This window comes from Calypte anna, chromosome 5A (genome assembly GCF_003957555.1).
Source record: "Calypte anna isolate BGI_N300 chromosome 5A, bCalAnn1_v1.p, whole genome shotgun sequence".
NCBI lineage: Eukaryota > Metazoa > Chordata > Aves > Apodiformes > Trochilidae > Calypte > Calypte anna.
The window spans coordinates 28,305,978-28,376,770 of record NC_044251.1 but is presented as its reverse complement, the minus strand read 5'-3'; the positions used below and the strand labels follow the sequence as shown (position 1 = coordinate 28,376,770).

General features: G+C 38.9%; 3 protein-coding genes and 1 long non-coding RNA gene across 10 annotated transcripts; 3 read left to right on the top strand and 1 right to left on the bottom strand.

Annotated features, from left to right (window-relative positions):
• The first annotated feature begins 12,766 nt into the window (after positions 1 to 12,766).
• LOC103527769 (alpha-1-antiproteinase) lies at positions 12,767 to 32,657 on the top strand. 3 transcript variants are annotated; one of them, XM_030451704.1, is made up of 6 exons: positions 12,767 to 13,269; positions 21,129 to 21,196; positions 22,886 to 23,531; positions 26,756 to 27,026; positions 29,813 to 29,960; positions 31,103 to 32,657. In XM_030451704.1, exons 3-6 carry the CDS (start codon positions 22,886 to 22,888, stop codon positions 31,289 to 31,291), a joined length of 1,254 nt encoding a protein of 417 aa, XP_030307564.1. In that variant the 5' UTR covers positions 12,767 to 13,269; positions 21,129 to 21,196; the 3' UTR covers positions 31,292 to 32,657. The 3 variants fall into 3 exon arrangements, with proteins under 3 accessions (XP_030307564.1, XP_030307562.1, XP_030307563.1); XM_030451702.1 differs by having other exon boundaries at positions 21,106 to 21,196; XM_030451703.1 differs by lacking the exon at positions 12,767 to 13,269 and adding an exon at positions 20,365 to 20,379.
• Positions 23,143 to 57,962, bottom strand: LOC115598421. Of its 2 annotated transcripts, none has more exons than XR_003987636.1 (4): positions 57,631 to 57,962; positions 57,332 to 57,496; positions 29,074 to 29,145; positions 23,143 to 23,219 (listed from the first exon to the last, which is right to left on the bottom strand). It is a non-coding gene; the product is annotated as an uncharacterized LOC115598421 (long non-coding RNA). The 2 variants fall into 2 exon arrangements; XR_003987637.1 differs by having other exon boundaries at positions 57,719 to 57,962.
• LOC103527377 (serine protease inhibitor 2.1) lies at positions 41,648 to 49,758 on the top strand. 2 transcript variants are annotated; one of them, XM_030451700.1, is made up of 6 exons: positions 43,767 to 44,300; positions 44,600 to 44,606; positions 44,757 to 45,418; positions 46,931 to 47,201; positions 47,863 to 48,010; positions 48,815 to 49,758. In XM_030451700.1, the coding sequence occupies exons 3-6, from the start codon at positions 44,779 to 44,781 to the stop codon at positions 49,007 to 49,009; spliced, it is 1,254 nt and encodes a 417-aa protein (XP_030307560.1). In that variant the 5' UTR covers positions 43,767 to 44,300; positions 44,600 to 44,606; positions 44,757 to 44,778; the 3' UTR covers positions 49,010 to 49,758. The 2 variants fall into 2 exon arrangements, with proteins under 2 accessions (XP_008490786.1, XP_030307560.1); XM_008492564.2 differs by lacking the exons at positions 43,767 to 44,300; positions 44,600 to 44,606 and adding an exon at positions 41,648 to 42,027 and having other exon boundaries at positions 44,762 to 45,418.
• On the top strand, positions 57,930 to 63,804 carry LOC103527758 (alpha-1-antitrypsin). Of its 3 annotated transcripts, XM_030451691.1 has the most exons (6): positions 57,933 to 57,948; positions 58,056 to 58,146; positions 58,833 to 59,522; positions 60,005 to 60,275; positions 60,995 to 61,142; positions 61,783 to 63,804. In XM_030451691.1, exons 3-6 carry the CDS (start codon positions 58,850 to 58,852, stop codon positions 61,987 to 61,989), a joined length of 1,299 nt encoding a protein of 432 aa, XP_030307551.1. In that variant the 5' UTR covers positions 57,933 to 57,948; positions 58,056 to 58,146; positions 58,833 to 58,849; the 3' UTR covers positions 61,990 to 63,804. The 3 variants fall into 3 exon arrangements, with proteins under 3 accessions (XP_030307550.1, XP_030307551.1, XP_008491228.2); XM_030451690.1 differs by having other exon boundaries at positions 57,930 to 58,146; XM_008493006.2 differs by lacking the exons at positions 57,933 to 57,948; positions 58,056 to 58,146 and having other exon boundaries at positions 58,805 to 59,522.
• The last annotated feature ends 6,989 nt before the right edge of the window (positions 63,805 to 70,793 follow it).

Here is a 70,793-nt window from a genome sequence, read left to right as displayed (position 1 = left end):
AAGGGATGGCAATATGTGTAATAATGTATTCATCACTTCATATAAATGAAAAGCAGCTGTAAATAAGATACTGGAGATAATTTGGAGACATTCAAGAGACTTCTGCATGTAGTCCTGGATAACTTGTCCTAGATGAGCCTGCTTGAATAAGAGGGCTAGACATGATGACCTCCTGAGACCCCTTCTAACCTCAACCATTCTGTGATTCACAGGAAAAGTGCATGGGGGTGGAAGGAGGGCTTGTTGAGGAAGCCTAAGATGTGGAAAACATTAGGCAAGGAGCAAGCTAACAGGCAGTCCTGGAGAGAAAGAACATGCAAAGTCAGAAGTGCAGAAAGACCTCTCAGGATTTCTGATCATCTCAGCCACCCTACCAGCAACAAGCATGCCTCTGACTGTGCCTGTCATGTGGACTGTTTCTGTGTGGACTGTCATCTGCAGATGAGGAATGCCAGAGTTTAGGAATAGCAGTGATAAAACCTTATAGATAACCAGAGATGGGACTACGCCTAAATGAGGAGAGAAAACAGAAAGTACTGCTGCCAGCAGTGTTGCTCCATCCAAAGGTTCCAGTTCAACAGGATATCCACAAGTCCCTTCTGTGTTGCATACAACAAAAAGGTTTGAAGAAGGGAGCAAGTAGGGGAATGTCACAGAAATAGGGAACAGAACTCAAAGGAAGTAATGTAGGAAGTATGTGTATATACATGTACACAGGTAAGCACACATGCCTATATACCATATGGCAGACATCAAGAGATCTAAAGGAGAACAGTGGGAAATATGGGTGTGCCTGTATGCCAGCATTTGTTGTAAGATAAAGAACAGAGCATCCAGAACATAATTTTCACTGTGAGCATCATAAAGCAAGGTATTGCACTGATAAGGGCTGCATAGATACTCTGCAGTGCTCTGTGTTTCCCTTCTCTCACAAAGTTTAAAAACCAGCAGATGTGCAGCTATCTGGCAGAGGCACTACATTACTCCTTCCCAGGAGGCTGTCAGAAGTAAACGGGGAAACCTGTAGGTGACAAGCAAGATTCCTTATGGACAGCCCAGCTCTGATTAGTTCATTCATACTTTAATTGTGTGGTTATCCAAATGACAGTGGAACTAGAGTCGTGTGATCAGCATCTTCATTATTGTCTCTTCATTTGTGTTGTGGTCTAAAGTCTCATGCCAGATCAGATACAGGTTTCGCAAAAATATGTGTCTCACACATAGAATAAGTGGTGAAAGAGGAGCGTACTTCTTGTCCTTCAGCATCTCCATAAGGTCTAAAAGTCTGGGGTTTTTTTGTGAGATTTTTTACTTACTTTATTTGTTAAGGCCAGCTTAATCACTAGGACACTGCTGTACTTCTTTGTTGTCTATAGTTTGATATTCATGTATCAAATGATTAGAGGAAACCTCGTTATCACTAATAAAGACTGACATAACTCTGTTCTTATCAAAGTAGTCTCTAGCTGCAAATGATGGAGCTGAGTTTCATTCTTTCACCTGATAGTGGCTGGATGTAGTTGCATCTCCTTTAACCCTCAAAGAAGCAAAAAGGACTTTCAGAACATGGTAAGATATTGGGAAAGTAGCCAGATACTTTTTCCTACGGAAGGAAAGGACTGGGAGCAAGGAAAAAGGAAAATGTTTCCACAAGAGTGCCCTATAGGTCATCTTTCTTTCTGCTGTCTCCTGATACATCTCTCTCACACAGAAGTCCAAAGCAAATGACTGCCATCTAGACAGGCCAAATTTCTACAATCTCCACAGCTAGAGATGTGGTGAAGCAGTATGATAAACAGAACAAACCCACACAGAGAGAGGAGAAAGCATTACAAACTGTAAATAGATTTTCATTTGCTTTCATTCACAAATGAACCTCTGGTGCATAGTTTTTATATTTGGTCAGTTTATTAGTTTATTTTCTTTGGTACACAGGGATTATTCAGTAGATTTTTTTTTTTTTTTTTTTTTTAGTAAGTGAATGCAAAATGTGTAACTTATTTGTGATTACCTCAGAAGGTCTAGTTGCTTGTGCAGTTTTGGTTAAATGTAACTTGGTGATAGCTGTGATTCGGTGTTTTGATAACAAAACTGTGATGCTTCACTAGTGATGGGCACAAATCTTACTACCAGATTTGACTTGTTTCATGGCTTTAGGTGATAATATCAGCAATGGTGATGCTGGGATCAGCAAGCTTTCCCAGGTGGTGTTGCCTGATACATTTGGTGCAATATTTCAACTTAAATGAAAATATACTCACTTTCCCTAACAGTTTTTTGACTTTTTTCCCAGTTCTGCAGCCAATAGGTAAATTACCAGACAGTAAAGGTGAAATTTTTGGGACCCAATGATGGTAAGGCTTTGACTTTTTCTTAGATAGATTTCTAAATGTCTCTCTATTCAGAAGACCAGAAAGAAAGATTAAACTACATAACTGTAGGTCATATGTAGAGATTCTGAAAAATTGCATCCCTGGGGTTATTTCTTCATATTAGGAGCAGCCTACAGATGGCAGACATTGCTTACTTGCACCTTCCACGTCACAATTCTCTGCAACAGGAGAAAAACAAAAATCAGAAGAAAAGCAAAGGCAGGTACACTCTGAGATATTCTGTTGACAGCTTTTCTGAGGTCATTGTAAATACACCAGCATAAGAACTCCTAATCATCATAGAGGATCACTCTAGCTTCAAGAGATACTGAGAAGCTTCTGCAATGGCTTTAAGAAATTTCTTCCTCCAGCAGTTTAAGTCATAGCACAAAATTTAGCCCACAGCTCATAGCCATAATAGTATCTCTTGGGATTATACAGGGTTGCATGTGACACCCATGACAGATGAGTTAAGAACTAGCTTGTCAGCCACTTGTGCACACAAGTATCTGCACTGGACAGACACACAGCTCCTGTGCCTGCCACGTCAAGGTTTTTGAGCCAAGTTAACTGGGAGATCTGCATATAGCTGACAGTGCATGGGCAGTCCCAAGTTCGTTTGTATGTGATGTCTGACCTTCCTTGGCACCTGTGTAATCATGCATATCTGAATATGAGTTTAGTGTATAAAGTGATGACAGCATGAACAAAACCAGTGTTATTCCATAATGCAGACTGTAACATTTGGACTGGTGAGAAATCAGGGACTGACTCACTCCTGTTCTTTCTGAACTTTTGCAGTATTCCTTATTTGTAGAATTTATGTCCCATATATGATTGGCATTGACTGACTTCAGGAAGTAGCATGGTATCAATTGACAATAGGCATTGTTATTATGGAGTATATTACTTGTAACTGCAATATTATTAATTTCTGTTTGATATTGACCAATTTCTGTTTGATACAGTCGATTTGATAAAATCAGCTTTGTAACTAAATAACCCAGTTTCTTAAAAGTGATTCAACTTAACAGCTTCTTGGTTGTTTAACCTCTAAACAAAGATTCATGAAACAGGAGGGACCTCCCTTGTATAGGAAGTCATTGGTAGTCTGTGGTTAACACACTGGGAATAACTCATGTCCTCGTAAGTTTTTAAGCTTACTCAGAGTGTATCCTGAATGATGTATACTTAATGACTATAACTTCATATGTATACGACCCATATCCATGTGGATACTACATACAATAGCCAGTCTGTAGGTCCCTGTGTGTTGTCCTTACCTTTATGAAAAGCTGAAACAACTGAACACTTAATTGTTCAGACACTGTTTCTTTAGCTACATACAGTGATTGCCAGCTGCTGAGTGAATGTGCAAGCTCTTTCTGCTCATTTCCCATGTTCCTTACAACACTGCATGGACTTGGTACTGTCATAAGGCCAATCATTCTGAGCATAAACAATATTTTAATTCCACCCAGTGAAATGGCAGAAGATACTTTCTTGGAATCATGAATGCCTTCATTATATTGGTAGCCCCATCACTGTTGTGAGCAGCCTGGGCTTGGCTAATTATGGCATTGTCATTCAGCCTCAATTAATTAACTGATGTATATTCAGGCAGGGGGGTGTGGGGGGAAGTCCTACATAAGTGCTGACTGCTGTGGTTCTGAGGGAATAGCTCCTGGAGCACCATTTAATTTGCATTTATTAGTATTATAGTGTTAACTGCGGTTTACCATTTGCATAGAATTTTCACAAAGCACTTGGTAAAAAAAGGTGCAAAATTCCTGATCCAGTGAATTTATAATCTAATTTTAGGCAGCTGACATACTGAATTAGAAGAGCAAGAACTGAAAGAAATACAAAGATGAAGCTTAATATAGTAAAACCATTATTAAACAAGTTTTCACCTATGTACTTCTTGTTCCTTCTCCCAGTTTACTGAGCAACCAGTACTGCATTGAACAACAGTATGATGACATCCCATCTATATGTACAATGTATAAAACAGTAAAAATGCAATATAGAAAACAACAAAGTTTTTATCAGTCCCACTGAGGAGCAGAAAGTGCACAGGAGTCAGGGTTCTTTTAGGGGTCCACTGCAGCAGTGTAAGAACTGTTCATGTTCATGTTTCCTTTGGCTGATATTTGCCTACTGTCTAGCCTTGGTGAGAACAGAGATGGAATTCTTACTGACGTTTGGCAGAGAAGGTGATAATCACAATAACTGCCTGTAATATTCTTTATCAACAGGCAGGTAGGAGTGAATCATGAAGACGCTTGCTCATCTGGATGTTGTTGCTGCTTTCGAGTGTTTAAGGATACCATCTTGCAATATTGGTATCAGTAATTTCCCTTTCTGTCTTCAGTGAAATCAGACATGGTTCTTGTGCCATATGTATTTAGCATACTTGCTCAAATTAGTTGCTCCTTGTGCCTTGCATCTTGTACTTTATAGTGGCACCTCATCACTGTTGTGGTTTTGACTTTACTAATCACAAATATACACACACAAAAAGACTGTGCCTAGGATCTTTTAGCTTAATTAGGCAAGAGAGAAAAGATGAAGGTGGGCAGGCTAATGAGCAGCAGTGACAGCAATGAAACCCTATGAACTAGTGAGATTTGCAGTCTTTTTACAGGATGAACTTTGCAACCATGTGAACAGCAAAGACTGCCTAGCATAGAAATGGCACAACAAAGGAAAGCCTAAGGAAGATTTTTAAAAGAACAACTAAATGGCTGTGTCAATAATTATAGGGAACTCCCTCAAAAGTTCTGTCACTCCCTGTCATGAAAGGAGAATATATGAAAGTGCTTGTTTGAAAGTGTAGTATGGGAATGATGGGGAGGGACATAAGGGGCAAGAGATTTAGAGAGTAGAAAAATGAGAAAAGTCTCCAAAAAGAAGATTAAGAATTCACATTTGATATAATTAAAAGGAAGAGAAAGTGAAGAGGTACATGGTGAAGGATAGTGTGACATTTTTGAATAATGCTGTAGGAGTACCTTTGTCAGGAAGACTTGGTGGTATAGTTCATAAATTTTTTTCTTTGTACATCAATAGCAATGACAATATATAGGCATGTTACATTAGGAAAGATTTGCAGGAATTAAGCTAGAATGTCTTTGGAAATCTTAAAAAGATCTGAGAAAAAAAGCATCAGGTTATGAATCCTTTGATATTCCTGGGAGAAAAGATTGGGGCAATTTTAATCTGTGTTACTTGTAGCTGGTGTGGTCTGTGCTTCCATGTCATCCAGTAGCATTTTGTCTTCATGACTGTGTAGACAGCTCAGATTATAGTTGCCTGCACTTTGATATGGGCATGGTTGACATGGTGATAATTCCTTATAGGAGTTTTTATTTTGCTGTACTGAGGTTTGATGTAGAATCAAATGTTTGATGTAGAGGCAAACAAGAGATGACAGAAACACAGCTTTGCTAAAAGGGGCAGACCTGAGAATTAGTAATAGTGTAGCAGCCCTTGTTTGTGGATGAAATATCCCAGGATGAGGCACAGAGGAGAAGGAAAACCAATGCAAGTATTCTCTAAAATATGCATATAAAATTTGAAGAGCAGTTGCATAAGATCACAGACAAGCTCTTCAATATATTTTATTTACATTGTGAACTCTCTCTATTTGTATCTGAGATAATAAGCTTTATTTTAGCTTAGTGGTGATCATGACTTTCCTGTGATTTCCCTGGATTCTTAAGTGTGATGGCACAAAGAGAGTAATAGAGATTGGTTAGGCAGAGTCAACACACTCCCTGTTCAGTGAAACAAATCCTTTGAAGGAGAATTAGTTTCTCAAGGGAGCAATCTTCCTGAAAACAAATTAACTTAAACATGCTGTAGGAAAATATTTTAGAACACTGAGTCATCTGGGAGATGTTGTAGAACAAATGGGAAAAATAAATGAGAACATCACCATGCCTTTGTCCAAATGTGATCCGAGCCTTCTTTAGAGGGCCTTGAGCATGGAGGTTCCAGGATAGTGTGCATCATCAAATACAAATTTTACACCAAACAAGTTATTAAGAATTATAATAAAAGATAAAATTAGTGGATATAGAGATAAGTAGAAAAAGAGCCAGCATAGTTTACTTACAAGTGAATCATATTTCACCAATTAGTGGATATCATCAATAAACTAGAACTTCTAAAAATTACATGACAAAACTTCTCGATAAAGACATTCAATTTCTTTAAGATGTGAGTTAAGAGGTAGGGACAACACAGTTCTGGTCTTATATGTAGAATCTCCTACAGGGAGGAATATTTGAGTAGATGGGAGAGCAGGCAGGAGTGTAACCCATTCCCTCCACTCTGCCCATATTTCTCAAAATCTCTTTCCCTTTGCATTTTCTCTACTACAAGAACTGAGAGGATCCCAAGTAGTTTACTACATGCCAGATTTACAACAAGCAAAAGGAAATAGTTCTTCATATAGCACAGAATTAAATATTAAAGCTCCTTGTGACAGGCTGGTAAAAGTATAAAGGGGCTCAGAAACTGTTTGGAAAAAATCATATGCTTTTCTTCTGTCAATGGCCAGACAACCATGGAGGTAATCTCTGTCTCAGGAAATCCCTAAAATACTGATTTCCACAAGGTGAAATGGAAGTGTCAGCCTTTAGTTGACCTCATTCAAGTATCCCTGAAGAATCAGTGATAATCATAGAGACAAAATACTGAATTGCCTTTGACCTTAAAAAATGTTAATCATATATTCTTCCAAGAAGGAAAATTGAAGGATAACATGAAGAGAAAAGAGTTAATGAAAAAAAGAAAAAAAATAAACTTTTTGGTTTCTTTGTGGTTTTTTGATGCTGGTTTGTTATCGTGTTTTTGTTGTTGTTTTTTTTTTTTTTGTCTGTTTTTTTCACAGCTTCTGACTAAGGGAGGCGTTACTCAGGTGCTCACTGCAGAAGGATGAAACAAATTTGCTAAGCACAGATGGACCCTCTGGGTTTCCCAAAGAAACTGAGTTAGCAGGAGAGGCATTATATTTAGGAAGGTTTTCTTAGGATTTGAAACTTCTGGGTTTTCCCTGTTAAGCAAAATAAAAATGTGCAAAAGCTCAGTAAAATATTTCTATCTTGATTATCTTCTGCCTTCTTCAGAGTTTGAACGTGAACACAAATGCTTTTACACCTTAGAATCAGGGAAATGGTGTCCTTAAGCCACAGTGGAATTTTGAGGCATGTGCATTTTTGACAGGCCAACGAACTCTGGGTAGGATCTGCACTGCACAGGTTTGCCTGAAGACCCAAAAGTGAAGGGTGATGCATTGACTAGATTCCTCAAGGGTTTATTTAGCCAAAAACAAAGTGTTTGTGACTTTAGCTGTCAGTTTGGTGAGTAGCCCAAAAGCAGGTGTTCAGACAGACTTTGCTAAAGGATGTTGCTTTTTGAGGGACATACTGAAGGAATAATCAAGGAGGTCAGAAAAGAACCAAAAGAAATAATAGAAATTCAAAGAGAACAAAACTTTGTTTTGCCCTCAAGCCTTTGGATGCCTTGTCCCTTCCATTTCACTTCATTTATATTGATATAGAGCTAAGTTTCTGCAGCTACACAGAATCCATCGCTCCTGCCCAGTTTTTCTGATCATTACTAATGCCAGTCTGTTGAGCCTCTGAATCTGATTTCTTTCCTTGAAGGCCTGTTTTCCTTTGTTCTGCTCCTGGGGAATTTCCACTCTGCATTTCACACAGAGTGGTTATTTGGATGGTTTCTTTAGACTTCATCCAACTAATTATGCCACGGGCTCTCTGAGTATGTTATTATTAAAGTTATAATAACCCATTACTGGGCTTTGTCTAGGAGGGATATGATACATCCTTTGTAAACAAATAGTGGATGTCCCATACAATGAGGCCTTCCATGATTCAAGAGTTTCATAACAACTGTATAACATCAACTAGAATGTGCACAGATTCCCCTGCTCCTTTCCCATAAATCACAGGTTACCGATGTATCTCTTGGCTAGAGGAGTGTTATTAAACACTCTGGTAAAAAACAGCTGCAGTTAAAAAGGGAAGGAACCACACAAGCAGAGGAGCCCCAGGTGGAAACTGTAAAGGCTCTGTTCAAATAGCTTCAAAATGAAAGGAAGATGGAGTGATACTGATGAAACAAGTTGGCTCAGGTGGGAGGTTTTTATAATGGGAGTGGTCAAGGCAAGATCATGTGAGGAAATAATCTGAGGGAGAGTGAAAACTTACATGTGGTAAAAGGGAATTGATGAGGAAGTATATGATGGAGATCAGGAAAAACCATGCTGTAAAAGCAGATGGAGATTGGAGAGTCCAGGAAGAAGGAGCACAACTTCCTCCACTGTTTGCTCATTATGATCTGACCTGAACTGTCAGGCTGTCTGTGCTTTTGGAGTAGCATGCCCATCCCAACAGATTTACATCAGTCTGCACCAGAGCCCTGTTTGTCTGGAGCTGTCACTTGAGAGTTCTCTGCAGTTCTATGCTCCTCTGTGTTTAGCATCATCCTGCTGTTACCACAACCCCAAAAGGCAAGTTGGGCATTTGCTGCATCAGATGATATCTTCAGGCCTGGTGCTGTTTGTGCCTTGTGTTGCTTTATCTCCTTTGAAGTTGGTACTGGCATGTATTTTTGTCATTTGTTTCTGTTGCCAGCTTTATCTTGAGGCTTGACCTCTTTTCATGCTCCTTGGGCTGTGCCTATTTCCATGACAAGGGTGTGGGCAGGCCTGTTAACTTGTGCCATAAACACATTCCTTCCTTCAGGGTGGTACTGAGCATGAAGCAAGAGTTTAATAGGAACTTCTTCAAATACCTCTGGAGTTTTGTCCAGCAGGATGCATACTGTGCTGTTGCACCTATCCTGCTGTACAGGCCCTGCATGCCTCACTTAAGTAAATCTCTCTCCAGTCATTGCTGTGGGTGTGTCTGTCACTCCTGCATCAGGATGGAGTTATAGCTGAGCCCTTCATCTGTACATAGGGACAGCCTGCCTAACTGTAGATCTTGACCTTGGCTCTGTATTGTTGCTTGATGCCCTTGTATTGACACAAAGCAAATGACTGTAGCTGTGTTGAGGTCATAGCAGGTGTTGTTCTCTTTGGCCTCCCTTACTACTGATCCCCATGTAATTCAAAGTGGTTATTTTGTTGTGCCTTGTTGCATCATGAAGTTTCCTGAACAACCAGACATTTGTTTTGGCTTCTCAAGCTACAAAATTCCAGCTCAAAAAGAGAGGGTTCTTGGAACGTAAAAAAACTAATCCACGTGGAAAAAAGTCAAGTTAGCACGTGAAGGAAGTGGTGTATTTTGCCAGTTTAAGACTGTGTGGGCTGGAAGATTCAAGTATTCAGAGAAACACTCTTTTACTTTTCTGCTAATCCCTCTCAGCTCCCTCTTACTTTCTCCCCCACTCCCTCCACCTCCTCCCTCGCTGGCTTCTTTCTCCTGTTAGCTACTATTTAACTGCTGTTTAGTGTAATACTATAAAAGATATATGTTTGACAGGAGATATGTATCGAGTAAGAAGAATGGATAAAACATCGGCAAAACATTTGGGTTTCTATTTGGTGATTCTACTCACTTTTCCACCTAAAAAAATCTTTTAAAATTTAGCATGATTCCCGCAACTGTTCTTAGCTGAGGTAGTTGCTGTCTCAAGGTTAAAGATTATCTGAAGTGGACAGACACACTGCCCACAGGATTTTGATCTTTAGTAGGAAAAAAAGCAGTGATGCTTATAGAGCTAATTATCAATTGTTTAAAACTTATGTCGACAAAACATGTCTACAGGTGAGTTCAACACCAAAGTGAGTTTAGTACAAGGATGAGCAAAAATACGTTCTTATAAACATACACATTTTGGTGCATGACAGTGTTAATTTAGTTGTGTGTCAGTTAAAAATACAACTGAGTCTGGAAAAAAAAAGCCTTTTTTAGATTCTTGAAGTTCATGCAAAAACCCAAGCCTCCAAATCCCAAACAAATAAAACTACCCTATCAGTGTTTTCTCTCTGTCTCATTTATGTGATAACATACATACATAAATTATAAGCAAATGAAACATTATAAAGCTTGTCTAGTTAACAGAGTTCCAGAACCATAAACTCAGTTTACTATCGAGGATAGTGCTACTTCATCCAGAGTACAATTTTTTTTTTTACTTGGAGGGAGGGTAGTACTATGGTCCTTGCACATCTCAGCTCATTTTCATTGAAGGAACTTCTGAGTTTATAAAGATTTCAATATCAAACATTTGTTGTGGAAAATTAGATGAATTTTAAAGCCGTTTTCAATTTTAATAGAACAGAAGACAATATATTTTTTTCTAGTAACTCATGGCATAGAACTAATTTTTTACATTAGCTTCTAAATTTTCAGTTATTTTTATCAGTGAAGCATTTCACATTTTCTATAAACATTTCATCTTGCCTTTCATCAGGTACAGTTTCCTTGTTTTCTCTGAAGAGAAGAATATCCATCTCCAGGCAACCCAAGGGATACTTGCATAGACAAATTACCATGAGGCAAGGTGGGGTGTGGATTTACAGTGTGTTACCTACTCCACCCAATGGCTTCTCTTTATGGAACATGCAAGGTCTTTGCCACTCATCTGTTGAGGTGCAAACTACATTACGCTCAGTGGGGGTAAGATTACATGGGCAACTGAGAAGCTGCTGTTAATGTAATATAATTTCACAATCTGTCTTATCTCTTAGCAACTTGTTTGTTTGGTGTACATTTACCATAGCAGAAGATTGTACACAAACAGCAAGAGAGCTTAGAAGGCCATTATTTGCAACCCAGTGCTCAGTTTCGTTAGTATTTTTACTTGTGTAGAGTGTAATGTACTTGTTACTGTGAAACCTCTTTGTGGGGTGAAATGTCCACCAAGGGTAGTTTGGGAAGAGATTTTTAGCCAGTGTGTTATGTTGACATTTTACTGAACTGTTTTTCTACAAAGTTAGAGACATTGATTTATTCAGTTATTGCAGGAAGGCAAATAAAATAGTTGAAATGCTTCATTCACTAATGAGAGGTTTGGAGTGATTTCTGCCTCTAAACCAGGGAGTTTTCTTTCAATTTATGTGTATCTTCTTTATTTTGTGTAGATATAAAACTGACTCAGTGAAGTGTAGTTAACATCATTATCAGAAGCCACTTGTTTTGTATTAATTTTTCTGTTATTCACTCTAACTTGCTGCCACTCCCCTTTCCAGTGGTTCCACTTAGTTTTCATTTGAAATGTGTTTATATCTCTTGCCCAGTGCAGTTTGATTCATCAGGTGGGAAAGCTGAAATTAAAAGAAAGCTGCAAGTAAAAGAAATCAAATCAAATCCATACCTATAGTTTGTGCTGAAATATCTGTACCCATGGCTTAATTACTAACCCTATGGTTTGTGAGTGTCTAATTACTGGAAAGAAACTTTCCTTTCTCCTTTTATTTCTTTTCTCTTCTTTACTTCTGAAAGATACAGTAAAATCTAAATGAAAATATTTTAACATTTGAGAATCCAATTCTTTAAAACATTGGAACTGTAGCTCTAGAAGAATGAATCTTTGACATTAATCCACATTAAAATACCTGCCCTCTGCTTCTAAAGCACTCAAATTGGTTGCAAGCCTGCGTATATGCTGATAAAAAATTTGTATGCTAAATTATTTTGAAAATCTGACTCTTCAGAAGAACTTCATTCACTTTTGAAAATGGGACACAGTCTCTGGAAACATTATGGCATTTCTGAAAATATTACCTTATGCCTTCCCATCAACATTTATCATGTTGAGCCAAACTACAGAGACTGTTGACAATGGTTGCTTTATCTGGCAAAGTGTACTTTGGCAAGCACAGGATTTCATTTAGAAAAGTGCAAAAATTGGAATGGTATTTTTAGAACAGCAATGAAGGGAATCCCATTAGGCTTCCAAACCCATTGGATAAGTACCTTAAAACTGGCAGGAGTGAAGAATAAAATGTGTCTTTTACTGCTCAGAGTTATTTAGAAGGATAAATTAATCGTGACTTGATGTGGAAAATAGCACTGCCATACCTTTTTATGTGTCATGTACAGCCCATTTTCTCAAGAAGCCAGTAAAAACTAAGCCAGTAATCCTGGAACTGATCTCATAACAGAAGCAGGAGCTGCTCTCTGCTGTTTTTCTCTTTTGTATTGTATGAACTGGAATATGACAGCCTCCTCTTTGGACACTGTTCAATGTATATTTGCTTGAGTGCCCACTGTTACGCTGCAGTAAATGAAAGGTAACCTGCTCCTACATGAAAAAGAAGTAAACTAGTGTATTTTTACTGCAGGATTTGAGCATAAATACAGGCACTAATCAGAGAGTATCCAGTGCCTACAAACTCTCAGCCTTGCTTATCTTGCAGTATCTTTTTCTAATTCCAATGGGCTCAGGAAACCACTGCAGTGGGCAAAATTTTAAACAAAGCTTAATATATACAAAGGAAACTCCAAGAAGCTGAAACTTGATTCCTCTGAAAAGCCTTGAAAAAGCAGCAAAAGTTGGCATTTTCTCTGCTGACTTCAGCTGGGTTTGGATTAGGCCCTGTCTTTTGTCTTTCAGCAACAAAAGTATGTTGCTGCAATCTTGACGGAGTTCAGAAGTAATGTCTTGAGATTGCACCAGGCTGTAAACCACTGAGGCAAAATGTAAAGTCTCAATTTCATTTTACCATTGTGTGAACCACTTTGAGCCTGCAGTTGGTCTGCAGATGGTCAGAAACCCAATGGACTGCAGTGGGTGATGCAGCAGGGACCTGATTCAGATCCTGTTGATACTGGGGAGGGAGATTCCTGTTGCCATTAGCTTGATTGGATGAAGCCCTCTCCTGGATGTAGCAGACACCATTGGACAAGTCCAGAATGTGAGTTCCTTCTTATTTTTCTGTCCTGTATTTGCCAAAGTTCTTCCTGTTTTAGTATCTATTGCAAAGTGTCACTTCACTTAACAGCTCTTGAGCAACTGTTGCTTTTTTTCTTTCCTTTCATGCCACAGCCCATTATTAAGCAACTTTTAAAATACATACATACATAGATATATATACATTGTTCAATGATTAGCTTTTACACTGACTGAAGAGGTAGAAGGGACCTACCTGGTCCCTTCTTGTCTGCATGAGGTTTTGGTCTTGTTATGGCCTGAGAAAAAAAAAGTTACTTCATTTTTTGATCTGTTTGTTTGCTTGTTGTCTTTCTCTAGAATATATGTCTCTCTCCCAGTTAATTTTTCCTTTGGAATTTTTCTTAGCAAATTCATATTTCTGGTATTCATATGTGTTAGCAATTTCTGTGGAGATAGGGTTTGTCCCAAATGCCACTCCATCAGAGATCACTTTTTGGGCTGCTCAGGCACATGCCACCCAGAGGACATAGCAAAGGTTCCCAGCATGAGGAGGTGGTGTCCATGAATGGAGGATCTGAAAAGGAGCATGCTGCCTGTAAAGCAATCACTATGCTTCAAATAAGGATACTGAACCCTCCTTCCATCAGTGAAGTGGGAAGCACAGAAGCTGTGCTGTGCCACTAATTTGCCATCATGTCTTTAGACAACATCTGAAGATAACCAGTCTTCCCATGCCTGATATTAATGCAATCATGATCTCTCTGCTTCCAAATAGGCTTATAAGCATAGGTAGCTTTTGAGATTTTCATAGACTGCTCGGAAGAAAGACAGAAAGAAAAAAAGAAAGTGCATTTGTAGAACAATCAAGTTGAATCCTTTGGAACATACAACACCTAGCATATGTTACATGGTAACTATGATGAAGGCAATTCTATTTCCATTTAGTGCCACAGCTGTAGCTCACACTGCTTTTTCAGTGATACACCCCCCATTTTCTGTGTCTACTGAGCTAAACCATTATAGGTATCATTTTTGACATTTTGACATTTTCAGGCTTATTAGCCATGCAATGATGTTGCAAACAATTCCAGTCACCCAGAGCCAGTTTACTAGTTATCATGACCAACCAAGGTCAGTACATCTTTGAGGTCTTTTGCCTTCTACATGTGTAGCTGTCTCTTCCAATATCATTACTATTGGTTCCCATTGTTTATTGTCCTAGACATCATTTTCTTTGGGCAGTTGTCAAGATTGCCTAATGGAAACCCTTTCAGGAATAACAGCAACTCTTATGTCCTTTGTTTGTCTTTATTTCAGAGCTCTGAGGTGCTGTTTAAGCCTCTGTGTATATGTCTGTCCTTGAATCATGCTCTCCATAGATCATAGAATATGTGCTCATCGTGATCATTAATTTCTTTTATAAGCTTGATTTTCATTGTGATCATGAAGTGACAGATGCATCCAGCATTCCAAATAAACAATTTCATTTCTTTAGAGTTGTGCAGACCTACAGTTCCCTCGAGTGTAGCTTAAAGACATTAAAGGCATTAATATTTTGGGGTTTTGTTAAATTCAGTATCTGCACTTGACCAATCTCATTTTACTTATTTTTTTGCTTGTTGCTAAACAGTGCAAAGTCCAGATCATAATATAACTTTTTAGTCTGTCCAAGTTGAGAGTTTAGCCCTCTGAATACATCTGCAAATAGTTGCAAAAGCAGTTTACATAGCTGGAAACAGCATATCTGCTGATCAATGGCTTGGTGCAATGGACCAGTAGAACAACCACTTGTGCAGCTGTAATATTTCACCCTAAGGCTAGTGAAAATAATCATTTGGGAAAAGTACATATTATTTTTCCAACCAGTATGAATAAATCTTCACCTGCAACTTTCCAGAAGGGAAGAAATTGCTTCTTGCTGAAGTATGAAGTGTGCCCCAATAAGAAGTGTGTTCATTTAAGTCCAAAGTATGTCCCCTTGAGAGGTCACCTCTCTGATCTAATTTGCATTCCAGGGTGTGCTTTGCTCAAGGACACATGCTCGAGGTTTTTCTCACCTGTTATGTCTCATTTCCCTTTTCAGTGAGCTCATTATCCTGAGACCAGAGGGCAAGGGTGTCATGTATTTTTAAAAACCCCTCATACAGGAAGGAGTACACTTTTTTTCTCTCCATTTATGTATCCATACCTCTAAATCACACCTTTCCTCAGTGTGCATCAGCTTGTTGCTGCAAACATTCAATTTCACTTGTTTGATTATCACTTGCCAAAGTTTTTGTCTAGTTGCAAGTTTCAGAGTTTTAGTCATCACATGGGTCTGTGCACCAGGGTCCAGTTTACAACAAGCAATAACCTCCATTTTGTAGTTATCATTACTTCATATCCTTGTGAAATATTCTCTACCGTTCCTATGGAAAATTCCTTAGAATTACCGGTCAAAAAGGACAAGGACTTTACTATGCTATACAATTGCTGTGGTTTGTAAATTCTAAAATTTGTCAATTGTAAATTTGGAAAAAAAAAAGTAGTGTAATCAGTTATATTTGTGCTACAATTTTATTATTATTGTTATTATTTTCATTTTTACTTTAACATCTGCATCACCTTGGCCTGATTGCCAAAGGAGGCATCACATGAGCTATTCCTGCTGGATTTGTTTACTTCCCACTTGGTCTACTCTGCATGAAAGAGCTGGTTAAAAGCAACTGGTTGCACAACTTTTTTGATTAAAACTGTATTAGTGCCTGGTGTCTGACTAAAGATTCTTTTCCTAGAGTCATGGAAGGGTACTAGAGTTTGGGACTGCTGCAAGTATGGCTATTAGTGCAGGACACAAAATCCTTAATTAGGCTTCTTTTGAGAAAGCCTCTCAGAAGGGAAGTCAAACCTACAGAGAGGAAGTAAGAAAAAGGAATTAAAATATTCTCGGGATGCTTGTCTATGTACAGTTTATTAATTTAATATTGAGGTTTTTCTCTTTTTGGTGAGCTCTGAATCTAATTTTAAATATAGGAGGACTTTATTCTCTGTAGCATTTTTGCCTCCTCATTTATGTGAAATGGCAATTGGTGGTAAGGACTGACAGTCTTTGGTGTCTGCTATCAAGGTGTTAATGTTTTGGGACAATGAAATTGTTGAAATTAAGAGAAAGACAATATTATGCAGATTTTCTCAGCAGAAACAAAATTCAAAATGGTAAAATTTCAGTGAAGACAGATCAAAGAAAATTTTTAAGGGCAAGCTGTTAAAATTGAAAAAAGATATAAAGTGTGGGACAGTGATTCTGAAGGACATGCTGAGGAGGAAGGCAGATAATTTCATGGGAGAAACAATTCCCTGGCTTTCAGGAGATGCTGTGAGCTGTAAGCCAATATCAGTCCTACAGTATAATGGTTTCTCAGCCTACTTGAGGCAAACTGCTACCTACTTCTTGTCCTCACCTTTCCCTCTCCTGTTGGTATAACCTTGAGGCTAAAGGAGGTGCTGGACTTGGGGGCAAAAAGTGTCAGTGGACCTGACAGTGAATCATTTGAGGAGGTGGTAACTGGAATGGTGGTGGTACTTGAAGAGTGTGTGGTAATGGGTGAGAGATTTAAAGGCATGTGAGAAGAGAGGGTTGGAAGGGCACTGAATTTCAGGGAGCACTGTGTGTGATGAAGTCAGATTTGTTCTCTGACTCAATAGGAGAGGTACTGTATAGAGAAGGCCTGCCTTATAATATTGTGTTCCTTTTGTTACTGTTCCTGTCTCCTTTCCTGGCACTCTTCTGGCTAGGAAAGCAAAAACAGTCAAAAAGGGAGAAAGGATTCAGAGACTGTATGGCTCTGTTGAATATTCTGCAGAAGAGGAGATCTCAGGAGAAGCTGAGTGGGATATTTACCTGCCTCCTCCCCAGAGAACAAGAGGCAGGGAGCTGGACAGGGCGAGAAATTTGTCAAGCCACAGCCATTCCTGCCCTTTTCCTGAATGGTATCCCCACTTCTGACAAAACACTGCTGGCTTTGAGAATACTGACCTAATTAAAAAAAAAGGTGTAGTAGTTTTACAAGAGGGTTACATGTCTTTACATATAGCCCTGCATTTCAAGTCATAGGTGAGGTGTCACTAGGTGTATCTAGGGTATGTTGAAGTGTTTTTATTAGCTTGTAACTAGCATAGGTCCTTGGAAAGTGAATGTAGGCAAAATGTGACTTTGAATCTGGGGGCTCCAGAGGAGAAGGATATTTGAAGTTAAGGGAATCACTGACCAGGTTCCTGAGGTCATAAAACATGTGGGATGCTGTCTGTCCCACTGAGTGATGAGAGAGGGGAGGTGAAAGAAGGAAATGAGAGATTGAGGAAGATCTCTGGAAATAAAATGAAATACTAAGGGAAGCCTTTTTAGCCTTGTGAAGGGTGGTGTTTGTTATTAATTTGAGTTTCATTTCCCTTTGATTTATTTAAAGGGATCTTAATACAGGCAAATCTCTTCTATTGGACTCAAGCACAAGACTAGCCCAAATGGTGCTGTAAGGCTGATACTCTTGGGTGGAGAAATGCTTCAGATAGTTTTGGGACCAGAAACCATATAGCTGTATGATTTCTGAAGATGACAGTCCACTGAAAGCTATCCCAATCATTGATAGTTTTGTGAATTCTTCAACCTGTTTGTTGTGTAATGTACTGGATTTACTGGTATGGAATTCTGGGACTAAAGGAATTGTGAAAAGTCCCATAATTAAACAGAGATGCCTTGGAGTGTTTTCTGTCTCTGTAGGTCATCTCTAACAGTGTTCTACCTGCAGAGCAATAATTTTTGAGAAATTCTTCAAGATCTGAGCCATTTATAAAAGTCTAACTTTTTGTTATTGCAGGGAAATAGATGTCTTAAGTAATATAGATCACACCTTACAGGATGCACAGGCTCTATAGGCTCCCTGTTCTGTATTCAGGAGAAAGTACTGCAAGCACCAGAAAAGAACAACTTAATATAAATTTGTTTTCCAGTCCCTGTTGCCTCCCTTTTTAATTATGGTTATGAGGAAGTGCTTTAGTTTCAATAGGACAACAAATTAAGAGATTCTTCTATCTCTTTGAAGGTATATACACACCTGGTATCTGTGGTTTTGCACAGGCTAAGGAGAGGCTCCGGGGCCTTGTTTGTGCAATAGAATTCCCAACTTACACCACCATTAGTTACTGGACATAGGAAAGAAAGGAACCTTGCATTAACAAACCTCTCTCAAACTCTTTGCTCAAAGCAGGTGTATTTATACTAAATTTTGCCAGCTGTGACTTAAGCACATATGAACAGCTCAGTGCTGGTTGCACTGAGAGCTGTGGGAACTTCTGAAAAGTTTCTAGTGGAGGTGAGGGAATTTCTTGTTCACTATCTATGTACCCAATGTTAATCTGGAATATCTCAATCTTCAAAATTGAAAAAAAAAATGGGCCAATCATTTGTAAAACAGTATTCTACTTAGTTACGACACAAATGACTATTTACAGTTGTTGAAGGTTTTTCACTGAATACAGAAATTATGCAGTTGGATCAGGAACTTTTCCTTCACTTTCCTTCTTCTCACAGCTCAACACTACAAAGATATGAAAAAAAGAATGGAGCTGCTTTAATACTAGTGTCCAGAGACTCACATTATTTGTATAGATTTATCCTATATTGATTTACTCTGCTTTCTTTTCAATTTCAGGGCAGGATTTTCCATGTTCAGTAGCTGGCTTTCTCCTGCAAGTGTCCTGAGGTGTGGTCTAGGCGTGTTCAGATCTAGCTTAGTCATCCATCCATCACCTTGTCATTAGCATGGCGTCTGTATTTAATTGGGCTTCCTTCCTTCCTTCATCAGAAATCAGTTTTTATACACCATGAAAACTACAGCCCATCATTAAAGTTATCTCTCAGTGAGATCCTCAGCTTTTATTTATATAAGCAGCAGTGAAAATGGTATCTCGAGCACTCTTTCAGATGAGTGCTATGTGTGAAGAATGTGTAATGTGTGAGTCCAGGATACGGCCTCAAAGCCTTCTATTTATCAAGCTTTAGTTTATAAGGAACTTGTTGAAGAGGGTTTTTTTTTCAATCTGTTGTGTTGCTTGGTAGGCTGTAATCAGCAACAACTTTCACTGATTGTATCTTTGCCTCCTAAAAATGTGGCCGATTTATTGTTGTGGTTAGTATTTTGGTTGTACTCAGAAACAGCACGGAGACCAACACTTCTTCTGTTTTCTGTATAGAGGTTGGTTCCTCACTGAAAATGCTTGCATTTTGAAGGGAAAATGAGAGAAAATATTATCCTAGCTTTAGAATTGGATACATGAGATGCTGTGCTGGTGGTCTGGGGCTCCTGGTGTACACCAAGTTGACTATGAGGCTGCAAAAAACTCTTGCAGGAAACACAGCCAACATCATCTTGAGCTGCATGAAGAAGAGCATCACCAGCAGGTCAAGATGAGTGATCCTTCCTCTCTACTTATCCCTGGTGTATATATCTGGAGTGCTGCATCCAGTGCTGGGCTCCACAGTGCAAGAAAGACATGGGTTTACTTGAGTGGTGACTCCATTTAAGTGCCTCAAAAGTGATTGAGAGATTGCAGCATCTAACAAGGAGAGGATGACAGAGCTGGAACTGTTTCGCTCAGAGATGAAAAGGCCTGTGGACATCTTACCAGTTTATATAAATACCTGATTTTTTGATGAGAGGAGTAAAGAGACTGCCTTTCCTCACTGGCATCTATTGATAGGACAAGGTGCAATGGGCACAAATTAATATAAAAGAAATTCCACTTAAGTGTAGAGAAAACCTGGTTTAGAGTCAGTGCTGTTAAATACTGAAACAGGTTGCCCAGAGTGACTGTGGAGTCTCCATCTTTGGAAGAAGTCAAAACTCAACTGGTTACTGTCAAGAGCAACTCACTGTAGCTGACCCTGTTTCGAGCAAGGGGATGGACTGCATGGTCTCCAGAGTTCCTTTCTTCAATGCTCCCATTGTTCTGTGCCCACCAGTTTCCCCCAGGCAATCACAGAGATTTGTTGTTGTGAGCAGAGCTGAGGGCAGGATACCAGGCTGTCTGATCTGACCCAGCTGAGCTTGGCAGAGGATCAGAGGGGCCTGCTCCTCACATCCCAGATCACAAGATAGTAAGCTGGTCTAAAGATTTGTTCTATTTAACACCCACGTTCTCAGGCTTCCGCCCCCTGTCCCCAGGCCATCCCTGTAACTGGGATCACCTGGGTGCAATGGCATACCAGCTGCATTCCTGTGTCAGGGCACAGGCCTCTGGAGTGGCCTGGGAGTCACTATCAGAGCTCTTGCTGCCAGTGGATTCCCCATGTAGGAGTGGATAGTCAGGCATGTTTAAGGCAGAGTTTGCTAATGTAGCAAAACAGTGTTTTAAGATCTGCACCCATTAGAATCATCACTGGGTTCACCTGGAGAAAATCAAGCCCAGGCATGGATATGCAGGAGACAAGCAGGTTTGGTCACAAAAATTCAGATTGTCCCAGTGCATCAAGCCTTGTGCCCCTGCCTTGGTTGACAGCAATGCCACAGTCACTCAAATTGTCTTCAAGACATCTCTCTGTAGTTACTACTTCTGAGGTCTCTCTTGTTCATAAAACAGAAGATTTGAACAACTGAAATATGTGTGTTTTATATGAAGAAGCAGTAGGTTCAGTTTCAGGAAATTTGGTTTGGATATAACCAGGGCAATCAGATAGTCATGAATAATAAAAAGTCACGTGTGAAATATATATTCAGCAAAGTTAGGTGTCCAGTAAAACTAGTTTCAACATTGTTTGCACTACCTAATCTCTAAAATTATAATGTGTGAGTCACAGCCCTTAGATGATCTTAACCTTTACTAGAGGATACTCTGCTTTGCGTTCAGCAGCACAAACAAGTGAGCAAGGACCTGTGCAGACCTGGTGAATACAACTGGACTCTTTTGACTCTACTGTAAGTAATGCTTTTTTTTTTTCATGGAAAAACAGTCAAATGTAAATGGAGGATAATAGTTTCTAAATAATTAATAGAGAAACTACCTTGTTCGTATTCAAGTTGCAATTTAAAAATTTTTGTATTGTTTTATTATGGTTTTGTTTTTTTAAATAAAGACATAAGCAAGATAGGCATGTTTGTATAGCATAACTCTTTAAGAAAACTATCTAAAATTTTAGAGAGTTAAATGAAATAATTGGATGATAATAACAAATGTAGAGCATGGAATGAAATTGAATAGTCTAGGGATTAGACTCTAAAGCTTCTAGAGAGTTTGGGAAAGAAAGGAACTGTTGATAGAGGTATAGGCTAAAAGTATTAGAGTAAGAGTAATGATGCAGCAAGTCACAAACAAATGGAAGAGCTCAAGTTTAAATGTATTCTTGATATGAAAGTGAACTGTCTGAAAGTTGTTTGTCGGGGGGCTCAGGCCCTTCCTAGTGAAAAGAATATTGTTATTACCATGATATTCCATGAGTATGAATTAAGGAATATTTATATAATGAATTATTAAAGCAGGCATCAGCATTCTGAGTTCACTGTAGTTTTGGAGAACAAGACACTGAAAATTGTAGAACACAGGGTGATGGTGGGAACTGATAAGGCATGAAAGTATGAATACCATTTCTCACTGGAAATCAGAAACCTATGATATTTTTCCCCTTTGAAAAACCTTATATTTTCCTCTAGAAAGTACTTCATTGTATAACAGATTCTGTGGGTATAGTGAAGGATGTTCTGGTTTTCCAGATGTTCTGCATCTTTACTTACTTCTTTCCATTGACAAAAGTTGTTGTACCAAATGTGATACAGTTCTTATTAATTCCAAGAGTCAAAAGCACTGCCACAGATGTGGAATGGATAGCTTTTATGCTGCTTTGAAAAAGGCTTTCCTGTTCTATTAGTATTTTTTAGTATCTTTGTTCCTTCAGAATTCACTTGGTCATCTTCCCATTTTACCACTGCAACCTCCTCTGAAGAAATTAACTTTCTCTACCTTTCTGATGATAAACACCATGATTGTTCTGGAGTTTTCCCTAGTATTTTCTTAATTATTGTTATTTATAGGTGATTTGTTTCAGTCATTAAATTTTTTTTCCTGCCTGGCTATATGTTTACACAGGGCCCATCAAAAAATATGTAATACCTTTATTTTTCCAAATATTATTTGGGTGTTACCATAATACTTATCTTTATTTTTACCTTACATTTTTTATGCCTTTCTTCTGCTCTGATTTTTCATTTTGCTAAATTTAACTGACTGGCACACACCGGCTCCCTTGTTTGTTGCTCTATGGATCTGTACTTTTGACTTACAGCATTTGATCACCTACAGCCACATTAAGAACAGAATGCTGGAAAAAAAAACAATTTCAAAGGAATTGTAGCCTAACCTTAATGAGGGCGTCTTTGGTATTACTTCATCCCTTTTTGACATTAATTTTTATTCTTTCATAACTGCTTCAGTAGATTGAGTAATTTTCAGATGTTTGCTTCCTTGAAATAGAAACTGGTACCCCTGAATCCAACTGGCTTGGAATCAGAGGTAACAAGTCAACTCTGTACAGTGAAGGAATTGACTTATTTCTAAGCACAAGTTAAAGAGATGTGTAAACCAAATGTCTTTTTTCTTTTCTTCTTTTACAGATGTATAAAACCATGAAGATGTTTTTTTTCTTGTGTCTTTTAATTGTTGGGATTCTCTCCAACAGTTACTGCTGTGAACCTTATCACCAAGGTGTAAGAACCCAAAATCAAAGAGACCAAGAAAACCAAAATACGCTGCAGCAGACTGTAGGGAAGAATGTTTGTCGGTTTGCATGTTGTTTCTACAAAGAGATTTCCTCTCGTGAAAACAGTGGGAATATTTTCTTCTCTCCTTTGAGCATCTCTACTGCCTTTGCAATGCTGACTCTGGGTGCCAGATCAGACACTCTGACACAGATTCTGAAGGTCCTTAGCTTCAATCCACGTGATATTTCTGAAAAAGAGATACATGAAGGCTATCGTCAACTCATGGAAATGGTAAACAGAAAGAACGAAGGCTTACAGCTGAATATGGGAAATGTCCTCTTTGTGCTTGACCGACTGAAGCCACAAGACAAATTTTTAAATGATCTCAGAAACTTCTATGAAGGAGAAGCTTATCCTATGAACTTCAAGAGGGCCGATCAAGCCCAAATAAGGATCAATGAATATGTAGCAGAAAGAACCAATGGAAAAATCAAGGACCTCATAAATAACCTTGATCCACTCACTGAAATTCTCCTTATTAGCTATATTTATCTTAACGGTAAGATATATAATGTATCTTCCTACTTCATACATTATTTCCTCAGGCCAGTCTTGGACTTCATCACCTTTATTTGCAATTTAGTTTTGCAGATGAACTCATATCTTGATCTTATTTTCCTTTTGATCCTCACTTAGACTCAATTATCAAAAGCTATTGGAAATTATGTTCTGCTTTGCACTGATAGTCCCTAGCACATTTTGGCAATTTTTCCTTTATGATTTAATATATACATGTCTTTCTGACTGAAGACTAAGTGCAACATACTTTGAAGAAGGCATCTCTATTCAGTAAAGCATCTAGTCCTATATAATCTGGTGCTATTTAAGCACTTTCCTAAATGCTTTGTTGGCTAGGAATTAATTTGAAATTCACTTCCGTTGGTTTGGGTTTTTGTTTAGCAAGTTCTGAGTTAAATTAAAAGAACACTGTAAAAGTAAAACTTAGCATCTTACCTAAAAGAGAATATATTTACTCAATAGTTTTTCTGTTGCTATGTCCATGTATCCACATTAAACAGGTAACAGTAGCTATAGTTTCATGTTCTCTTTTTTTTCACTAACTATCCCTTTACTGGTAGCATAGCTGTAGGACTGATGTATCTAGAGGCATAGGTTTTCAACCTTTTTTTTTTTCAATTTGCAGATTCTAGTATTTTTCCAGTGAAGAGATGAACCCATCAGTATGAAACACAAGCCTAATGACAATAAGCTTGTTTATCTTAATATTCTTGTGCAGTTTGCTTAAATAGTCTTCAGATCTTCCCAGAACTTTTCAGACTGTTGATCTAATGAGAAGAGGAGCAAGGCTGTAAGGCTCAGTCAGTGGTCTAATAACAGATACTGCATCTTCTTTCAAAATTTCTCTCTCTTTCTCATTTTATTGTATTCTGAGACACTATATTCAGAAAAATTATTGTAGATTATTTGATAACAGTATCATTAAGCTTTTTAATTGAAAGAAAGGAGACATATTAGAAATGCTACTTTTTTAAAATAAATTATATCCTTTTAAAAATATTAATCTGGATGCTTCCACTTTACTCCCCAGTATGATGCTTCCCCTGAAAGGGAAATGCTATGCTTTTGTTTTGTGTTGCTTTTCATCTGTTTTTCTGCTCCTTGTGCTAATCTCTGTGGATTTGGCCACAGTTGAATGCAGCTGTTTGAAATACTGACATGACTGAAATGACTGACTTCAAATCTCTTCAACACATATTTGTTTGTCTCATGTAATATTTCCAAGATAGGCTTTTATTTGACATCAAGCACACCTTTCATAACAGGCAAAAAAGCTGGGACTTTCCCTTTGCTGAGTGGTTGAAGAAAGAGCAATAGATTTAATAGCACAATGAGGAGAAAAGCTTGAGAAACATTGTATTAAAGATAAATTTGTATTACAGGTAACTTTTACATTCTAACAATAATATCCTAAATAATGAATAATAATCTTCTAAAAATATATTTTGTTTAAAATTAGATGTTTGTTCTTATTACTGAAAAGATTTGCTAGCTCCTACAAAGATGGTGGAAATCCAGTTTTAGCTCTTCCATTTTGACGAAAAAAGATTAAGGAAGAGCATTAATAGCAGTAATAAGGATTTTTATTTTGAAATCAAGATTAGATTAATGCTGGGATTTATCTTGTGAGGATCCCTAAAGCTCAGGTACCAGAGCAGGTATGCTCTTCAGCTGCAGTACACCAGTCTCTTACCATGCCCTAGCCCAGCTGATCACCACACAGTATCATCCATCCTGGTTCATTCTTCCACTAGAACATTGAGAAACTTTTGAGAAAGGTGCCATCCCTCAAAGGCAGTTTTCTATGAGAGAGAAGAGCACAGTAATGAGTTCCTCTGAAATAGGAGGAAAGGACTGAATATAAGTTCTGTCTAAGCTGTGTGCTAAATCCTAACTAAAGTCCTACTCAGTTTTTAATCAAGCAAAGCTCTTTCTTTCTGAAATTACTGGGTGTTTTCCCTCAGCTGAGCAGTAGATAAAGGTTGTTTGAGAGTTTCAGGACTTGTGTCACTTATGTTTCTGTGATTCATTCTTCTTTTCTCTTTTTTTCCTTAAGCATATCAAAGCAAAAGTCCTGTCTGTCATAAATCTGATGATAGAAGAAGTCACTCTTACCAAAGAAGCCTAAAAGTAGCAAGGTTTCCCATTGTCATAGTATTGGCAATTGTCAATTTATATGTTCAGAGTCCAAGACTTGCACTAAGTCTGCTTTTCCTCTTTCCCAATACTAAATAAGTGCCGTCTATTTCACAGATGGGGGAAATAGCAAATTATGATTATTTCATTTGTACCAAGCTGCCTAGAAATCATTGTTGAAATAGAAATCAAAATTCAAAAGTGTTAGCATCTTGTTTCATGGTTTTCTTGATGGCATATGTTTACTTAGCATTGTGGCTCTGCTTCTGGAAACTGAATTAGAAAAAACATATTTTGGAACTAAACAAAACCTCCCCAAGTTTTCCCCCTTTTTAAAAATCCACTCAGCTTCTGAAATGGGTGAGGTAGGTAACTGGAATTTGGCTTAGAAATCCTTCTCACTGAGGATAGGAATCTTTCAGAGTTTCAGTTTAGACAGTTTCACTATGACTAAGCAAGGAGCCTTTGGAAATTTAATATCATCAGTGTGACCGTACAAAAAGTTTTTGTTATTCTTTTCTTTTTTAACCCAGCAGTCTGGTTAAAATGAAGTTGTCCATTACTTTATTCACCATAAACTGAAATGGCATATAAATCTCTTCGCAAGTAACCTGAATCCTATAGTTTCTCTGGAGAATTAATCTTTCATGCCACTCTTCACAAGTCTATTGTAGTGTGGGAATAAGGAAAGGGAGACAACCTTCCTTCTTCTGGGCTCTCATTAAAAGGCTGCATCATGTGAGGGATCATGGGCTCCTTAAAATTGCAGTCATGGAGGAAAAGTGCACACTAGAACACTTGATATCTCATCTAGGTGAAGGATATCCTGTTTAATATTTGAGGGAGTTTTTTACATCACACTCAACCTACTGTGCACTGTTGTTGAATTATTCTGAGTATTCACTAAGATCAAGTCCTCGTTGCAAACTTGTTTGTCTTTGAAGCTGATGTAGTTGTACTTGTTTCTGTCATCTAAGAATGTGTCCTACAGTGGTGTGTCCTACAGTGGTATATCCTATGGATTCGTGTCCTCAAAATAACCTAAAACTCTGTCTTTTATATTTCAAGCTGAATGGGAAAAACCTTTTGATCCAAAATATACTAAAAAGAGCAAATTCTTTGTGGATGGGAAAAGAGCTGTTGAAGTCCCGATGATGTTTGGAATAGGCCTGTTCAATCATGGCTATGATGAGCAGTTGTCTTCTACTGTGGTGCAAATGGATTACAAAGGAGGTGCTTCAGCATTTTTTATTCTGCCTGACCAAGGAAGAATGAAGAAACTGGAGAAAAGATTGTCTTGTGAACGTATGTCAAGGTGGAGGACATTAGTTTCAAAAAGGTAAAATTCTGCAGTTCTTTGTTCAGATGGTAGGCAAGGTAACACATCAGTTTTAACCTGGTGGGCAATGACACAGAAAAAGGATACTATTTTAATTATGTTTTAATATAGAGAAGAATTCCCATGAACCAAAGATGTAATCTGGCTCTCTGGTGTCCCTGTGTTTTCACATTTAGTACAGCACAAACTGAAAACCTTCACAGCTTTAGGACTTCTGCTGTTTCTGCATTGTGTTTCCCAACTTGGACTATCAAGAGCCCTCAGTTTTCTCTTGAAATTTGTTTTTTAATTTTTTCTATTTATTTTGCAGGGGTTTTTTGTTGGGTTTTTTTTGTTGTTTAGTTTCATTGGTTTAATTTTCTGCCTTCTACTTACAAGTAAATTCTTACCACATACTTTAAGCCTTTTTTCTTGTCTCTTGCTTCCTTTGTGCCTGTTACAGTTACCAGTAATTGCACATTTAATGCTAAATAACAGCTTTTTTTTTTTGTCAGTTGTGGGGTCAAAGTTCAAGGACAAGGACAGATGACACATTTCAGAGCCACCATGTTCAGGCTCTCTGAAGACTTAGAAAGGCAAAATTGGTATAAGATACACTTGTTTAAGGTAACTTTGAGACTAAAAGGCAGAAAGGTTATATGCTTTCTAAAAACAACTTTAGACTTCTTCCATTTGGTGCCATGTGTTGTAGTAGCCTTTGATGGGACAAAATGTCTATGTAAAAAAAAGGCACAACATGTTTACAGAATCAAGCCCTTGTGTTCATTTGTGAATCAGATGAGTCATGTCAGAGACCTTCACACATTCACATTTGAAAAAATGTTTTTGATGATCAGTTCCTCAAACAAAATATCCTCATACAGAAAAACAAAACCAGCGTCATCCTCTTAAGTGATTAACTGTCAATTCTTCCCAGAAGAAGATATATTTTTTTCCATTAAAAAAAAGACAGAAATAGTACATAATTCTCTGTGTACATTCATAGTTTTGAAACTTCTGTGAACAGCTATGGGGTTTGTCACTAAAATCACCATAGGACAAATAAGATGGTGAATCAAGATACTTATAAATCATTTTTGTCAAAGAAACAAAATTGCCTTTAATATCAGTGAGAGATATTACACAGTATTGAGAGGAATTATATTTCCTCTCCCCATCCTCTTCTTGCCTCCCTAAATAGGAATAATCTACCTAAAAGCCATGAATAGGAGATGTAAAAGATAAAAAGAGATAAAAGAAAGAGATAAAAAGGCATCATTGTGAAAGTCAAACTTGATTCATGCAGCTCCCCCTTTTTCATTATGAAGTTTTCTCCTGCAAATTAATGACACAAACTCCTCATTTTCTCTCTAGTTTTCAAAGCAACTGATCACCTTTGCTATTATTTGGAGTCTCTGAGAGGTCTTAATAAATGGGTTTGATGTATCATACAGAATTATTTAGGGACTGTGGGCAAGCTATTTTTGTCCCTGTTTCTCGATCTGCAAACTGCCATTAACACAGGGTGCAGAACTATCTGAGGAACATTTTTCATCACTGTTCACTGCTGAACAGGGGATAGTGTTGCCAGTAGAGAGACCTGAGATCTATTAAATGGCTGAACTGGAGAGAAAACATCACTTTCTCTTTTAGAAAGTGCTTTCTGCCTGGTCACATTGTTGCTGAGTACCTACATCTTCCCTTTTCTAGCATGTTGAAAGCAAGTGGGGGCTTGTGAATGAGTGTCTTTATGTAATAGCAAGACAAGTAATTCAGTGGTAGTTGCATCCTCACTAGAGATAGCAATCAGCACAGTCATAAATCAGACAGAAGCAAGAGATCAGCAATTGTTTTAAATCCATTAGCACCCTCTTTTTTGGGTACCAGCCAGGCTTGACATTAGATGCTGTGCTGTACTGGAGGTATGGGCCATTTCCTTCCCATTTGTCCACTGGATAATTTGCTCTTTGGCCAATGTCATTAGGTGTCCCACATCTCCCTGAAACCCTTCATAGTTGCCCTGGTTTTTCATCAGTAAACAGTAGCTACTGTCAGCATTATCACTAACCTCTGATTCATTATGCTACTTCTGGCTGTCAGTGTTGGGTTTAGCCTATGAAAAAGACTTGTTAGATCCTTGCTGAAAGAGAAGAAGAAATGAGTCAGAAATATTGAGCTTTGACTCCTGAAAGCAGCAAAATAGTTACTTTCAAATAAATAAATAAATAAATAGAGTAAATCAGACATTGGACTAGACATAGAACATGAGCTATTTGTTGAGTAGCAAGATTCTATCAAAGTGCTTTCGGTTGTTCCTTTGTCATCTATGCAACCACCACCACAGATTGTCTTGCTCCTTTGTTGCACACACCTAAAAACCCCAACTTTTCCACAAGGCAAATCCTTGGCATCCACAGTTATAGGGCACAATTGTGGTGCTTCCAGCAGAATGTACAAGATACCACTAACTTCTGAAAATGTCAAATGAAGATTTCTAGGGAGGTACAGATGTGCTGTTGTGCTGAATAATCTCTGGGTCAATCTCACTGTTCATGTGTTGGCTCCTTGCAGAGTGTGAGCCAGCAATGTATGTCCCTAACCATTCAACCAGCTTTACAACATTGTTACGAGCCTTCTTTTCTTCTCCTCAAATCAATGTCACTGTGCATCTCCCATGTAGGCTAGAGAGAACCTGCAAGAAAAATCTTTATGAAGAAAGCAAACTCAGTTTGTCTCTCAGAAGGCTGTGTTATACTGTGATATCTGATCAAAAGCTTCACCATGTTCTTGTGCTTTTTTCCTGACAGGTCAGTAAATTTGTACCTTCCAAAATTCACTCTTTATGGGACATACAACCTAAAAAATGTGTTATATAAAATGGGCATCATGGATGTATTCACCGATAAGGCTGATCTGTCTGGGATCACTGGGCAGCCTCAGCACAGAATTTCCCAGGTAAGTCACACTGCTTTTTGTTTTATGTTCCCATGGTTACTGATACTTCCATCACTTTCTTTACAACTAATAATAATGCCAACTCCTATAAAGAACTTTACCTTAAATGAAAAGGCAGTGGTTGGCAGTGAGTAGTTCACTCAGGTTTCTTGTCCTGTGATTGCTATTGAGTTGGAGAAGTTTACAAGTCTGTAGTTTTTCAGTCAAGGAAACCTTTTTGTTCTGTGTGGGGCAGCGTTATAGAACAGACATGACCAAATCATTGTCTCTCCACACATTGGTACCCTCCTGTGTCATACTGTCACAGTCACTACTGTTACATTGCTGCTTCTCTTTGTGTCTACCTTCTTTAGCCTGCCTGTGGATAAGTAGGGAGCTGTAGAATGTATCTCTGGACATATTTTAAGGAGCAGAGAGGAAAAGCAGTGCTTGCTTTTAAACTGGGAGAAAGGAAAACAAAACTATTAAAACATTTGGCTTCAAGCCTATGAGCAGTGAGTCTCATCACTGCCAGACCCAGGCAAAAGTTACAGATAAGTCATACATCAGTAAAGCTGGAGTTTAAAGCAGACAATCAGTGCGATTTTCATTGTTTAATGTGAACAACTGTCCCTATGACCTCAGGTGGAAGTTGCTGAATTTTGTGAGTTTGTGAATGTCTTGATTTTGCAGGCTAAAATTTAAATGTTCCTCTGCTGTAGCCCTCCATTTCTGACCCTTCTCCTCTGCTCCCATTTTTTACAAGACATTAAGGAACATGGGAAACATATTTTCAGGGTGCTGTTCATTGTGCTAATCTGTATGTTACTTCAGCATTAGGAAGTTGCATTAGGCAGTTAAATGTGACCTTGCTCTGATAACCCTTAGTCTACTTTCACAGATCTACTTGACTGGGAGTAAGGAAAAATAAAACAAAAAGAGCAAATATTTTCATTAGCAGAGACATGCTTGTACACTGGGCATGAGCTATTCTGCATATATTTTTTTCTTCCAATTTGGCTCTCTTTGTGCAAAGGACTCACACATGTCCATCTGTTGCTTGTTTCTTACTGATAACTTCCTCAGACACTTTTAGATCTAGTTCTTAGTTCAGTGACTAGTTTTATACCTCTTTGCCTTGTAACATGTCTGTTTCTTCACAGGCTATTCATAAGGCTGTGGTAAAGGTGGATGAGACTGGCACCGAAGCAGCAGCTGCCACAGGCATGGAAATAGTGCCTATGTCTGTTCCAGTTACCGTTAAATTCGACAGGCCTTTCCTAATGATGATAACTATGAAGGAAACTATACTCTTCATGGGAAAAATTGTGAACCCTCTAAAAAAAGATTAAATTGATGTACATACTAGGTATGCAGTGATCACCACTGTTAAATCAAGTGTTTGACCCGATGAGTATGGCATGACTAAAGAGGGCTCTCCACCTCTTGACTGTTATTCATTGATTTTTGTAGATGAGACTCTTCATCAATTTAAGTTGCATGTTTGTTTGGGCCTTGGTTTTTTTTTTTTTTTTAATTTTTTAATTTTTTTTTAAAGAAGGTTGCATTCAGGCAGAATTGTCATTGTCATTATATCTGGGACAAAATAGGCCTGTGTGATACTGACAGCATAGATACATCTTCTAGCAGGGAAGATGAGGAGCATGTGGGTGGAGAGGGTTGCGTAAGTCTACTACTTCCCTCATGGTTGCCTTCTCACCTTTTTTTGTGTTGACTTACAAATGGGTGCAAGTTACAGCACTTTACTACTTGTGCCCATGTTCCTAACAACACAAAGTCCATATCTAGCATAGATCTTAACATGCATAATGCTTATTACCTTGCATACTACCATTGTTGTCCAGTGAGTGTATTACATCCTTGCCTTTCATCTGTTGTCCCAGTTAAGCTGCTGCAAAAGGGTCACATAAAGTTGTGGTTTTCTCCAGCAGATATATATTGAGCTACTCACTGTTTCTGTGAGAATTTGCAATCCAGACTCATTCCAGGGCAAATGCTAAAGGGTCTAAGAAATGGATGTAAGAAAAGATGAGATAGATCAGATGTTTGCAGTTCAATGCCTTGGAGCCAGCCTTTGTGAATCAGATACACAGCTCAGAGCAGCCAGAAGACTTCTTGTATCCCACCTCTGCACCTAAACCAACTCCTAGAAGCCCTCAAGCAGCAGGAAACACTCCCCTTGGTGCCAGTGCCTGCACTGTTACCATCTGTTCCTGGAAAATTACCCATTGTAGTCAGCATCATTCCAACACTGTTTGTAGGATCCAGCACCCTGCCAGTGACACCTATACCCCATCAGTGACACTTTCTGTGTCTCCTGAGAAAACCCCTTCTGTTCCCAGACTGTCCAGTAATACAACATTGGTACTCTATTTCTCATCTGCTTCATGGTTAGTGTAGCCACAATATTATAAAGATCTGTTTTCACTGTTAAGATACACAGTACTCAAAGTTACATTCATAAAGCACACGCTTATTTATTTTTTTTTCTTTTTACTTTCCTATCTATTTTTCTTCTGTTTTCATGACATCTATCAGTATTTTATTTCTCTGCTCATGCTCATGATATATATCTGATCTCTGGTTGCAGGAGGGGTAAATTATTGACTAAAATGGGTTACTCTGTTAATAGGTATTAAGCATTAACACCAGACTTTGTACAGCCTTGAAGTAAACAGACAAATGTATTGTGGCAGAACAACAATGAATAAACATGACATTGAAAAGTTGCTAATTTTGCTATTTTATTTCTATAATTCAGAGCTAATATTTAAGTATGATTCAAACAGGTTTTTGGTTTTGTTTTGGGGTTTTTTTTTTTGATGGTTATCAAGAAACAGCTATAAATACACTGATCATACACATTAGGTTAGGATGATAATGCCATTAATGAGCCTCAGAAGGCCCTCTGCCTTTGAGCAGAGCAATAAATCCCTGATTGGCATACAATAAGCTATCTCTGTTAGGAGAATGTTTTGTGAAGGTTGGGAAATTCTTTGATGCTGAGAGGTTTGAGCCTTTGAAGGCTACAGACAGCATGCTGCTTGTACTCTATCAGGTGTATAGTGTCATATATGTCTCTCATCATCTCTCTCCTAAAAAACTCTCTTTGGCTCCCTCTAGTAGTTATCCTACCAGGCTTGGCATGTGTTTTGAGTGGTGGCTCCTGTTATTCCATAAACAAAATAATTCCAGATCATACTTTTTTTTAAAATAGATTACGACAGGAAAACAAAAAAAGTGCTTAGAAGCTATCAGTTTTTGCAGAGGAACACACATCCAAATTAAAATCACAGTGAGGAAGAACTCACATGGCATTTGAATCAGGTAATTAGGAAGAATAAATTTTATTTCCCAAAACGAAAGCTACATGTTCTCAATTTGTTTTCATTTGTCTTTGTGTAAATCACTGAATCCATAACAAAATTTGACAGAGGGTACTTCTCTACAGATTCATACAGATCTTTGTAATTTATACTGATCTAGTAGCACTAGGTCACAGCTTTCTGACATAACAAGATTTTGCAGCTTGCTTTTCTGTAAAAATATATTGCAATGTATTCGAATGTAAATCCAAAAAGCCTAACTGAAAAGGGGGAAAAAAACTTGAGAAAATGGAAGAAAATGATTATCAAATCATGGAACAGCACCCACCATAAAGAATAACCTGAAAACATTCCTGCTCCCCCCCAAACATGTTCAAGGCCAGGTTAGATGAGGCTTCAAACAGCTTCTCTGCTGGGAGGTGTTCCTGACCACAGGAGGGCTGCAATTAGATGACCTTTAAGGTCCCTTCTGACCCAAACAGTTCTCTGAATCATATGATTCCTTGACTAAATTTAAAACCATAATAAGAAAGGAAAAGGACAAGGATAAGTTGGAGGAAAAAGAAAAACTTGCAGAAGTCATAGCAGTAATTATATATTCTTTTTCAAAGACATCAGAAACCTGCTAGAGCATCTGAGAGGCCAGTAGATGTTCAGACTGTAAAAGAAGGGCTCAAGGGTGTTGAAAAACAGTAAAGCTCAACCCATTGCACATGTACTTCCTTGGCGTGTTTGAGCCTGAGCCACTGTTTTTAGTTGAATTAACAATAGAAGTTTCTAGACAAAAAAGACCAAAGAATATGTGACAACAAATCACCAGGACCACTTAGTATTCATAGAGGAACTTTTAGGTGTCTCAGGAAGAAAAATGTTAAGCCTTTCACTGTGACTCATCAGTCAGGCTGTGCCAGAGTAGAAAGTGACAAATGTGACATAAGTTTTTTTTTAAAAAAAGATGTGTGTATGCAGTGATTGCAGCACAGTTAGTTCAACTTAAGTGTTTCAGAAACTCGAATTTGTAGTTGCATGCGTAAGTCTGACAAATTCATTGAAGAACTAACACAACTTCACCCAAGGATTCTTTGTAGATTACAGTGGTTTGATTTGTATTTGTCTCATAGTTCATAAAAAACTGTAAGACTCCTCAATGAAGAATCTTTTAAAAAAATTAAGCTCACAGAAAAAGGAAGACTCTTTATAAGAAATTAGTTGAGATGTGTTATTCAGAGAATCTAGAGATCACACAGGAATGTAATGAACTGTGAGGTGGCACATTTTGCTCCTGATCCCAATTTGTTCCTGGGAAGGATTTCATGATACTAATTGACTGGCTGATAAAATAGCAGAGAAAAATCACTGCTATTGTATAAAAAGAGAAGAATACAAGAAAAAGAAGCCCTGGTTTTATACGTTGTGGGATGGTCTCTTAAGCTGTGCATTGCCACTCAGGATAGAGATTTTGTACTGATGCTGGATAGGACATTGAATACTGATCTCCAGTGCTGGTCAATAATGAAACCAAGCAGTGGGAGATATGAACAAAGGAAGAGAGAGAGAGGAAACATCAGTGTGCCCCTGTGCCATGGTATGCCCACACCATAACCACTATGTGCAACACTGGATACTGAACTAGGTCAACTTTTACTCTAAGTGAAGCGAGGCCATTTATATGCTTCATAGGATGGTGTTATCTGTGCATATTGTGTGTATCTATGGCCTCAGCTCAGAGCCCCAGCCTGACTTTATTTCCTTTTGCTGTGACCAAAAGTCTATGAGACAACAGTATGGGGCTGGCTGTTAAGAGCAGTTTTTTCCTTAATTAACAGCAACACTTCTGTCAGATCAGTGGGTCAGTAGGAAGTAACTAAAACCGTAGCAAACTTATATGACTTAGTAGTTTAGGAAGATTCATTATACAAAAGAGCAGTATGCAATTTGGGGCTGTTTTCAAGGGTCTTTTTATCAGCTTCTTATGAGTGATTGAAGTAGGTGAATTTACATTTATACACATATTTGCATTTTTGGTATTTCTACAATCATTGCTCATATTTTTACAGTCATATAAATGCCTTGCTACTAGACTACCTTCACAAAGACTGAGCAGATCTATTCCATTTCTTATTTAATGGGTTTCTGAGTTTTGTTCTTTTATTTATCCATCACATATATATATATATAAATAAACTAGATTATCTCATTACCAACTTTTTTTTTTTTCCCAACAGATTCATACCAAACTTTCCTGTTTAAAATTTGTTGGTTTGGTTTGGTTTGGTTTGTTTGTTTTTTTAATGTGCATTGGCTCTCAGTACTCCAGTTCTAAACATTTTTCTTCTATGTCCACAATCTTAGATTGTATGACAAATCTATTTTAGTCCATAAAAAAAGACATATGATAATTCAACTTTGCTTGACAAAATAACGATTTCCTCATGTTCAGGTCCCTTACAGCTGATGCAAAGGTTTTGCTTGAGCTAAACATTTTGTAAGTCAGTCTTATTCTATAATAGCTGCTAGATAATGTCCATAGTCCCATATTGGTATTATCTTCACATCTGCTAAATTAAATTTTATCTCCCAAGATAATTTTAAATTCTCAGACTTAAAATTTTCCAAAGTTTCGACAAAAATTTAAATCTCAAAAATTTTACTGAAAATATTTTTGATTTTTTCTTCCATTTTTTTTGGCAAACAGTTGAAAAATTTATCATTCGATGCCATCTTATAAAATAAAGGTTAGTGTGGAATATTTTCATGTTTTCTCTTTGAAAGTTTTACTAAAAAAGGATTCTGAAGGGGGACAATAGGGGCCACAAGAAGAATCTGGGAACTTGCACACTCTGGTAAAGTTTCTCAGATGCAGAGAAGTTGAAGTGAACATTTGTGAAATAGTTTGCAAGAAATACAGCACTAAATTTGTTGCTCAGTTACAAGCCTACTACCATCAAAGATTAAATGGGATGGAGTGGGACTCCCACCTCAGAAGATTGGTGGACTTTTTAATTTTGGCTGTACACTGAGTGCCCATGGACCACTAATAGAAATAACTGTTTTTACAGTAAACTATGAAGGAAAATGTGTTCTGAACATGCTGGTAAAAAATGCTTCCTTTGGAGACAGTGAATCCTCTTAGACTTGGTTCTGGTTTGCTGGTTTCTATTTCTGGCGATGGGGTCCTAGGCATTGTGCTTCACAAACTTCAGGAGGGATCTTGATAGTTCAGAGATCTCCTAAGAGCAGGGGATGCTAAGTGTCATCTCTGCTGTAATATTTGGGTGTTGGGTTTGGAGTTAAAGTAATTATGACTGTGGAGGCGAATTAGAAAAACAAACGTGTTTGTTAAGAGATTAATTCAATCATCATTAGTAGGAGAGTTGAAGCATTTACAAAGGCTGCAGACCAGTTCAAACTGGTTTTCATAATCCCCACCCACCCAAGTTCTACCAAAGGCATTAATTTAAAAACATTGCATCATCAAGGAAAAAAATACTCTCACTGGCTGATCAATGAACCTGAGAGCAGAACATCATCACCTAGAAGTTCTTGTGACCTGATTAACCTTTTGCTCTCTATAACTGAGCCTCATCCTTGCTGACCCCAGTCCTGGGAGTGCCATAATGCTCTGCTGCACAGAGAAGGAAGACACGGGAGTCCTCTGTGGATATCAGTCTGGCCTTTTCCTGGTCCACAAAGATTGACTTCTGATGAACAAGCTTGCTGTGATTCTTTTGGGAATGCCCTCCTCCATGATTTTTCCACATTGTCTATTGGCCATTGCTCTCTAAGTTGATGCATGTAGCCAGGGGTAATGTGCTGAGGAGATGAGAGTGGTCTGAAAGTTACTGTGGGTGATTTAAAGAAAGGCAGAAATAAAAATGTTTGAACAGGTATTCATGTGTAGGACCCAACACCAGAGAGGGTATAGACTAAATCAGAGCAGTGAAATTTTGATCTGTACTGAAATAGTTATGATTCCACCAGCTTTCTGCTAAAATTAATGAATTTGAGATGCTTGTGTAATGGCTGCTTACATGGAAAAATGGTTATTTTCACTTGTCTGTGTACTGACCTAAAGTAGGCCTTTTCAAACCTGTGTGGTGTTGAGCCAAATCTTCTCCCCACATAGTCAAAAACCACGGCCAGAACAAAGCATTATCTATGTTATATCTATTAAAAATAAAAATAACCCTCCTTGCTGTGTTTGCTTCCTGCTGGACTCCTGTGTTTGGGCCCTCATTTGCAAGAGAGTTGTTCTGTATGAGTAGAGAGACTGATAAGGAGTAAAAAATAAAATAAATTAACTCTGTGACTGGCAAGACCATTTTCTCAGTCCTTTCTTTGAGCATTAGCCAAAATCCATATGGTGTGCTTGGGCAGCTGAGCTTCTGAGTCATTGAATAATATCATTACTGTTTGCTTCAATCCACTTTGATCAGCCTTACTTGATCAGCTATGTGATTCAAAGTAGGAACTTGAATTGGTATCACTCAGGGGTACAGAGGAGGCCAAGGAAGCAGTACAAATGAGATGGTCCCAGATAGCAGGGTCAGTGGACCAAATGGGAAGCTGAAGAAGTTTTTAATGAAGGATTTCAAAATAATGTTAGTTGCTTAAGTCCTGAATTACTCATTGGGACGGTTCTTGTTAACTATATTTTCATGCTGTATAGACACAGGTTTATTACAATTTTAAGTACTATATTGCTCTTGGAAACCCATAATTAATTGATTAATTTTTTTTTTCTTTAACGCAAGAACATTATTAGGAAAGAAGGATGGGCCAGTAGTTACAAAGCATTGGGCTGGGACTTGGGAGTTTCTGCTTCCCTTTCCAGCTGAGGCACAGGTTCATTTTGTATAAACTTAGCTTCCTGTGTGCTTCTAGCTATCCACTGAGGGTGATCACCCTCCATTTCTTTGCTTAAACAGCCAGGATTCAAGTGCCTTACCTCCAATACAAATTTTGACTTTAAAAACCAAACACTGGACAGGCAACAGATGAAGGCTAAATGATCCCTGCTGGTGTCATGCTTGGGCAAAACTGGAAAGTGAAAAAGAACTTTTAATGCGGAGGGTGATTTGATCCTTCTCTATTTTCCTGTACAAGATTCTTGTGCTCTACTGGAAACAGATACTTGTAATTTCTAGTTATTAAAAAAAAAATGCTTGTGAAAATGTTGGTTTGGGCAGTGTTGTGTGGTGCTTGCAAATTATTAACACTTGGAATTTTTGTGGTTAATCACCCCTCCCCATTCTGTACTGCACTCAGAAGCCAGAGAATCTTGGATGCAAGTAGTAAGCACACCAGGAAAGAAGATCCTTTCTGTAAAGTCCACAGGACCTTTTATGGAAACTTACAAGTGAGGAAAATTTCCAGTTCCACTTTGGAGCTATAAAAGGCTGCATCCTGAATGCCACAGATTCTCCATTTTTTTATCACTGCTACCAAGGGAGGAGTCATGATGTCAAACTATTCCTCCTCCATTAAACTCCTTAAAGAACTGAAGTGGTGCTCAAGGCCATTGAAATTAACTTTTTGTTTTCACACCATCTTGTCTCAATGAGGAAGTTACATGTGTCATTTTTACCTTACGGAATAAAAAATGAAAGCTCAACAGACAAAGTTAGTGATATTCCCAAGGTCAAAGCTGAGCTGCTCAATGGAGCTAACAATCTATCCTGAATTTTCTATCCATTTTCATCAGGAAGTCCACCCCATTCTGAAGACATTTCAGTATCCTAAGCAGTATTTGGGAAGTGGAAAATATTCTTGTAGATCTTTTTAGTCAGTAAGATTACAACATGGTTATTTTGTCAACTATTTTTAGGGGCAGGAGAAAAAGAAATGGATACTGTTCTTCCGCAGGATCCTATGTTTTAAAGAAAATCTTAATAAGCTACTTTGTTACTAATAAAAGTATTACAGAAACACTCAGTTCTGCAAGGAGGCTTCATAATGAAGCTGTTACATGTATAAATAGTGAAGAAATATTCTGAGGTCTAAATAAAGGGTGATTAAGTTAGAGCAATTTGCCTAATCTCCTGCTCCTTTTTCAGGAGGGCTCAAGTCTGATGTAGGTCCTGTTTCATATCTGCCAATCTGCACAATTCTGAAGCAGCAGTCAGATTTAACTATTATTGCTGCACAATACATGTGACATACCTGCTAACTGGCACTGGTTTTCCATCTGAAAAGTTGTGATGAGTGCTAACTATTGGGCATTGCAATTGGTATACTTTTTTTATTTCTAGTCCCGGATCTCTATGTAGATCAGACACATTACTAGTAATACTAATTCAAAGGAAAAGCAGCTCTATGAGAAGAACTTGCCCCTCCTGTATGAGAACATACCCCTGTATGTTCTCATCACTATATAGAGGCTGTATTACTACCCCACTTCATGATCCTTCTTAAAATGTATTAATTTTGTCTTTCTGGCAGGACAGTGGAGAAGATTCTTCAAGGAGTACTGAGAGCAGAGCAGGATCACTGTGTGTAGATTGGGCCTTTTTACTTTACTATATTATCATCCAGACTAGAAAAATCATAGCAAACCAGACATTTGTACATCTCCAATATTAATATGTTTTCCCTGTGCTCTGACAGCCAGGTCCTTCCCATGACCTATTAAATAACTGAAAACCATCAGGGGGACGGAAGGACAATTTCCATTTCTTTTCTAATTCTACACTCTGTTTCCTTCATGTTGCTGCTATGTAGATATACTTGTGATCTATCACTTAAAAATGTTTGTGTTACTTCTGATACAATAGATCTACAGTGATAGATTTTTTGATATTTGAAGTAACCTCTATGTGATCCATAATCTTCAAAGAGATTATTGTTGCTAAATTTACATAAAAACTACAATTTCCTGACCTAAGATGTAGAAGCATAGCAAGAACACTGAAAAAGATGAATGGTCCTGTTGTCATTGGATATTTGAGCCCTTGGTTAATTGAAATCTCTGTAGAACTGCTTTGGAATGATTCATTCAAAACAAATTGGAAGGAAGGTGTTTGCAAGATGTTGGTAAATGCATTAAATATATATGGGTCTATTTCTTTTAAAGCAAAAGAAATGTGAGTTGGGATTTGGAATAGATTCTGACTTAAATGAAGTACACAGCACTACTATTGAGTTTGGTAGTTAGACTTTTTTGTGGTCTTAATTATCTGAAGGAATAAACCACATATGTTTGTTTCTTTCGGTATTCCAGACTTCTATTCCTATTAAATATAAGTAGTTGAGAAGCAAGTTTTAGTTCAGTAGATGGATGACCAGTATCAATCTGATTCATGTGGTTTCATGACGTAGTTTTAGAGTTGAAACTGTGGTCTGCAGAGAGGTGGGACTGTAAATGGCTCATGGCAATGTGTGGTACACCTGGCACACATACATCTCCCATCATTTTAGTTTAAAGCTGGTGTAGCACCTTATTGCTGCTGCTATAATGAAATGCCGGGGAAATGCCTTGTTAAAGTGTAGCTTGACGTTATTAAAAACAAAACAGTAATTACAAAGCATCACAAATGAAAAAGAAAACAAGAGGCTTATAGCCATTTTGTAACACAGTTCATCCTTGACCACCATGACCTGTCATACACCTAGGCTTTGATGAGCAAAATAATCTCTGTGTTTGTGACCTTTTACAGATAGAATTACAAAGAACAAGTAGAAACAAAAGGGGGGAAAGAAACAAAGGAAAACAAAGAAAAGGAGTGTCAAGACAAGGTTTATCTATGTTCTCTCTCCATGTTTATCTATGTTTGTAACAACAAATGACACACACGGGTAAACAAGTATGAAGGGAAAAGAGTCATCACAAGTGGGGAAAGGTATTTCATGTCACTGCTCAGTCATGGGCTTTGTAACCTGGAAAAAATTGTCCAGCTTGGTCAACAGCATTTTATTCCTATTGTAAAAAAAAATAGGAAAAACAAGCAGTACTTTTTTTCATTCCAACAATCTCAGTTTGTGTGAGAGGGGCAAGGAGAAGTGGGCTAACACATACTGCACCTGTGAAAGCAGGGAAAACAGCTTGCTTCTTGTATTACCACCTCCTTCCCCAGGGCAGGAACTCAGATGCTCATAGAACTGAGATATATGAACCACATCAGAGAAGAAACCTATCAGGGAAACAAGTCTGTCATATATCCTCTCAGTGGCATGCACTTACAGTCAGATTGCGAAGGTGCAGGCAATTAGTTCAGAGTCCACATTCAGGCTCAGGATCAGGAGGAAAACTTGGCTCTGATCAGACTTTGGAAGAGCACTGTGCTGCTGCAATGTGTGGCTGTCACCTCTGTGTGTGCTTTACCACAGTACAGAAAATCTGACTTTCAGCAACAAGAGTCATCATGTTTCCAGTGGTGCCAGGCATAACCTTCTGGTTTCCAGTAGGGTTACACAAAGTTTGTGCCAAGCTCCTCCACATGGTCAAAGGCAACAGACAGAAAGTCGAAAGTACCATTCAAGTGGCTGAAGACTCAACTCGATTGGCTAAATTGCAGAGCTGAACCTTGGAAACCCTAATTTATCGATTTATCAATATTTGCTGTTTGGGTTTTTTGTTGTTTTTTTTTTGTTTGGTTGGTTTGGGTTTTTTTTGGGGGGGGGTCTAATTTTATCAGGTCTGCTTAATGTTTAGCAGTGGAAATTAAGCAGAAGATGATGTGGAAGTATAAGTAATAACTTGGAGAAGAGCACGGTCAAATGAATACAGAGGGGCTTCTGATTGTGTAAGTACTGTACATGTGTTTTTCTTAGAAAGTAGTACCTGACTCTTTCTCTGGCCAGTGGAATTTTCAGGTTAGGTTAATTTCATTTTTCTGCTTCTGACTTAGTTGTGTGTGGATGGTGCCATGAAATATTTATCAAGGAAACATTCAAGGGACTAGTTGGACCTGCTGTTCTGAGAGAATACACTAAAGCTTGAAATTAGAATAAAATAATACTTGAAGTCATTAACTAGCTGGTAAACCAGAATGTTAGTGATATAAGCTTTCAGGTTAGAAACAGCCTTCACTGTGGCTCAAAATTAGCATAGTGACTAGTGACTGAACAACCAGGTCCAATTTATAAACTCTTCTGAGAACTTGATGTATGAAACAAGCACTGAATTGCTAAGGCCAGGCTCTTTAATTAGGACTGGGGCAAATGTAGGGGCTAGGTGGAAGGCCACAATTGAAATTTAATTACCCCTTTTATTTCCATAACCAAACTAATCTGTGGTCTGGCAGAGAATTATTTTCTGAATTTCCAAGTTGCATATAAAAAAATACAGCTCAGATTTAATAAAACCTTTTGAGTTTCTTCAGCTTTGACATTTTATAAAATCATTAATGGCTGGCATTTTCTAATTTCAAAATGTCAAAATTGATGTGATTAATATCTGTAAAGGAAGAAGTATATGGGGAAAATTTGATGACAATATTCAGTGTTTCCTAGCTTCTGCTACAAGTACTTCTTTAATATTTCTGAGAGTGGTCATATGAAAAGAAGTGTTTTAAGTGATTTGTCATAGTAGAAGTTAAAAACAACATCATTCCTAATATAAGCAGACAATTTATATACTTTGCTTCAGAAGTTCTTTGAAATTTACACTGTGCTCTCTTTGGACACAAGAAGTGGCCATGAACAGATGTAAATTCTAAAATTTTTCATTTAAGTGTTCAATATCTCAAACAACTAGAGCAAAGCAGTCCATGAAAAACTAAATAGCAAGTATTTTTGAAACACCCTCTGTACTGTATGACTACTTCATTTGTCTGGAGTACATAAGGGTTTTTTTTTTTTTGGCTGGGAGGAAGTGGGAGAGGTCTGATTAAAAGAGATGCAAATAGGTGAATCATATTCCCATCTATGACCATAATTCATCTTTTTGGTTTAAGGAAACTAAAATTTAGCATTATGCCTTCTTACTGCAGATCCTAGCAATATGAGGACAGGTGGTATATACATTTGCTACAAAACCAAGACCAACAAACCAATAAAAAAAAAACCAAAACCTTTGGAAATCACCAAGAATCCTAGAATGTGTCCAGGATTCAGCTGCCCTCACAAACTCTGAATCTAGTTTAGATAGTCATTTTTCACACTTGGGAATGAATAAGGAAAGGGACCAAGAGGACTTCCTTGGCAACATGGGAAAATGTGTTCCTAAAAACAGAAGAATACAAACAGGTTGTGTTGGCTGCAAACCAGAAGAAGAGGAGCCGTAGCAGGAGGAAAGGTTCTAGAAATGTTTTCATGTAGAACTTATGAGGGTGAAAAGCTTATTTTCCTAGATAGTTTGTTATGTTTCTGAAGAGGATTTACATGAGATGCCTACCCAGAATGGCAGAGAATTGAGCTGAGTAAACTGGAGATTTATTCCAGCTCCTTCACGTGAGCCAGCAGGAGCTTCACATGAAGGATACCATGTTAGCATCAGGAGAACAAGCATAACAAAGACACCTGAGAAATCTTTCATCTCCAGAGGGATTAATCTTTGTCCTTTGATTTCTGAGTGGGCTCTGAGGTTCTCTGTTCCTCTGGGTGCCAAGTCCTTCCTTTGTCTCTAGAGGGAGCCACACATTTCATGCAGTTAACCCGTGGTGAGCAGCAAACCACCGTTTTACAAGTTAGAAAAACTGGTTGCAGCCCCAGAGATGTCCCTTCCTTCCAAACAGGCACTCTGTCATCTAGTGCAAGCCTGATGCTTCCCACATGCCTGTATGCTGACCACTGAGAGCCTTGCTGCTGTGGCACAGGGTGCTCCTGGCTTTTGCCTTGAAGTTTATTTAAATGATTTTCATTTCTCATTTATAGACTGTAACCAAAGACAGGCCATCTGAGCAAGTAACTGAGAAGTAAGCAGGGGTGTGGATTTAACTAGCCCCAGGCAGTCCATGATAGCTGTCTGTCTGTCTGTCTGTCTGCCTGTCTGCTGCTGCCCTGAAGAAAGGGAAGGAATTTATCTCACTTCCAGGGAGAAGCAAGCTGCTTCACCTGTCCTCACATTTACCAGACTGTGGAGTCTGGTACCAGGTACTGTGGAGTACTTGATATATTTAAAACCCACACCTTGTCTCACCTCCTGGTAGCTTGTTTGTTTAGATGTAGCTCATGGAAGTCAACAGTCCATGGAAGATAATGTAATTGTTAACAGAGTTTATTGGCTCTATACTTTCATTGCCAATGAAGAAGAGTACTGTTTTTCAAGGCAATTGCAATGGAATTCTGTCTTTATTGTACCTGGCATTATAACTTATAATTTATAATTTATTTATAATTTATAATTAGTTTATAATTTGGCTGAATATACTAAAGACATTTGACACTGTGTGCATTGGCACTTTAAATATCCTGTATGCATTAGATCTTTATATTTATGCTATGCTATTTGTATTTATGCTAACAAACTATTCATTATTTCTTACTGCCAAGATCATCATTACCTTCTGCTTATCTAATAACTTTATTTTGTGACAGAATAATTTGAAAAGAAGATGAAGCACCTCCTGTGCCTGTGTTTACTCCTTGTTCTTTGTGCCATAACTCATTGCCACCATGAAGACATTTGCCATGCAGTCAATAACACGAAATTGCACGACGGAACAGAAAATTTATTAACACATAAATGTGGCAGGCAAGGGTCTAAATATGCAGATTTTGCATTTAAATTTTACAAGCAGGCTATATCAAAAGAAGCAAATGCAAATGTTTTCTTTTCTCCTGTGAGCATCTCCACTGCCTTTGCCATGCTGGCTGTTGGTGCTAAGTCAACCACCTTGTCTCAGATTTTTGAAGGACTGGGCTTTGACAATCTGAATGGGACTCGTACACATGATATACATGAGAGTTTTCATAAAGTTTTAGCAGTACTGAACTGTACTGATATTAACATGACATTAAGTATAGGGAATGCCCTTTTTACAGCTCTTGGTCATGAACCACAGGAGACATTTTTGGAAAATATAAAAAAATTTTATGATGTAGATTTTTTTTCTACTGATTTCCATAAGCCAGAAGTTCTGAATCAAATCAATAAATATGTAGAAGAGAAAACCAAAGGGAAAATTCCTGAATTAATCAATCATCTTGATCCAAGCACAGTACTGGTTCTTGTTAACTACATTTATTTTAAAGGTAAGATATTTAACATCTTATTTCAATGGGTGATTTTGTTGCAAAACTGAGACTGTAGGGAACTCTTTCTTTATGATTTATTAACAGAGAGACTATTTAGGAATATTCAGGAGAGCTAAAGTGTACGGGACCTTCAAAGTAAAGATTAGATCTGTCCAAAAAGAGGGTATTAATCACTGAGAAATATTGAGTGCTTGATCTTTGCACAGTTTGCCTGAAAGTTGGTGACAGAGAACTCCCATTCTAACCAACTACCTCAGAGCCAGGGACCCATTGCATTCAATGTCACTGGCCTAAGAGCTTAAGAACTAAGAATGTTTTCAGGATCTCTGTGTGAGTGCATGAGTAAAGTAAGCTTTTAGTGGACTGAAATCCTTGCACTTCCAGGGTCCCCAGTGGTATGGTAAATGAATATGCTGTGGGAAAACTTGGCACATAGAATTTTGAAGGCTTCTGATGTCCTGCTTGAATGGTAGGATCCTTTATTCTGCTAATGAATTTCTCACCAGGTTGAGTGTTGCCAGCTTGCATCAGATACAGCCTAACAAGAAAGACATAACAAGACCCTGTGGCTGAATGTTTAAGTGGTTGAATTTAAATTATAATAAAAGCCATGAGTGATGAGAACATATGGCAACAACACAAGCAGAACTCACTCAATTGGTCCTCATCAGTCTGTGGTTGTTTTTCAGCAAGCCAGGACTTAAGCTAACCATGCTGAACCTACTGCACAGCTAAAGTGCTTTTGTGTGTCATACCAACACAGCACCAACCATTTTCTGGGCTGCATCAAAAGAAGTGTGACCAGCAGGTTGAGGGAGGTGATTTTCCCTTTCTATTCCACTGCCATGAAACTCTACCTGGAGAACTGTGTCTAGATCCAGGGGCCTGACCATAAGAAGGACATGGAGATGTTGGAACAAGTCCAGAGGAGGGTCACAAAGATCATCAGAGGGCTGAAGCACCCCTCCTATGAAGACAGGCTGAGAGAGCTGGGGTTTGCCATCCTGGAGAACAGAAGACTCTGAGGAGAACTTATAGTAGCTTTCCAGTACCTGAAGGGGGCTTTCAGGAAAGCTAGAGAGGGACTTTTTGCAAAGTTATGTAGTGACAGGACAAGGGCTAATGGCTTCAAGCTGAAACAGGGCAGGTTTAGATTATGTATTTGAAGAAATTCTTTACTGTGAGGGCAGACACTGGGACAGGTTTGCCAGGGAAATTGTGGATGCCTGCTCCCTGGAAATGTTCAAGGCCAGGCTGAATGAGATTTTGAGCTACCTGGTCTTGTGGAAGGTGCCCCTGCCCACAGCAGGAGAGTGGGAACTATGTGATTTTTAATGACTCTTTCAACTCAAACCACTCCATGAATCTGTAATTATTCAGGAGGCTGAAGTGATATAGCACTCTTCTTGTCCCCTAAACAACCATCCAGCATCCTAACAATTGATATATCAGCCATTTTCTATGATCTTTACATGTTTGACTGCAACATCTTCTCTTTTCCCTTCATAGCTGCCTGGGAAAAATCCTTTGATCCATTGCGTACATATGAGGATAATTTTTTTCTGAATAAAAATGTATCTGTTAGAGTTGACATGATGCAGCATGACAGTGAATATGACAAGTACTATGATAAGGATCTGTCTTGTGAGGTGGTAGAGCTGCCTTACCAGGGCACTGCACGAGCACTGCTCATTCTGCCTGATGATGGAAAGATGAAGCAAGTGGAAAATGCTCTCTCCAAGGAAACTGTTTGTAAATGGGAAAACAATCTTAAGACCAGGTAATTCTATGCCGATGGATCTGCATACATTATCTGTACATCTATCATACGTATCTGAGGATACATTATTATTTTTAAGAAAAAACATTAATCTCAGATCTCCTCTTCCTGGATATCATGTCTTGATTTGATAAAGTGGGGTTTTGCATGATTCTCAGCATGAGTCAGAGCAGAGCACAATCAATAAGCAGCTCCAGGCTCTCTGAGCTGACAGAGGGGGTCACGGCACTGTAACAACTGCCTCAAGATATGCTTGGCTACCTCTTCTTTCATGCTACTATAATTCATTTGCTTCACTGTGTCTTAGAGTTTATCCTTCTTTTAGCCCTTCCACAGTTGGTCTGCCTATTCACTGTAACCTGCTAGCCACAAAGTTCTGCTAGATGTGTGCAGTGTCCTGGCACTGGGATGTAGTTGTGGCAATGAAGAAAATAGTTGTTTTTTTCTTGAATCAAAGAGCAAAGTCAGGTACAAGAAGGCAGTGTTTCCCTCTGGATGCTAAAATGGCTCAGAGAATACAAATGTTGCCATCAAACACATTAGCAATCAAATGAATGCTTTCAGGTGAAACTGAATTACATATTACCTCCCTTCATGCCAGCCTCCTGGCTGAAACAAGGCTGCAATGCTTCACAGTTGTTTCCTTTTCTTTGTTCAACAGGAAATTAAATCTGCAGTTGCCAAAGATTTCTATTAGTGGGTCTTATGATGTTAAAAGCCTGTTCAAGGAGATGGGCATTACTGAAGTATTCTCTAGTAATGCTGATCTGTCTGGAGTTACTGGCAGCAGTAATCTTCAGGTTTCACAAGTAAGTGAACAGAGAGAGGTTGTGATGGGGTTGTGGTTGGTTGCTCTGATTAATGATATCTGGGGTTTTTAAAAGACTTTCTTTCCCTCCTTGTCTTACTGTAATTATAAGCAAAGCTCACTCAGTAATTCTGCTTTTCTACAGAGAGGGTTTACTGCCACACCTTTGAATTATTTTACTTTTGCTATGAAGGGGCTGGATATTAAGTACATGGAAATGTTGGACAGACTTTAAATGATTTCTTGGCCCTGTAATATGATTTTTTTACATTTTGTCAAGCAAATTATAATTGACAGATATATTATGGTATTTGCTTTGATTAGTAACTAACTTTTTAATATCCTCAGTGTCCAGGAAACTTACATTTTACAGTAGGAGAATCTCACTGTGTCAGCTTAGTCTACTATTTAATGTTGCAAAGATACCAAATACTGCTCCTCTATTAGTATTTAAATAGAAGTCTTCTATTAACCTTGGAATAACAGACAGAGTATCACCCCTGGAAGTCCCAACCATCTAAGAAAGTAAATCAGGTAGTCCACAGACCAACATTATCTCACTTTACTCAGCACTGGTGAGGCTGGATCTACAGTGTATCCATTTTCAGTTTTGGCTCTCTTTGTTCAGTCCTGACCTGGAAAACACTCCTGTTGCAGGCTGCTGGAGATTTCCCATACAAGAAAATACAGTTCACTGGTTTTTATCACTCCTTTCTTTTCCTAAGTGTTCCATAAGAAGAGGGCTTATCTCCACCTCCTGCTTGCTGTCCCATATAACCACAGCTTTTGCTTCTTTTTCCCACAGGCAATTCACAAGGCCCTCCTGGAAGTTAATGAGGCTGGAACTGAGGCTGCAGGAGCCTCAGCAGTTCTTCTTAACAGAGGTTTTCGTCCTTCTCTTCCCATCACATTCAACAGGCCCTTCATTATCTTGATCTCTGATAAAGTAACAGATACCACACTTTTCGTGGGGAAAATTGTCAATCCTACTAAGAAGTAATTGCTGAGTTACTGGTTTCCAACATGAGTCATTATGGCTACAGTGTGTGCACCTGTGGGCTAGCTAGTGGTGCTAACTACTTTCTGATTGGGAGATTCTGGGAGGTAAATGAGGAATTTCCTCATCAAACTAAGAAGCAAAAAAAAAAAAAAAAGTAAAAAACCCTCAAGCTAATGACAGTTTTAAAATGTAACATTTTCTCCAGCTGAGTAATTCAGGTTATTAACACATTTTCCAAGTTTTCTTCAGAATGCAGATTTCGGTAAAGTCTGCTGTTATTTTACAAGTGAATTCTCTCTGCTAAGTAGTTTTGTCCAGACCACTTTCAGTTCTGGGTTATTCTCCAAAATCTTTATCCTAATGTGTATCAAGTCCCCTGAAATTCTGTTGTATTCTCTGAGACTTGCTGATGATCAGTGTTCACCTGAGCTAGTGCCTATGGAATCCTTTTTCCCTTAGAGAGAGTCTTGTGCTGCCTGGGTCATTGCTATTTGCCCTCAATCAACCTGATCTTTTGCATATGTTCGAACTGTTGCCTAGGATGTCTTAAAAAAAACATTGGCAAAAAAGAGAAAATACCTGAGACAACAGACCTGCAGCATGCAGCCCACATGGTCAAGAAAAAGCTTAGAGTGACCTTAGGCACAAACTGCCAAAGAATTGCTCTGCTGCAATATCATCCCTTAATTATTGCTGTGCTTGATGAATAAAATAAGCATTGTCATTTAAATCTGTCATTTAAGGACTAACTCGTATGTGTCTCCAGTCTCTTCTTAGCCTGTCAGAAATGGCAGCCCTGAGGAGAACTTGGGGGTGGTGGTGGATCAGAAGCTCATGAACCATCATTGTGTGCTTGCAGCCCAGAAAGCTAACTGGGTCCCAGACTGCATCAAAAGAAGCAGAGAGAGCTGGTCCAGGGAGGTGATTCTCCCCCTCTGCTCTTGTGACACCCCACCTGGACTCCTGTGTCCAGCTCTGATACCCCAACATAAGAAGGACATAGAGCTTCTTGAGCGTGTCCAGAGAAGAGCCACTAAAATGATCAGAGGTCTGAAGCACCTCCCCTATGGAGATACGATAAAGAAGTTGGGGTTGTTCAGCCTGGAGGAGTCACTGAGGTGACCTTATAGCAACCTTCCAATATCTGAAGGAGGCCCACAAGAAAGCTGAGGTAGGGCTTTTTACATGGGTGTGTAGGGAGGGCAAGAGGAAATGGTTTCAAACTTGAAGAGGGAAGATTTAGGTTCGACATTAGGAAAAAATTATTTCCTGTGAGGCTGGTGAGGCACTGGAACAGGCTGCCTAAGGAAGTTGTGGCTGCCCCCTCCCTGGAAGTGTTCAAGGCCAGGTCAGGTGAGGTCTTGAGCAACCTGGTCTAGTGGAAGGTGTCCCTGCCCATTCTGGGGTCTTGATACTAGATGATCTTTAAGGTCCCTTTCTACTCAAACCATTCTGTGATTCTGTTAAATCTTTTGAAATCAGCAGAAACATTCAGTTATTCCTATTACCATTGCAAGGTGTCTATAAAATATGTTCTGAGGCTCTTAAAGGAGACCAGCTCTTCTCATATGGAGGCAGGAACTCTTTTGCATTCTCTCTTTATGTGCCTACTTGAGTAAAACCTGTTTTCAAGAAATAAAAGACATAAATCATAAACACTCTCTTGCTGTTGTAGAGCTGCAGATCACCCACTCCAACTGCAGCTGATCACTGAAGCCCAGTGCTCAGCCTTGGAAACTCCATAGCAAACCCTTTATTGCACAGCTGCTGCCTCTAGGGTAGGCTGACTCCTGCTTTGACAGATGCTCTCCCACTGCACTGCTTCCACTCCTGCCACTCCATACCCCAGATAAGTTTTTTGAAAGTGAAGTTTAGTCCTGGTCCCTGGGAAGACTGTGCTTCTGGATATACATTTCTTGTTTGTACAGTGGTCCTGTCAATGTGCTGTGAGCACTGAGAGGATGATGCAAACCCCAAATCAACAAATGAGTTCCCCAACCCCTGACATCTCTCTTGTCCTCTGACCTATTCTCCCAAACTTCACTCTGCAGAGGTGCTTTCTTGGGAGCCATCAATGTTTGTGGCATGGGTACAAGTATATGGTGAGAGAGTTATGCTTCTGACTCAGTGGGGCATCAAGACTGCTGCCTTGTCTGAGTCACTTTGCTCCAAGCTCCGTGGAAGCCCTAAGCTATCACTTCTCCTGGGCCAGGATACCATCACTCAGTGGATTGGGGGATGCCCACACCTTTATGTGAAGCAGCAGCTTGTATAGAGTTGAGATGTAGGATAACTTGCTGTGGTGTGAGACAGCCTGAGACATACTCAACAGGATCTGGGAACAGCTTCAGTGAGATCCTACCCTGATTAATTGGTGCACCAGTACTGATTAGAAGGTAGGATGGTGAGATTTTTATCAGAGTTGGGTGGCAGAAAAACAGGTTCTTGGCCTATTGCTAAAGGGACAGAGGTTAGGAAAAATCTCACGGTCGCTAATATAGAGTACAGGCTTCAGGAAATAACCCATGGAGCAACCTTCTGTCCCATCTACCTCCCAGGCCTTCACTTTTAAGAGTGGCAGCAAGGAACTGCAGGAGGAGAGACTCACTGGGAGTATTCACATAAGTGTGAGGAGTGACTGTTTCTGGCAAGAGTACCAAACAGGGCTCCTTTGAATGCTGGATGGGGTTGGAAGGTATCTACTACGATGTGGGGCATCACCACACAAGATCCTCTGCTTGAGGATTTTCACACTCCATATCAGCAGGCTGGCCAGATCCACGGCAAGAAGCTGCAGGTGGAAGAGGGATCATCTCAAATGTCTCAGGAACGGAAGGATGTGGGGAGGACAGGAAAAAATTTAGTATTGTCCCACACATACATAGAAGGCACAAAAATTACTGTAATTCATAGTATAGAGATCCATAGAGCATGGGAATTGAACATACCTGAAGTAGCTGGTGCTACTCCCAACAGGGTCCTGATGATGTTCTTATCAACTGGAAAATTCTGTTCAGTTTTTGTGGAGAAAAGGGCCATTTAGTCCTAATTCCAAGAAAATTTATCTCCCTTGCATCATATGTCCTTGCTTTTGTCTCTCATATTGTGTGGTGTGGAACATTCCTCTTCATGCTCTCTGATTGTATTAATGGTAAAGAAGAAAAGGAGTCTGATAGACACAGCCAAGATTTTAATTTTTAGACTGTGTATTCATTCTATCTGTGGTAAACATGTATTTCATGGTGTCTTTCATTCATCTGTATGTGATTTTATTAACACCTTTCAGTATTCCACTACAACAAAATCAATCCTGATTAGGACAGCTTAATCCCACCCATGCATTCTTTCAGTCTATGGGACAGCTGGATCCAAACTAAGAGCATCTTTATACCCTACTAAGTGTCACTCACCTGACTTCCTGCTGTGACATCCAATAGAAAGGGGTAATACAGCTTACAGTGCAGTATGTGAGCCCCTGTTATAAATATAATAATAGGAAGCTGAACACAAGCCAGCAGTGTGCCCAGGTGGCCAAGAAAGCCAATGGCATCCTGGCCTGCATCTGGAACAGTGTCACCAGCAGGTCCAAGGAAGTGATTCTGCCCCTGCCTGCACTCAGCACTGGTGAGGCCACACCTCGAGTACTGTGTCCAGTTCTGGGCCCCCCAGTTCAGGAAGGATATCGCGGTCCTGGAGCAGGTCCAAAGGAGGGCAACCAGGCTGGTGAAGGGACTCGAGCACAGACCCTATGAGGAGAGGCTGAGAGAGCTGGGGCTGTTCAGCCTGGAGAAGAGGAGGCTCAGGGGAGACCTCATCGCTGTCTACAACTACCTGAAAGGAGGTTGTAACCGGGTGGACGTTGGGCTCTTTTGCCAGACGACTTTCAACAAGACAAGAGGGCATGGTCTTAAGTTGTGCCAGGGGAAATTTAGGTTAGATATTAGAAAGAATTTCTTTACGGAGTGATCCGGCATTGGAATGGGCTGCCCAGGGAAGTAGTGGATTCTCCGTCCCTGGAGTTATTTAAAAAGAGACTGGATGTGGCACTCAGTGCCATAGTCTAGCAACTGCAACGGTGGTAAAAGGGTTGGACTCGATGATCTCTGAGGTCCCTTCCAACCCAGCCAATTCTATGATTCTATGATTCTATATGCAAGATAAATGACTTGCTGTGGGCCCATTAGCCCTGGCTTGACGTGCCTGCAGGAAGTTCTGAGGATAAAGACTTACCTAAAGAGAGTGCACCTCAGCTGAGAACCCCTGTGAGGGAAAATGGATGCACTGGGTTGGGCCTCTGCAAGGCAGCCCAGCTGTGCTCCAGCAGAGTGAATGCCAAACTTCTCCTAGCAGCCTCTGAGCCATGTGGGAGACAGAAAGTGTGTTCTATCTGACTTTGTTTAAGGGTCACTGGGACTCTGCTCATGGAATGGCTTCTGTCTGTGAGGATCTGTTTGCTTTTTTCCATGGCAGAGTCCATGTAGCATATTTTTATAACCCAAGAAGTAGTGGGTTAGCAGGGCTAATGCAGTATGTGCAAAATGAATTTTACTTTTCATAAGTAGGGCAAGGAGATGGCTCAGCTACCAAAAGGCACAAAGTGATAGGATAATCACAGAAACACTAATTGCTCACATAAACTCTACTATTCAGATGCTATGCATACTTTATATTTTCCTTTCTTATTCCCAGATATGTGGTTTAAGCCTAAACCTTGGTATTGAAGAACTTCCCCTTGAATGTGGACTCCAAACCCCTCTCCATATCTGTGTCTTATTTTCAGCCCTTCATCACTGCTACTATTTCAAGGAAATAGGAAGCCACCCAGATGTAAGCCAGCCCTATTCTAATTGTTTCAGTAGATGCAGCACAGAAGGAGAATCAGGGTCTTCCCCTGTACTCACACTCATTTCAACCAGAGAATGACCAAACTCTTAAAAATCTGTTGATTATGGGAGTTCCCAGGAAGGGTGATTTTTGACTGGACTCTGAGAGCCAGGAGTAACTAGGCAGTCTCAGTGCACCAAAGCAGTTTGCCTTTGAGATGAATCTAACTAGCTTTTGAGGGCATTAAAAAAAATCAAACTCATAGCAGTCTTGCTCCCTAACCCAGCATTCAGGTCTTGTCTGCAAAGCACAAAGGTACTAGAATTTCTTAGCAGAAAAAATGCAAGTGAAATACAAGAATTTTGCAAATTCTCAAGATGAAAAGGAGCATGAAGACCATGGCCTGTGTAACTCCAAGGTCTGTGGCATATCCTCCTAATCTTACTCATCCACTCAAAAGTCACTGTCCTGTAGCGCATCTCTGCCCCTCACCACACAGAAGATTTAAAGTGACCACGTGTGTGCAAGGGTGATATCATCCATTCCCTGTAAATTGTTAGTCAGCAAAGACTAATCTGGAACTTGGTAACTGTGCTTTCTTCAGACCAACATTTTTAAAGAAAACAATGTAATTCATTCATTTCATGTCAATGTCTTTGAGTAGATTAATACCGTGGTTACACAAACTCAGCCCAGCACTGATGTTGCTGCAAATGCCTTTGCTGCCTTCTAGCAGAAGAAACTTTCCATGATGAAAGTAGATTCTCAGTTCAACTATACCCCTGGAGATGCATTTATTACAAGTAAATTAGCCTGATTTATACAAATTAGTCTCTAGTTCTCTTGTACTTGATTGCACTCGGTTTCTTTTCCACAAGCCATCTGGAGACAACATACTTGTTATTTATTACTTTACAAAACAAGAATGTATCCTTTGTGGTTGGAAAACTGTTTAACATCAATGTGATGCTTACATGGAAGTTCTGAAGAAGCCCGACTTGTGCAAATATCTTATTAAGGAAAAGTTGCTATATTATTTACTATGTCTCATGCAAGAACAGATCACAAAAAAGATGAGCTGATGAAGGAAAATATTTGAAAGGAAAAAACATAAAATAAGATAATTCACTAAGTGTTGTAGTGATAATAAGAACTCTAATCGCAGCCAGGAAAGAATTTCAGAACAAGAGAAAGCATCTATGCACAGAGGAGACAAAAGATGTAATGAAAACTGGGTCCCAAAATGCATAGGTGTGAAAAAGAAAGCATATGCTTAGACCTGGCTTAGATATGCTGGTCATACAGATGCAGATTCTTTAACCATCAAAATGTTATACCATATCTCACATATCTGCACCTACCAGTAAGACATGGATTTAAGCTCTGTCAGGGGAGGTTTAGGTCAGATATTAAGAAAAAATTCTTGAGAGGGTGATCAGACATTGGAATGGGCTGCCCAGGGAGGTGGTGGATTCCCTGGAGGTTTTTATAAAAAAGGACTGAATGTGGCACTCAATGCCATGGTCTGGTAACCACAGTGATAGGGGACTGAGGGTTGGACTTGATGATCTCAGAGATCCTCTCCAACCTGGATGATTCTGTGATTCTGTGATATGCAGGGGACAGATAGTTGAATGTGTATCTTGGATTTATTTTCTGTTATTCTATCTTGTATTGTACAAAACTGAACTCTATGCCTCTTGTAAATCTTAGTTATGAAATCTGAAGACATCTTGGGCCCAAGTTGCCCCAGCGGGGGCTTACTACCTTGTCCCCATGCCTGTCATGGTATCGTGTGTCACAGTCACAGTCACAGTTGTGTCAAAAGTGACTGATAGGAGGCATCAAATAGAGGCAAACATGATCCAGACCCTTCTAGAATGGCAAAGTGAGAAATATGGTGCAGCAATCATGAGAGAAAACTTGTGTAGGTACAGCCTGAATACTGAGGTGTCTTGTGGAGTCACATTAATGTAAGCCAGTGATGGGAATGGGATTGGGCTGACTTGCCAGAGTGTGAGCTGCAGAGACTAAGGGCAGCCACAGTCCCTTCTGTTATCTGTCTTGAAAAAGGGAAGAGAACTTTTTTATTGAACCATCTTGGTGACTTGTCAGAACCCTCAATAGCACAAATATTTAGTGTCAAATACATTTTTAAGAAAAGGGATATGAGTGATGGAATCCTATCATAAACTTCATTTAATTGAATATATTCCTTCAGCTAGCTGATCTGTCTTTTGCTTCTTCTCTACAGCCAACAATATTAATCTAATAAATAATAAGTGCCAGCCCTTTCTGAAGCCCTAATACTTTCTGCATAGAAAAAAACTTCAAGTGTAATTTCAAAATATCTATGTAAGGCCATGTCTGTAAGAGAAATAATAATTTAAGATAAATTGTTTAAGATAAATAAATAATTTAAGGCACATACTTTAAATTTTAATAGTTATTTCAAGAGGTTTCTCTGTGTAGACAACTTAATTTTAAAATGAGAACTTTTATTTTCTGGTGAAGTTGTCCCTGTAAATGTTGTTTGCATTAGAAGAGTTCCCTTACACCAGGAAGAAAAGGTCTGCAGGGTAAATTCTGCTAGTAAAATGTTATCATTTCAGTATGCCAGTTAGGAGTAGTAAGATCCCTTCAAGAAACCAAGTTTTTATTGTGATTATGCTACACTGCTTTCTGCAGGGAGAACTGTCAGTATAGATCCTCAAGTTCTGGAGATTATAGGAAAAGGAGCCCTGTGCCACCATCTTCTGGCAAAATTAAAGAATGGACATGGCAAATTCTGATTCGTTTTGCAATCAGAAACAACAGTAGTTGATTGAGTGCTCCAGTCTCTCGGTCATTGAGGAAAAACTTAGTACTGCTGAGCTTAAACAAAAAAATGGTGTGCTCTACTCTGCTTCACTGCTTGACTATGAAGCCACATGAGACAACCAAGGGACAAGAGTCTTGGCTTGAAATAGAGGGGAATTCCCTTTTCAATGTTTATTTCAGTCTCCTAAATTCAGCTCCTGACCAGTGTGCTCCAACTCAGAGGTGATGAACACCTCATGTGGGGCCTTTCAATGCCTGATGTATCTTGGGGCAATGTGTGTTGAACTAAGGAGAGGATGCTTTTATGTGTCTAATTTTGTCATAAAAAAACACGGAAAAGGAAGTCCTCTGCATGGCTTAGCTACTTGTTGGGCAAAAAGGCATCACTGTATTGATATCCCCTGGGGTAGTGAAGCTGTAAATCTCAGACCCATGATGTTCTCTCCAAGATATATGCTTCAATAATTATGCTTTTGCTATTGCAAGCAACATATTCTTTCTTGCTTTATGTGTCAGGTAAAGCATCAGAAAGTACCTTGAAAGAGACCCTGCTTACAGGATCTCTAAGGCTGATTGCATATTTCACATTCACATTAGGTGAACTGCCCAATGAAAGGAATAAACCACCCTAGGAGTCCCACAGGGGCAGCCAGATCTGTTAAAAAATTCATTTCCTACCTTGGCTTGCCCCCAGTGATCTATCCAGGTATTATCTCAACACTGAATATCATCTACTGATGCCAGCATCTCTGGGTTGGCAACGTCTGAGAGGTGAATTGGCAGACTGTTTGGTGTTTTGCCAGGGTCCACTTCAGTTCCATGCAACAAATCAAGAAGACTAACCTGAGGAAACAAAGTATTCACACACATTACTCACTGAAGAAACCTAGAGATTGTTCACCAGTCCCATACAGTCTGCTCCTCTTAAGAGAAGAAGCCCCGAAACCACTAAACATAGTATCGCAGGTTGGTAAAACCTTGGTTTGGAATCCTGACAAGGAGGTTATAACTCTGGTTGTGTCTCCATCCCATTTGTAGATCCCCCAGGACCAAGGTAAGAGTGACCTGGCAGGGTGGCTGTACTCCCTCATGAGCTCTCAGTGGCTTCTTCCCACAAAGCCAGATCCAGGCAAAGGGTGACCTTGGCATGAAGTTGCAACACTTGGGTATGGCTGTGTCTCTCCAGCGAGGCACACACACAGCAGGCTTCTCATGTCAATCCTCAAGCATGAAAGAAGCAGGAGGTAGAGTCCCTGCTCTGCTCCCTCTCCTCTGCAACCCCAGCACCCAGCATTGTGAGTTTGTGTCTGGGTTGGACAAACTGTCCAGAGATCCAGCATCATTACTGCTTGCTGTGTGTCTTCACTGGCAATTTTTATTTGAACTAAATAATGATTAACAGGGGTGCTTTGCTTAATTCTGTTCTGTGATACGGAAGAGAAGAAGAAACAGGCAAGACCAGATGGACACAACAAGATACTTTCTGTGGCACTGTAAGTACCTTTTTAGTTTTCCTCTATATCCAGTGTCCAAAGGACATTTCATTTCAGGAAGATTATTTTTTGCCAGGAAAGGGTGCATTTTTACATGTAAACAAAATGATAAACCCGTTGTTGTGCAAAAAATCAAAGCAAGAACTGGGGGCTAGTGAAGAAGATACTTCATATAATTAAATAAAAATTTGTTTTGGAGAAAACAGAAGTGCCTGTGGACATCTCTACCAGAGTGATCCAATATTTTACCTTTGAAAAAACTGTAAAAATATTCTGTAATTTTTTTCCTAGACTGTATGATCTTTTGTTGAACACAGATTTAATTCTCCAATTATGTGATGAATTGGGAGAGACAAACAGGGCTGCAGAGTAAAACAACTTTACCAATTAATCTGGGGAAAAGGCCATAAATGTCCAGTTATTTGCAAATTTCAAAAAATTTAGTTCTACCCTATTTTTAAAATATAATATGATCAAAATGGCCTCTTCTGAGAGAGTACTTGGTTATACAGACAGTTAATCAGGAATTCTTTCTGGGAATCACTGGCATGCATCAGGAATGAAATACAAAAGTGTGGGATTTTGGAGAATAGGTGTGTTCTGAGAGACTCGTTCTACCTTGGCTGGAACACACAAAGTGAAGAAATTTATTTCTTTTATGTTTTTTCTGTCCATCTCTTTTCCAGGAACAGTTAAAAGGAAAATGAAGCCCACCACCTCTTTGTGTTTATTGCTGGCTGGTTTGTACTCTGTTTCCCAGTGTCACCAGCGTCCTCGCTACCGCAATAAGCAGGATGACCCTAAAGGGACTTATTACCCAGGACCCAGTTCTCATGGGGAAGGAGTTTATACAGTTAAAAACAAAACCTTTGCCAAACTAGCTCCCAGCAATGCAGACTTTGCATTTTCATTTTACAAGCTGGTGGCATCAGAAGAAACCAATCAAAATATTTTCTTTTCACCCATAAGCATCTCTACTTCCTTTGCAATGCTGGCACTTGGTGCCAAGTCAGAGACTCTGGTGCAGATTCTGGAAGGGCTTTCCTTTAACCTGAAAAATATTCAGGAGCAGGAAATACATGAAGGTTTTTGCCAGCTCCTCCAATTGCTGAACCGTTCAGACAGTGAGCTCCAGCTGAGTCTAGGCAATGCCCTTTTTATAGGAAAGACACAAAAGCCAGTACAGAAGTTCTTGGATGATGTCAAAAACTTTTATGAGTCTGAAGTCTTTTCTACTGACTTCAATAACTCCTCTGGCGCTGAGAATCAGATCAACAGCTACATTGAGGAAAAAACAAATGGGAAAATTGTTAAACTAGTGGAAAATCTTGATCCTCTCACTACAATGGTGCTTGTTAACTATGTCTTCTTTAAAGGTAAGAACTTTCCTTCACAAAGGATGTGAAGGGCATAACTTATGGTTTGCTACAGGGAATGAAAACCTAAGAGAAAAAAACTGTAGTTGAAGTATATTAAATGGAGGAAACCATATTGAGTATCTGGAAAATATTCCTATAAAAACATTCATGTTTGTTGTCAGTATAAATGTTTGTGTCCTTGAGTTAAATGAAAGTGGATTTTCTAAACAACTGTCTTTGTTGATTTTGGTAAATCCTTAAATGCAATGATAGGCTAGTGAAAGATGGTGTTTTCAGTATTACCTCTCTAATTGTCTTCAAACACCTGAAGAAAAAAAAAAAAAGAAAAGAGAGCTGGAATACTGTAACACGTGAAAATACAGTAGGTTGAAAAAGATATTTAATCTAATCCAAAGAAGGCTGTGGGACTAGATCTTGTTTTATTCACCATGGCCATCCCTCTTTGTATTCAACTGAATTATTTTTCTTTTTGTCATAAGCCCATTGGGAGAAGCCCTTCAGTACTTTGTATACGAAAGAGGAGGATTTTTTTGTGGATCAGAAAACATCTGTAAAAGTTGACATGATGTATCGCAAGGGTTACTACAGAAATTACTTTGATGAGAAGCTGTCCTGTTGGCTGGTTCAGATACCATACAATGGAAATGTTGCAGCACTATTTGTTTTGCCTGATGAAGGAAAGATGAAGCAGGTGGAAGCTGCTCTTTTGAAAAGGACTGTGTCTAACTGGGAGAAGTTTCTCCATGACAGGTAAGTGTTTTTGTCAAAATGAGAAGTGACCATGCTATATATTAGTAGTGTTTACGTCACCAAAACAAAACAGAAAAGGATATTTTATGGAACTGTTTGCTTAATCTCTGTGCAAGATTTCCCTTTTCTTCATTGTAAAATGAAAAAGAGCTGTGGGTAGCAAAAAAATAGGGCAGTGAACCTGGGATCCACCTTGGGTTATCTTCCTGGCTCAACCACAAGTTGCTTAGCACCATGATGACGTTAACAGGCCTTTGTTTCATGTAGGCATTGAGAAACTAAAATGGAGTAGCTGTTTCTGAAGTACTGGGTGTTAGGGTACTGAGGGCCAGGTGACATTTGCAGCACTGTATCTAAAAGAGGAAATTTTATTAATTCACTATTACTCCAGCTCTTTCTCTGGTGGACCAGCCCCACCTTGGAACATCCATGGGACAGCTAGCTGTGATCTTTTGAAAATCCTTCTACATAGGAATAGTAACTCTGCCACAGAGCTGGCATAGTGGTATCTTACACCCCACTCCTTGGACCCAAGTGTGGAGTCAGAGGACAACATGGGCTCATTCTGCTCCAGCCCTCCACATCCAGTAGCTACACTGGTCAGAAGTGCCATTTGAACCCTGAGAGCAGACCTTTACATTTAGAAAAATAAATGTGAAGTGCTGCTGTACTGAAGCCATTGACAACATTTTTTTTTCTATTTGTGCTTTTTGTAACAGAAAAATACACCTGCACATCCCAAAATTTTCTATTTCTGGTACCTATGATGTGAAAAGGATAGTCAAACATGTGGGCATGATTAATCTCTTCACCGAACAAGCTGATCTGTCAGGAATTACAGAGAACAATGGACTGTTGGTTTCAAAAGTAAGTCATAACATGAAACATGAGGACCACAGGATTTGTCTGTTCCCAAGAATCTGAAATTATTATCCCATGAAAAGTTTATCCCTGTCTCTCTGAAGCATAACACAGTCCTCAACAGCTGCCTCTCTGGAGGCAAAGCAAGCTCTATCTTCCCAAAAAACAAAGCCAGCATGCTTCCAAGGGGTTACACATACGTGATTCAAGGATGAAGAAAACATACATATAATTAAATGTTCTTTTGGCTACTAAAACAATTCTCTAAAGGTAGCCCATTAGTTTTGGTAAAATATCCTCTAATCCTCATACATTCCTACTCTAGGAATAACATTAGAAAGTGGTCTCAAAAAGTTATTTTTTTCAGCTAGATGATAGGGTAAATTCACAATAATAGATGGAGTTGCCAGAGACAAAACTAAGCCCAGGCTAAATTACCAGGTTTCTTTGCTTCCCGAGATTCTTGCCATCAGTTATCTTGAATACTCTTGGCTGGGGATGGGAGTGCCTGGTGATGGCCTGCCCGGGTTGTGATGCTGCTGTGTTGTGCCTCAGGCAGGGCTCCCTACAGCAAGAGCAAGGAGGGTGTCAGGCCTCTCTCTTCTCAATTGGTTGTCAGCTGGAAGTTGGTGTTTTGTCATTGCAGGTGATCCACAGAGCCGTGCTGAATGTTCATGAGAATGGCACAGAAGTAGCAGGGGCCACGGTGCAGGAGCTTACCTGGAGGTCTGGAGATATTCCTCATCCACCTCGAATCAGATTCAACAGGCCCTTTCTTCTGGTCATTGTGGATAAATACACCCGCACAGTCCTCTTCATAGGAAAAATTGTAAACCCTATAAAAACTGACTGACTGAACAAGAGACATGAACTTACACATGCTGCTGCCTAAATTACTGTGATGCAGCAAAACATTCATGTGTCTATACCACTATATGCTAGTGCTCATCTTTCAGCAGTTATCCTTATATATATTGCTAATCCCTTAAAACACAAAAACTATTTTTTCTTGTCCAAAACTCTGCTATTTCCCTCTCCATACCTCCCACACACAATCTACAGCCATGTAGACTGTAGAGTTAACAGTCTTGTAGTATTAAGAAGTACAACTCACTTCTCACCTGTTCTGTAAGAAGACCTTTCTGACATGATCCTGTAGGGTATTTGAGATGGTTTAAAGTCTCCAGATGATGTAGTTGTTGCTGTTCACCCACAGTATGTGTATGGGAGGGCAGGAGAAGGGAAGCAGGGAGAAGGAGGCGGGAACTATAAGTCCTGTCTATTTAATCCACTGACTTTTGATGAACAGTCTTAAAAACAAATTCCTTTAATATTGCAGTGAAATTCCATTAGTTTCTTTGGTTTTTAACCAATTATGGTGAAAGCTACAGGATCAGGGACTGGGACATTGGAGGACACACCGAAGTAAAGGGCTGATAAGTGCTGCTGTTTCAGCTTGCTTCTCTCTGTCTCCTCCTCAATGGGAGCCCTCTTTGTCCTCATGAAGACAAGAACATTGTTTTTGCTTTACAAGTAATGTTTCTTCTACTAAGGAAGGATGCCGTAACAGTAAAAAGTCTCTCATTTATCTTACTAAAAATATCTATTATCGCAAACATCCTGAAATAAAAGTATGGTGGAGCAGTCCCTGACATAACACCACTTTAGTTTTTACAGATTTGTTGTCACTGTCATTTCTAATTTCTCCTACTGACTCTACCTTCACTATCACACTACCAGATAGACTTGTCAGACTGTGATAGAAAAAAGTGCAAATGAAAAATTGTGACTCCAGAGAGTTTGTGTTTCCTAGGAACAGCAGCACTTTCCTGGGGATTTTTTACCTTCTTTAAATTGTCACATACACATAACACATTCAGGCAGTGTTTGAGAAGCCGTCTTTCTAAATATTAACTGTAGATTACTGTTACATAGTAAAAACGTATCATCACTTGATAGTTGTACCTTTTCACTTAAGGTTTCATGAATCTAACTTATTGCTACTGTTTTGTTTTATGGTGACTCAGTTGACAGGATTTTAACTCAACAGCTGCACTAGATAGTTTTACGGTTATGAGAGGAAAGAAACACAAATCAATAAATATTTAATTTTTTAATGTATTTTTAACATCAACTTCCTTCATAAGTCATATTAAAATATATAAACCAGTGAAAGAAGTTAAATTACACAATGATCATATCTTTTGCTATAGAATAGCTCAAACTGGTAAAACAAATGTAAAATATAAATGCCTACTTTTAGGCTTCAGTTTTCTAAAATGTCAGTGAAAAATATAACTTAAAATTTATGGTAAATATTTCTGAAGTACAATTACCTTGATTAGTTTGGAGATATTTGTTTTCTTTGACATTGAAGTATTGCTACTGATATTTGTAAATTGTAGCTGTAAGTATACTAGTAAGGAAGAAATTCCATATGTGCCAGTCACAGAACACTTGACAATCACTCTCAAAGCCCTCCTCAAAGTTGTGTGACAATCAGGGGCAAAACTTTCTTACTCATACTTGTACTCAGTCTGTTCACTATCTAGGGACAGTTTCTACTGCCACTAAAGGTATAAGGACCTGGTCTTGGTGTCATACAGGCAAACTGATTCTACAGAAGATCATTTTAAAGTTATTGGAAAATCCCAGGGTGAATTCAGGACAGGATGACAAAGTCCAGCATTGGCTGGAGCTACAGATGACTGTGTATCAGGAGACTTCATGTTTGTTGTCCCTCAGATCACAGATCAATAGTCTCTGTTTGTTAGTAGGGAAAAAATCTAAGCAATAATTTGCCAATCAGATCTCACTTTGAGAGGTAAGCTTGTTGCTTAACTTATTTGAAAGTGCACGGAGAAAACACAAGATGAATTAAGAGCTGGGTGACAAGAAAAAAAATTTAATAAACTGTAGTTGGTAGGGCATAATCTTCAAATGGGGAAATGTACCATGTACACATTCTTGCCTTAGTTTCTTTTGACAAAGATCAGGGAGTGCCCAGCTCTGGAAATGAGCAGCAGACAGCAAATTTATGTGGTAAATAATGAGTGCAGAAGGATTGTACAACCTCCCCAAAGCCATCAGCCTTCCGTCACAAATCCTGTGCAGGCACAGTTTGTTCATGATGGCATTTCTTCCATCAACCTTCTGCTTTTTTGCTTCTTTTCTTGATTTTTACTTCCCGGTTTACTCTTTTCTAACTATGAATTTCATGATGAAGAAGCCTCAGTGCAATCAAGAAAAGACTTTCCTCCTAGGTACTCAAGAGGTTCTGCTGCTGTGTGCAAGTGCTGTGGTGTGCCACTTCAGTGTGGTGATGTTGCTGGAAGATGAAGCTGGCTCCATGAATCACCTTGGGGACAAAGTGGGGACATCTTCTAACCCATTCCCCAGCCTCCACTGAAGCCTACACAAACACGTATCTGACATGGGAGTGCCTGCAACAGTGAAATCTGTGATGATACAGCTGAAAATAGTTTTCTGTAAGGGCTGTTTTAGGTTAAATGCCGTACAAGAATTGCCAGCATAGCAGAGACTGTGGAACAGTGCTCACTGAGAAAATCTCTGGGTAAGAAAGAAAAACCAGCACTGTGGGAATAGCAGTAAACTCTGCATTTGCTGCCATAAACAGGAAGGAGTTATCTATGGAAGGGAAGCAAAGTCTAAAAGCATAAATAAGGAACTCAGAAAGCAGGATTAATCCATGGTGGAGGTAGATTTAACAGTTACATATGAACTATGTAAAGTTCAAAAGATATTTGATGAAAATGAGTATCAGTTTTGAATACTGCTAAAGATCATAAAAGAAGGAACAATCAAAAAGAAGCAATGTGCATATGGATTTCAGGGCAGAGAGGGAAAAAATATGCTTGAAGTAAATCAAGGAAAATAACACCTTTCAAACAGCCAGTGTTTAGTGCCAATGTGCCGGCCTCATTGTGCCCAGTGCTGTGCAGCATCTACAAAAAAATTAGAGGTGTATGACTTAAGCAACAGCATTAAAGGTCATGGGCTGAAAAGCAAACTACATATTCTGCTGGAAAAACCTATTAATGCTCTGCTAAACGTAAACAAAATTTGAACCCATGTTTTGACAGTTGTTCAAGGCACAGGTTTCTTAATGGGAACAATTTCTGACAAACCTGAGGTGCATAGTTCTGATGCTAACATAACCTCATCAGGTAGGAGATATAGAATCATACAATAATTTAGGTCCTATACAACATAATCACCGTTTGATTTGTTTTCTAATATATAATTACTGAATATATATAACTAAATAGTCACATCTTGTTAACACTGTGTTGATACTAATATTCTCTTGTACTGTTCTTCCTGCAGATATCTCTTAGAACATAATGATAGAGAAAAATTTAATGTTTATAAAGTTCAGGGGTGTTGGGGTAAGAGTCTCCTTGTAATAACAGGATGCCTTTTCTGCTGTTCATCATTGATCCACACACCTGCATCATTATCATAAAATGAAAATAGTTTTCCCTGTAGGAAAAGAGTTTCATTCATGTCATACGTTCATCTCTTGGAGGTGTTGGATTTCTCAAATTCAGATGTCTAGCATTGGTCACATAGTTATTAATTAACAGATACTCCTGGGAAACACTATGTGAACTTCTTAGCTGTCAAAGAACTTGGTTATTATTCAGTGCTGAAAATCTGGATTCTATCACCACCCAGAACTTTAAAGCTGCAAAGGTACTGTGGCTGAGATCCACGTAGCCAGCATCCATCATCTACTAATCACACAAACACCTCAGCTCAGGAAGCCCTTGGGGAGATGTACTGCCCAAGGTAGTGCTCTCCTGCAGTTTTCACTGAACCATTCTAACCCAAAGTACCAAAAGTATACCCTTGGCATATGTGAGACTGAGTTACTGGCAGCATAATCACACATGTGAGTTATAGTTTGGGCTCAGAATGGGGCATTGACAGTTTCATTGTTGCAATGCATCTAGAAATTATTTTCTGGAATGAAGCATATTTAGTTATACCACTATCTGTCAATAGACTGCTGAAGCCAGACCAAACAAAATGAATGCACTTAACAAAAATATTTCCAAGCCTTTTTCATGGAAAGTCATAATGTTAACTCAGCAATACTGCTATATATTAGATTCCTGGCCTCTGCTCTGTCATTTGGCCAGAAGAAAAATTTCTGTGGGGAAGAATGAAAGGCCTTTATTTCTTTGACTACTGCAAGGCTTGGCAAAGAATCGTGTTTCTCTTCCTCAGATGCAACATGATTTTGTCATTTTTGTTTTAAATATAGCATGGTATTTCTTTCCTATTCAGAAAATAAATATGAAGACAGTATTATGATAATTAGATGTTGATGCATACATGCACGTCAGTCCCTGGTAGTACTGATTCCTTTCACTCCTCTGCTTTCCTGCTTGCAAATTCCTTCTTATGTATCCTAAAGTTTACCTGGTCTTTGACTTTGGCTGCAGTTTTATTCCAGATAAAGCTTCACAATATGTATGTCCTAAGGACCAATTTGATTTCTGAGACCTGCTTGCAGATTATGGCCTCTGAGTCTGAAGTTAAAGGTCAGAACATCTCAGTAGTTCTTCATACTTCACCTTTGCAGGAATAGCTACTGCAGTTGTCCAGAAATGTAAATTTGTGATAAACCCGAATGAATATCATAAGTCAGAAATTATTTCAGCCATAAACCATTTCAGTCTGGGGAAATGGACTGGGAAAGAAGTAGGTTTATTTGCACTGTTCATCAGAAATGGATAGCTTCATAGGCAAAGCATGCTGGTGGCTTTCAATCACATTCTTCACATCACTCAATCTCTTTTGGTAGCTGGCTTTGACATTTCTTATTTCTTCAGTTTATATGGCTCTGTAAGTATTTTGTTATGAGTTAACTGAAAAATAGATCCTGAACTACTATTACAATACTTTTAAAAGCACTAAGTGCACTAGTGCATTAAAGCACTAAATGCCTGCATTAAAAAAGAGAAAAAGGAAGAGAGCTTCCTCAGAAGCTAATTTAGAGCCCTCAGGATTTTTTTTCCCTTCTTATGCAGTTGTCTTTGGCTGTGTGGAAGCAATCAATAGAAAAAAGGGCAGAAGATGACACCTTGGTTAAGGGGCCATTTTGCAAGTGGTGTGGCCATGAGATAACACAGAGCCTCTGCTATCTGTATTACAGGTGCAGTTTCTTGTTTCATGGGTGTCAAAGGTTGGGTTTGACAGCAGCGACACTAGGAATCATCTCTCTGTAACTCAAGGACCAAGAAAATACCTCTGCTGTGAAATGGTGAGGAACCAGAAATGTTCTTGGAGGTTCTGTGAAGAAACATGTCAGGTCTTGAAGAGCACTGCTCTTCCCTGAAAAAAACATAGAAATATTTTGGGACCAGGTAGGAGAGAGAGGGGAATTACCAAGGTGGCCAAGATGTCCATGTGCTGTCAGAGGGGAAGGCAGCAGTTTAGGTGCCTCTTGCAGCTGCCATGAGAGAGCAAATCAGGGCAGCAAGAGCAGCCTGACACTCTACTGGGGCTAATCACCTCACCTAGGCAGGCTACCATGCAATGTGGACCTGAATCTTCCTAAAGTTTGATTAGAACTTAATTAGCAGATGTTAAAGCTTTTTTGGCATAAATAAATCAGAAAGCAGTGCCAACAGGAAGAGAATCAAAGGAAATTATTGTAAGGGAGAAGATTTAACACTGAAGTTTTCACCTCCATCAGATAGGTGTTGTTTACTGACAGGGTACAGGCTTAGATCTATGCAAGTACAGTTGTACTTTTGCTTCTCCGTTGTTTAGAGTCCAAAGCTTGGATGGAGCTTGTGCCTCACACACGCTGGCCATATAAGGTCCTTAAAGCTTTACAACCTGAAGGTTATAGGTTATATAAGGTCCTAAAGCTTTACAACTTTCAGAATAAAGATTCTTGCTTCATGTTAGCTTTCCACTGTGGCAGTTTTGCCACACTTTCATTTGCATTGCATTTTGTTTATGTAATAGTATGGCACATACAAGTTTTTGGTTTTGAAGTTTCAATACAGTTTTTGTATGTCCTTGAGTACTGCTGTGGCTCAGGCTTGATGAACTTCTTTCTCCCAGGCAAGCTTGCATGTAGGAGCTGTCAGCTGGTGCAAAAAAATCACTTCATACACCTTCCTTATTTTGGAAGTACGTGGGGCTCTCCCTGAGCCAAGACATTTCATAATTCTAGAGCAGTGCAGCAAGGGGGATTTCTCTGATGAGATATATTTAAATGTGCTCTAACTGCCAGCAATTCCCACCTCATTAGCTGCTCAAAGACTGCTATCTGCCAAGCTCAGACAAGTGATGGTTACCTCTCTTAGAGTTTGTAGATCTGGTACAATGGAATTAAAAGCAGTGTTTAGTTTAGACACATTTGTATCCAACTCATTCACTAAAGTCATATGAATCACAACTGAAACTCAGAGCTATTCTTATCTGAGGTGACTCACTTTTTGGCCAGTATTTCGATAGTATAATGTGTAAAGACTCCTTAAAGAAAGATTTAATTTTCTGCACTAAGAAGAACTGAAGAAAAAGAGGAGTATGAAAACACAGGTGGTGTAAACATATGCAGTTTTAAGTCTTGCTTCACAGAAAAAAACCCAAAAATAGTCATGTTGCTGTACAAACTAAGGCATCACAGATAAACATCTTCATTTAATTCATCACATAAAAACTAAAAGAACAAAAGCAGAGGCAGTAAGAGAGGTCTGTTATGTTCCATCTTTACATTTTTTAACAGTAAAGACTGTGTTTACCTGATTTCTCTTTTACTGACATAGATCCCCAAAATATTCTTCCCCTAAGAAATACAGCTCTTTTTTCTTTCCGAAGTGCTCCGGTAGGATGTGACATGTGTGCTTTGGATGGGGGTGGAATTTGGGTGGGGGAAGATGATGAAAGGTCAAAAGAAGTTTAAGAGGAAAACAGCCTCTCTAAATACTTTAGTATTCATAGAGTTTGGCAACACACTTTTAACCACCAAGGCCTAAGCCTTGTATCTCATTTCTGTGGGCAAAAATGAGCAATTATTTTTGGCACTCTATGGATTTAATGGGTGTTCCAGTCTTTCTTTAGATACTACTTCAAAGAAATTAATTAAAATCTATTTTTCTCTGTCTTTTTTTTTTTTTTTTCATCCTGGTTTTCAGCTTCAGTCGTAGATCTGAACAAGCATAAAAATAACCTTTGTAACAAATACTGATGGCATTCTGTGGAGAGATAGGTAGTTTTCATGGTGCCTTCTTACTCAGCCTTTAATTCCATTTCTCACTATCTTGTAAATCATATCTATCAACAAGAAGTCCACTGTGTGATTAGGTTTCACTCCGAAATACTAACTGGTGACACCAGTCAACAATACAGCTTGAGAGCTGTAAATTGCTTAAATACCTCCTGGAAAGCAGCAGTCTTTGAAACCTGGACTATCTCAAGGTAACCACCAGCAATGCTGATTTCACATTTAGGTTTTACAATAAGGTTATGACACAGGAAGATTACAAGAACATTTTATTCTCTCCTTTGGGCCTTTTTACTACCTTTGAAATGCACTCCTAGTGGGGCAAAGCATTCATGTGGAGTTGGCTACACAAAGACCTTATCTGATAGAGAAGTAGGAGACTCATGGAGGTTTTCCTTCAATTACTAAGCTAAGAAATTTTCTTCAATTGCAAGCAAGGTCCAAGCTTGAGAAACCGAAAAGAAGATCAATAAATAGTTTGAAGCAAGAAACTTCTAATTAGGAACACATTTTTACCACAAGATGGTTAAATACTGGAAAAGGTTTCCCAAAGAGATTGTGAAGTCCTGGTTCTTGGATGTAATACAACCATTTTGCACATCTCTAAGTTGTGTGTCTTACTGTGACTCTCTAGTTGGGAGCGTTTTTACATAGGTAACCTTCAAAAGAAGAAATAATCTTAAATACACTTCAAAACAATGAAATACTAAATTTTTAATCTTAAAATAATTATTTTAATGGCAGCCCAGAACTGAACTCCTGCTGTACTGTGTTTGACTGACATTTGGTATCTAGATTCAATTATAATCATAGTTCAGCAATCCTTCTGTATAATTTGACAATATCATTAATCATGTGTAAGTTCCATAGACACTATTTGAAATGGACAAGTTTACCTCTCAAATTATGCAAATTTTTATATTAAAGACTCATTAGAGTAACAAGATTAAAAGTGTCGTTAATCTCCATCTACAGTATAAATGAGTATGCCAGATCTGTCAAATGGCATAACAGAGCTAAGAAAAATATTTTTGGAAACAGAAATGCAGAAAAGGTTCTTACATGGACTATCACCAGAGTGAGTGTGGCTTAACTTCCATGCATCCTCCTTCCCTGCTGACTTGAATGCCAGGGGCAGGGAGACCTTTGAGGGTGTTGTAAGAATGGAAATTCATGGCAATATCTGACTGAAGCTTGTATGTCTTCAAGACATACTCTAGGTAAATTCTTCCACCTAACACTGACTTCTGTCCCCCTCTGCCTCAATAGGCACATTTTGCTGGTTACCCTCACCAGAAGCAGGGCCTGTGGTGGATCAATGATTGGCTTGTAGAACCTCAGCTGACCTCTCTGGCAGGACAATGTCCCTCTTTTTCAAGCCACCACCT

Bases quoted from the DNA above. Each gene is read 5' to 3' on its own strand.
- LOC103527769 (XM_030451704.1), top strand. From the start codon at position 22,886: ATGTATAAAACCATGAAGATGTTTTTTTTCTTGTGTCTTTTAATTGTT. The intron at 23,532-26,755 runs GTAAGATATATA...TTATATTTCAAG, and splicing joins TAGCTATATTTATCTTAACG to CTGAATGGGAAAAACCTTTT. The intron at 27,027-29,812 runs GTAAAATTCTGC...TTTTCCTGACAG, and splicing joins AGGACATTAGTTTCAAAAAG to GTCAGTAAATTTGTACCTTC.
- LOC103527377 (XM_008492564.2), top strand. From the start codon at position 44,779: ATGAAGCACCTCCTGTGCCTGTGTTTACTCCTTGTTCTTTGTGCCATA. The intron at 45,419-46,930 runs GTAAGATATTTA...TTCCCTTCATAG, and splicing joins TAACTACATTTATTTTAAAG to CTGCCTGGGAAAAATCCTTT. The intron at 47,202-47,862 runs GTAATTCTATGC...TTTGTTCAACAG, and splicing joins GAAAACAATCTTAAGACCAG to GAAATTAAATCTGCAGTTGC.
- LOC103527758 (XM_008493006.2), top strand. From the start codon at position 58,805: ATGTTTTTTCTGTCCATCTCTTTTCCAGGAACAGTTAAAAGGAAAATG. The intron at 60,276-60,994 runs GTAAGTGTTTTT...TTTTTGTAACAG, and splicing joins GAGAAGTTTCTCCATGACAG to AAAAATACACCTGCACATCC. The intron at 61,143-61,782 runs GTAAGTCATAAC...TTGTCATTGCAG, and splicing joins ATGGACTGTTGGTTTCAAAA to GTGATCCACAGAGCCGTGCT.